Below are 70,707 nucleotides of genomic sequence, written 5' to 3' on the forward strand. Positions count from 1 at the left end.
AACAAAAAGGTTTCTTACACGACTTCTGGCATTCTGTAGGGCGTGGCTATACAGGGAGCAGGCTGCATAAGGTAGGGCCTGTGACTAAAGAAGCCCCCCCTTTTCAGCTACAAAGTTATTCTCATGTATTTCTTCTCCAGAAAACCTAATTGCAAAAGTCACAGTTTCGTAAAGTGTAAGTGTTAAGACAACACTCTAGATCATGCATGTTTATAGAACTTTTGAACGTGTGTAAATTAGGCTGCAAAAGTTGATAAACCTAGAACTTTGCTGAGGTAATGGCATGCAAAACTACAGAAAAGAGTTCATTAGAAAAAAAAAAAGCTAATGTGACTGCAGCTGTAGCAATGCCTAAACACAAAATATATTGACTCCTACCTCAGGGTGATGTAGTCACATTTCTGTGAGAAGGTTCAGAGGAAAAAGTCAATGACAAACCTGGGAAGTCTACTGAAGGGCTGAAACTGTTCACTTTAGGGTGCTTTTCTAATTCAAACAACAATACGTGGATACTACGATTTTAGTTTTTTATTGCAAACAAAACATGATCATAGCAAGCAGAAAACTGACTTGTATGCCGAACAGTGGATCCATCCCTCAGTCTCCTTTTATTTGCATTGGCTTAAAAAACACCTGCAGAGCATCAGACTATGAACTCTTAGCAGCCATTAATGGAAGAACTGCTGCCGTTAACCAACATGGCCTGTCCATCGTGCAGGGGATCCAGTCCTCTCCGGGTTACTTTCTCCCTAGGTACTGGACATCCTTCCCAGTTTTCTTCAGCGTGGTCAGTAACGTATCAACACTGTGGTCCGATTCAATCAGAACCTTTCTGCTGGGCAAGTCAATGGTGTACTGTACTCCTGAAAGAGGGAATGACAAGAGAGAGAATCAGCGTGCTCCTTACCACTGGATTTCGGGGGGGGTTTTGTAAAATTCATTTTCTCCACGACTACCACTCCCAGACAACGCACACGGCAACCCATCAGCTCATTAGCAGAGCTCACTCCAGAGATTGCATTTATAAAAAGTGGAAAGAAAATCTCAGGCGTTACCGAATTCTGATCCAACATAAAGAATCAAGGGGGTACGGCGACAGCAGTCCTACTTCAAAGAACCTTGGAGTCTCAGAGGATTTGCACTCTGTACCCCAGGCCTCCCTGATTGCAGCGGTCTGTTAATATTTCATTTGCCCCCAGGTGGATTATTTCTTTTACCACACAGCATCTTCTCATGTATTAAACATGTTTATTAATATAGTTAGGTTTCACTTTCCTTCAAATACTGTTCAATGAGATGGGATCCCAAAAAAACTCCCGGAGACAAACTCGGCATTAACATAAATGCCATCAGGAAGGCTTAGCGAGGCCATCAGACCTGACAGTAGTACATATCCATGTAGAAATTTGCACCGCAAAAAACGTAATATAAAACATGACAAAAAAATCCCCTTTGCCAGAAAAAGACATTTCACGCACACTCTCTCTCTCTCTGTATATAAAACCTTAACTAGGCTTTTCATCTGCTTCCAAAGCAAAGCTAGTAGTGAATTTGAAGTATTTAGATATGCCTGTGCTTGAAAAGTCAGTAAGTGAAGGACAGTCAACTCTTGCTTATTGCGAACATGCTCAACTTGTGAGTTTAAAAAATAAACGTGGTGTTTTATGAATAAACACAGAACAGAATGGGCAGAAGGGTTGCTCTTTAAAACTTTGGTTTTTTTTCAGTGCTCCATCACCTTTGGAAAAAACAGGATGTGCAAACTCCACTTGTTGCACCTGTGCTCCAGGACTCCCGTGCAACTTCGACTTGGATTTTCCCAGCAAAATCATTGGTTTTTGCCCTCGCACGTCATCCAGCTCAGGCTGCAAACGACAGACAATATCTGGTCTGCTGCTCGGAGACATCACAAGCAGGGAAAACAAGCTGAGTGCAACGTTTCACTGCACACAAAACTAGGGGTTTCAAAGGGATCTTAATTTCGACAAGAATCCAACCTATCAGACTCGCAGATACAGAGAAAGCACACAGGCCCATGCAGCCCAACAGACTTTTCCCCACTAAAGGGACAGCGTCAGGGAAAACGCAGGAACATCATGAACGTGGCTGTTTTGAGAGCTGCGTTGTTGAAGCGGCTCTAGGAATGGTGAAATGTTTCATGCCACGGGCCTGCTATTTCTCTAGGACTCCTCTAGTTCCATGACGGAGCTACAGCATCAAAACAACCAGGCCCCTGTGCAACTAGAGAAGCTTTTTTTCTTACTACTGCACAGTTTGAATTACATTTTTTTTTTTTTAAACGTAAAATCAATAATGCTATCAGGCCTCAAGGACAGCAGCAAACTGATCCTGAATGCAATCCCAATTCCAAGAAAAGATCTTGGAATAACAGGAGTCCCTTCAATTACCCTCATCAAAGGGGAAAATAAACTTGTAAACAGATCCCCATATGAAAATCCCAGTTTCCAGTGGCATAATGAATATTTTGCTTGTTGGAAGTAAACCAAGCCTTGTGTAAGCTTAAGTTTTAAAGCCTTTCTGAAGGGAACTGTTTGTGTTGTTTTTTTTAATATTAAGAATCCCTATCAAAATTTACAAAGCCAAGTACTCTTACTTCCCCACACACTCTGCTCTCCAAAAAGATCCGATTTACAGCAGCATTGTCAGACCGCAGTTTGTCCAACATGTAGCTTAATTCTGAGAGCAGATACAATAACACGCTTATTCTATGAGTCAAGAGAGCAGACTGCAGAGCGCATAGTCTCCAATAATGCATTTATTCCACAGATCAAAGGGTGCGGATAAAGCCAAACAGCATGCTTCCCCTTTTTTTTTGTACGTGTGTTCATCTACTGGCTGCACAATTCAAGCAATAAACAATGTTCACGGCAAAATATGCAGTCTACAAAACTGAAGTCTTATTAAAACGAAGATAGCACTCAAAGCAAGCAAGGTGAAGAAACTGAACAGTCCACAGTTTACCGACATGAACACCCTCCGGCCTTCATTTTGGCACCACTACTGGTGGTCTCGAGAGAGGCCACCAAAATTGCACAACCACTGCAACCGAATGATCCTGTCACGCGCAGAGGTGGCATTGTTGTGACACAATCGCTAGGGTGGCGTGGTGTAGCTGCCCACGCTGTGCCTGTTCTGTAGTTACATGGAGGACTTGCAGGTTTCACAAATGCCGTAGGGAACGATTTTTAACATGGTTCTTGAACTTGCAAAAGTTCGCAGGTAACTTTTGCTGAACGCGCTTACAACTAATTTTAAAAGGAGAGATTACCCGTGCAGTTTCTCTTTGAAAAATCAGCCAGTGTTAAGAATGGGAGCTGAAAGCATCCATGTGCTTTGCTCTCGCTATATCTGTGCTGGTGGTCGAAGGGACAGAGGTAGAACAACATGTGTACTTTTGGAAATCCCCTGTGCATGTGCTGTTATCCTATCTCAGACCTAAACAAACCCCAGCTAAAAAGTATACGCACCATGGAGCCTGCACCTATTTTCAGACTCTCATATTCTCTGGAAAAGCTTTTTTTTTTTTTTTTTTTATTATTAAACAAAAGCAAATAAAGCAACAGAACTCATCCCTCATATCTTTATAAACACATAAAATAAGTACTGGCTGTAGCTTAATTACTTTATTGCCTGCTCTGACGGCGGTTACATTTCCTCTTTATATTTTTTTCTTCCTCTGTTTTGCTTCAGCGTGTGAACATTATTCTTCTTTGCACTGCTACCTGAGCAATCAGCTCCAGTTTCTTTATAAAGAGCTCCCTGTATTGTTCCGCCATGGTACAAAAAAAACCGTGCACCCTTCACTGCAAATGTTAAAACATCACTGCCGGTTTATGGGGACTGTTATCAGAGCTCCCTTGAGGCGCTCTTAATGCTGCTCACCTCCAAGCTTGGTCAGGACGCGACCGACGGCGCCTGAGCAGCCCTCACAGGTCATGTCTACGAAGAACTCTTGTTTCTGCAATCACAAGAGAGAAAAAGGTCAGAAAGAATTCTAAGACATTATATAAAATGAAAAACGTGGAGCTGAGAGATATCCACAGTGAATATGCATGAGAGAAAATCTGCATGTTATGGAGGCAGTGCATGCGGATTCTCTCTCATGCATATTCATTGTGGATATCCCGAAAACCCGCCTGGCTGGGGGCCCCCAGGACAGGGTTGGGGACCACTGCGCTAAAAAGACGGTGGCCAACTCCCAATCTTAAGAGGAGATTCATCCACTTATAAACTTGCAAACTTTTGGCCAAATAACGACCATCCTCAAAATACTTTCTATATACCGGGTAATGGAAGACTGAGGGCATAGCTCTTTTCCTCACCAACCCTCCTTAAGCTGTCCAGGGTTGGCCCTGATGCTAGAGCGGAAAGCCACTGTGCTGTAGGAGGCCATATTTTCCAGGAATACGCCTGATCTGAAAGAAAAGGAGGGTGCCATGGGGGTGTGTGTGCGCGATAGGCAACCGTCACTACGGAACCAGACAAAACAGAATGTATTTGATTTTATATTCCGCTGTTTGGGGCTTCAAAGCTGACTTCCCTACCCCCAGAGGGCTTACCAGTCTAAGAGCCAGATTTACCAAGCATTTTGCCTGTAGACACAGAATGGGGACACAAGCCTTTGAAAATGAAGCCTCAAGTCTGCACCTGAGCCAAAGGAGGACGAAGTGCCTTGCCTGAACTCACAAGGAGTGGCCATGGGATTTGAACCTTGGCTTCCCTGGTCTGCAGCCCACTGCTCTTAACCACCAGGCTACTACTCCACTGTCCAAAATACAACCGATTGCAAAATACATGCCTAGCTCTCGTCTGCCCACCTAGAGGGCCCTGGTGGGATTAAGCCAAGTGTTAAGGCTTTACACATTCTCATCAATACCCAACAGAACTTAGACCTGTTTAGTTAACATTCCCCTGCACTATTTTATTTTATATACGGATCATCTCCCACCCCTAATCTAAGCAAAACAGAGTGAGCTTCCTCAAAGACATGTCAGACTCCTCCATTACAGTTTCAAGGGCGGGCTAAAGTTAATCTGGTTTATCTGGTCAGGTGTATTGCCCCAGGGCAGGTGGCACAATGCTCTGTGTTTTAGAATGAAGTGTGGGTTGCCACGTAAGAGACTCATTGCTAGAAACAGCTGTACCAGCGTTCTCGTCACCAAGCAAGAGCGCCTGACGACACGGGAACAGCACTGGGCTTGAAAATGCCCCCCCTTAATTCATCCCAGAGGTGTCGACTGGAGCCAGAACTTGCACTGTAAAGGAAGAAGCAGGGCTGTGAATTTTGGGCTGAAAATGAGGGTTTCCCAGCACCTCCAAAGGCTGCTTGGCTCAGATCGGCAAGGCCCGATTTATTAAGCATTTTTTCCTGGTCTTTGCCCATGGGAATATTGTAGACCCTTTGTGGGGCTGACTCAGCAATAATTGAAAACCAGACTTACCTATTTCTTATTCCAGAGTTTGTTTCATACCAACAAGTAGTATCTGGGTAATTTAGGAAGCTCATGGTTCAGAAAATAAGAGGGACTTAGCTTGCTTTAAAAGTTCAGGAAACACTTCCTTCTAAGATTAAGCACCACTCTCCTACCTGCAGTAAGCATGGAATCACTTTAGGGAATTTGAAGAAATAAACTGCAGGTTTCCAGACAGTCATGAAAACAAGGTATTTACGTGTCGACAGAGGAATTGTTAGTACCTAAAAGGCTTGGACCAATATGGGAACCTCCTGAGAATTTAATAACTAAATTCAACAATCATGATTAGCCCCTCCTTGCCTCCTGCGAATTATCTTTAAAAAAAAAAAAAAAAAAAAAGGGATGTGCCAATGCTGGTCAATTCTTACATGATCAATGCTTTGCTGCTGCCAGTTGATCAAGGGGGCTCTCACCCGCTCTGTTCCACTTGGCAAGACACTTCTTGTTTTCGTAAATCTATTTAACCCTCCACTACCTCTCTCAACATAACAAAAACATTAAGTGTGCATAGTACAACGAAAATTATTTTCCAGTGGTGGGATTCTCGTCAGATTCTGAAACCCTTGCTACCAGGTCACTGCAGAGCATATCCAGTCACTAAACTGAAAATAGAAGGCTGTTTTACATAGAAACATAGAAACATAGAAATGACGGCAGAAGAAGACCAAACGGCCCATCCAGTCTGCCCAGCAAGCTACGCAGTTTATCCATTTTTATTTTTTTTTTATCTTCCCCCCCCACCTCTTTTTTCTCCCCCCTCCCCCGTCACTATTGGCTTCCAGCACCCTCCGGCCCCAATCCCTTCCACCCCTCCACCAATGCAGAGAGCAGTGCCGTATCCGCATCCCAATGAACATCCAGTTCAATCAGGGGTAGCAACTGCCCACAATAAACGGCCACACCCCTGCCCATACTCTTACCCACCTCTGTTTTGCTTGTTTGTTTTTTGTTTTTTTTGTTTTTTGGTTTTTTTTGGAGATGGCAGCCCTCCAACCTTCCGCTCCGTGAAGGTGGAACACAAACCACTGGCATCCCGCTCCGTGAATGCCTCTGTGGCTACTGCCGCTCCGTGCAGTATTTTGCTGCCTGAAGGTGGAACAACTACTTGCCACTGGCATCCCGCTCCGTGAATGCCTCTGTGGCTACTGCCGCTCCGTGCAGTGTTTTACCACCTCCTCTATATTTATGCCCACTAGACTTGATGGATCCACAGTGTTTTCTACCTTTGGTCTCAGTCTCTTTTTATGATTTCCTTTTGTCTGCCTTCTCCTAACTCCTTTCCATTTTACTTTTCTTCATCACTTCCTCCCCTCTCATTACATCACAATCACATCTGGATCTCATCCCTCCTCCCTGTCCCATGACTACTTCCCCAGTTCTCTTCTCATTCACCCTCTCTGTCTCCCCCTCATGGGGCTCCTCCCTCCATCACTCTCTTGCTATTCAGCTTTTCTCTCCCTGCACAGCCACATCCCCTTCTCTCCCACAACCAATTTATTTCACTCCTTTCCTTTCACATTCTCTCAAAAACTCTCTAGTCTGATTTCCTCACCTCTAATTATCCTCTCGTGTTTCTCCCATCACTCTCCCCGATTCATTCTCACCCTTAGTCATCCTCTTGCATCCTCTCCCCTTTTCCACCCAATATTCTCTTTAGCTTTCCATCATACAACACCCCCCCCCCCACCTCCATTTCTAATACCCTTCTTCCTCCCCATCACTAGCTTTCTCACTCCCTCCTTCCTTCACACTTCTGGCTATTCTTGCCCTCCATCACCAACTCTTTTTCACCCTTCCCACTTCACCACCTCTGGTTCTGTCACACCCCCCCCCCCCCCCTTCCATCACCATTTCTGCCCCACCCTATCTCTGGCTCTCTTCACACCCCCCCCCCCCCCCCCCCCAATTATCATCCCTTTCTTGTACAGACCCTCTCCTTCAGGACTCTTGCACCCCCACCTTATTTTTTGCACATCTAACTTAGGTCATGTGATCTTGTGCTAACCCCCCCCCCCCCCCCCCCCCCCACACACACACACACACACATGCATCCCTTATCCTGGCTCAGATCACCTTGTAGTGGTTTGTGTTGATTCTGCGACAATTATTTTATAAGAAGTCGTTTGGCCAACTGCCAGTAAATTCTAGTGTATTGCTTGCAAGAATAACAAGTGGCAGAACCTTGCTTCCTGTTTACATATCCAGTCTCTGAAGATCCCTGTATAATCATGTGCTATAATCTGATTAGTGATGCAATATGTACCCTTATAATAAAATATGAGTTTATTTAAGGTGACTTTCTGGTCTCAAAGAACAATTTGGTTTCACTGCAAGTCTAACTGCATGAACTGGCATGGTTACCAACCTTATAGCTAATTTACCCTCACAAAACTGCACCCTGCTCCGAACTATGGAGGGGCAGAGTACAAATATTTTAAATCTAAATAAACAAAACAAGCCTAAGCCTGCATTGCTAATTTCAGGGAGATGGAGGGAAGAAAACACATTCATTTTATTTTCTCATGCTCCCCAAAGCATTCAGCCCCCTCCTCCTCTTCCCAGAGTTCATGCACTTCTGTGCTGCTCCAGCTTCACCTCCAGCATTCATTCCCCTCTCTTCACATCACCTACCTTTCAACATTTACTCTCTCTCCCGCCCTATAAATCACTTCTAGCTGCTTGACTTGTGTTCTACTCTCAACTGAATGAGTCCTGGGATCACAGGTTGCATCAGTTTCTGCTCAGTCTCTCTTACAGTGCTGCCTGTTGAAACAGGAGGGGGAGGGTGGACGATGCTGGAGCTAACACTACAGAGAAAAAAATTGCTTTACTCTCTTATTTTGTCCCTGAGGGGAGACGTTGGAGCAGTCAAGGGTACAGCTGTCTTCGGCTATTTGAGATATGGGGCAAGAGCCCTGTGTGCCCATGGCTAGCAATGCCCCAGCTTGGTGAGCACCACTGTTTGGATGAAGTTCAGCAGCAGGTAAAAAAGCAGCAATACAAGGCCCTGGGAATTCAGAGAGGAAGGGCTGACCTCCCCATAAACAAACACAAACTCCTCCAAGCCTACTCTTATCCTCACAATCATAAAGAAAAATAAATGGAGCAAATTCTGTATCAACTTGAAGTTCTTTGCAATACACAGTATAAAACAAGGAGAATAAAATCACTCTCACTAATGCCTGAACTGCCCCTATACCCTTAAGACTCCTTCCAGGAAGCCAGAGCTGGAGGGAATGAAAAACAAAAAAAGTTATTCAGTGTGTGACATTTAATAGCTTTGGGATCACTTCATTCCACCACCACCACCCCAAAAAAAAAAAATCTTTCATTTTTACACTACTCCCCAATCTTTTCTTTCAACTATGGCTTCCCTCCCTAGCTGGGGACTCAGATCACCCCTCAGCACCGCTTTGACGCTGGCAAACCGCTCAAGCGCATCATCTCTTCTGCAGTCACAAGAAACAAACAAAAAGCAAAACCCCTGCCATTTGTGTTCAGGAAGTTTTGGGGTTTTTTTGTTTTTTTTTTTAGCAATTTCCTTAACAGGCTGGCAGTGCAAGATCTCTTTAACCTGCCTGCCTCTCGGTTTCACAGCCTTTAAACTCCGGTCTGTTCCTCTCCTGGCTGCCTGGAACACTCACCGACATCTTTCCCAGCTCCGGGCTGGAAAGCACCGCGGCCGGCTCTGCTCTCGCTCCCTTCCACTTCCTCCGTCGCCGCCGGATCTGCCAGGCGCCGGGTTCCTGCTGCACGCTTCCTCCTAAAGGGGGGCGGGGCTTGGCGAGGGAATCCGAACCTGGAACGCTACCACCACCTGCTGACGCGTTTTCACCTAACTTTATTGGCTCGACAGTTTGACATGTGTTGCCAAAGTGACGACCCTCTGCCATGCTCAGCAGGAATCAGACCTCTTCTGCTGCCCACTTTAGCCATCGCTGACTGAAATGTAAGAAAAAAACCTAAAATATTTCTGCTACACACAGTGAACAAACCCGTAGTCCAAAGCATACGCAAATAAATTATTTGAATGAACTAAAAGAAAATGTATCTCATCCCATGCTCATTTTGTATCCTGTGGAAATGTGACCAGGTTGCAGCACTTGGGGATTAACATTGGCTCTCTCATTCAAAATCCGGATTTAGGTACATTTTTTTTAACATATAATTGGCGTTATTCAAAAAAGGACCTTTTCCCATTCTATGCCTACTGATTAAAAATAGTTTATTGAATTAGACCCAATAAATATGCAGACTAGAGTTAACTAGGAATGCTCATCCATAGAATAGCATCCATTGGAGAAAGAGGCTGCTTGAGATCTGGGCGTCCTCTTCTCAGATGGATTTTTCCCTCTATGTCACAGTCAATTACCTCATGGCATCATTCACTACAGCTCAATTTTTTTTTTAAGTACATCCACCATCAGATAGCACTGAAGATGGGGAAGCCATCTAAGAGGGCACAATCCTAGAGGGAGGTCAATATATAGTGGGATTAAGGTTACCAGTAAAGATTTCTGGGATTAAGGGGGCCCATGGCTAGAGTACTGACTGGAGTTTAAAGCAATTTTACTTTATCTCTGATAAAGACAAACTATTAACTTCTTTTGCCACTAATCCTGTGTGCTGTATGTGTTGCAGCATGTATAATAGACATTTTTATATTTATTTATTTATTTTTCTATAGCGATATTCAATTCGAAATATCATGGCATCTTTCAAAAAGGACAATGCAGCATGCACCAATCAGTCCTGTACATCTTGTCACACATAACAATAGGGGGATGAATTATTCTATCCACCTGCCACTAGCAGGCTGCCGATCTTGTGTCTGGTGGAGGCTCTGAGATCCTAAGCAACTCCTTTGTGAAAGCTCCATTTGTGAATTATAAAATTGGTCTTATCATCTGTGGTGAAGATTGAACCCACTGAATATGTTTGGCAAGGTGCAGATGGCAGATTTGTGGCTAAGTGAATAGATGTACAAAGAGTTCAAGGGGAAGTGCAAAACTCCAGCGAGCCTCCTGAATTATCTAAGACAGCCCACACTGTGATAGGACTGTCATATGTTCTATGTTACCAAAGTGCTACGAGGGGCTGTATTCACGTCCCTGTCCTTGGTCATTTGTCACACATGCTATAACAGGCTGCACAATTAATTTATGGGCCGGCAGCTTGAGAAGGGCCCCTGTGTATAAGCAATAGAAAAAGAATGAGGCTGCGCCAAAGCGGTGATAGTAAATCTCTGTGAGAGAGAGAGAGAGAGAGAGAAAGAATAGACAGAGGCAGAAAAAGAAATAGAGAAAGAAGAGAGAATACCTCAGCTCAGCCCCATTGCAAGATAAGTCTAAATCAATAAATTAAGTTAATAAAATAATAATTATCACCCACCAGAACATTTCCAAGGAATTGCTCTCAGCGAGTTACAACAAAAACAAAACATCATAAATGAAAAATTACAATAACAGTTGGGTTATTAGAAACACAGAAATGTGACAGCAGAAAATGACCATATGGTCTATCTAGTCCGCCCCATCCACACCAACTATTGAGCTTTACTACCCCTTCCAACAAAAAAAAGCAAACAAGTTTGTTTTTACATAGCTACCACCAAAGCCCCCCTAGAGCACCCCTCCTGGCCCCCCACCCAACCATATACCCATCTGTAGATATAAAGCTCAGGTGTGTTCACCAGTCTATGCTGTCCTGCTGGGTGTCTCTTTCAAAATGGCGCCTGAGGCTGGCATCATTTTGTTGCATGGAGGTATATCTGTGCCTCCCTACAGAGGTACTGTCATACAACAAAACTGCACTGGCCTCAGGGCCCAATGGCGCCATTGTGAAATGGAGACCTGGTGGGGCAGGAGAGATTGGGGATCACCCCTGCCCCTTAGACCCATGGGTGTGCTAAGTGGTTGGGGGGGATCCGGGGGAGCCCAGGGAAGGGGAAGGGAGGTGTTGGGCGCTCTGGAGGGCTTTGGTGGTGGCGGCAGAGGAGAAAGAAGCAGACCGGCATTTTTTCTTTCTGTTTCATTTGTTGTTGGCTTCATTTTAAATAAATGAAATGAAACAAAAACGCTAAAAGAAAATAATGTAATAACAAACAAAGCAAAGCAAAAAAAGGTTGGGTGCACCTTTCAAAGGAAAGGTTATTCCAAGTTACTAGTGCAACCTCACTGAAGGCCCTGAGAGGCAGCAGCCAGCAGGGAGGCCTGTGAGGAGATATTGCAAAAGACGCATAGCCAAATAATCCAGTCTCTGGCCCTGCAATGCCAATTTAAAGATGGCACACAGACCAACTGGCAACCAATGCTAATTACAGAGAACAGGTGACTTATAATTCCTGTCTCTTGTATCTGAGAAGATACAAGTGGCAGGGCCAGTTGGAGACAGCATAGATCAGTGGTATTCACTCCCAGTCCTCAGGGGTCACAAAAGGGTCAGATTTTAAGGCTATTCCTAGTGAATATGCATGACATAGATTTGCGTACATTGAAGGCAGTGAATGTACATCTGTCTCATGCGTATTCATTAGGGATACTCTGAAAACTCAACCTGTTTGCGACTCGAGGATTAGAAGTGAATGCCACTGGTGTAGATACTTCTTTGGCAAACCAATCAAAAGACTATTACAATAATCTAGTTTGGTAAGCTCTAGTGACGTTAACACTGTCCTCATCTTTTCCTTGGCCATAAAGGGACCAGGTTGCCTTATTATGGTGAAATGAAGCAAACCAGGTACTACAGACACTATGGATGTGGTCAATCACAGACAAGTTGTTTTCTAAATTAACATCTAGGCTAGGGTGGCCAACCTGTGGTTTGGGAGCCACATGAAGTTCTTTCATGTGGAAAATGTGGCAACTGAGCACCACTGCAGGGGACAGGAGGGAAGGGGCATGCACAGGAGAACAGTCTGCTCCCTGCACCCCTCCCGCCCTCGCAGTGCTGCTGATTGCAGTGGACCCAAGAGGGAAGGGTGAGAGCAGGAGCAGAGGCTTTTCTCTGCTCATCCCTGCTCTGACCCTCCCTTTCCGTCTGCAACCAGCAGCTCTAGAGGACAGGTGAGAAGGGGGTAAGGTTGGGAGTTGGCAGGACAGCCAAAGAAGAGCCAGTCAGATCCCGGCTCCATCCCCAGCTGCTTCAAGGAATAGAGGGCTCTTCTGCTGTCTGGAGGGGACAGGCTGGCATGAACCCTGACCCAGGCCCAGCAGATCACTGTGCTCCCAGGACTAGGGATTCAGCTAACAGCAGGGGGGATGAGGGACTCCCCTGGAAGTCCAGTCAGGCCAGAATGGTTTGTGGTGAGGGGAAAGGAGTGAATCTTGGAGGGGCAATGTGAGAGTGGCAATGTTGGGGGACGTAGGCGGTATGAATAGTTGGGGGACTGCAAGAGGGAGTAAATGCTTCTTGGGGGGGGGGGGAGGGAGAAATGACATGAAAAGGGGGTGAATGTATGTTGGGAGAGTTGAGGAGGGAGCTGAATGCTGGGGTACAGGACAAGGAGGAGTTGAATGTCATCTCCCTGAAGTCAGAAATGCAAATTGGACTATCTGGCATTGTCAGGTTGGGGATTTCTGCAACACACTCACACTGCTCTTGGTGTATTAGTGCAGGTTTATTGTCAATAAAGGCAATAACAAAGCCTTCCTGACTTATGTAATGCAGGCACACTTAAACATGCAAGGTTGGGGGTAAAGCTTAATTCCCGTCCATGTAGGTTCCCAGCAGTTTCTCTTCAGAGACAGCACACAGAGCTGGAGACAAGCCTTCAGCTTACAAATGTGGCACAAACCCTTTAGGCTTAACATCACAATATAACGTGAATGTACATAAGAAGCACTCCTGGGTCCCAAACCGTGCTTAGGCATCAGAGCCATCTACATGCTAGGAACATGTCCTAGCATCCCTTATGAATCCCCCAAGGACCAATCCAGATCTTTAGGGGCAGGACCATACACCAAACTAAACTGGCCTTCTCTGAGCCAGTCTGCAGAGGGCACCAGCCAGACCCCGGGCAAGGCCAGCAATTACCCCAACAGGCTGTCAGGCATGGGATGGCCTTGAACTGGTCCCCTCTGGGGCACCATGCTTCTAGGTGGAGTTACTGGCCTTCCCGAGGACTCTGTGCAGCCCGGTTATTATTATTTGTGTATGTATAATATTTTCCTGTGTTCTGATTGGCCCAGGATATTTCTTCCCCACCTCAGGCTATGTTCCCTGTTGGTTTAATTGGTGAAAATTGATGGTGATTTTTTTTTTCCATGGATGCTCTGCTGTGTTGCCTGCCCTGAATCAAACCTCGTTTGCCATGTGATCTTGTGCCTTGTTTCTTGGACCTTTTCATTATTCTTGGACTTTGCAATGCCTGACCTTTTCTGCCTTGTTTTTGCCTTAGACTGTTTCCATAAATGTTCAGTGAAGAATAAAACCAACCTTCTTCCGTTCTTTGTCTAGTTCCTAGTCTGTTTCTGGCAGGTGTATGCCAGCAGTGAACCTCAAGGATACCTTTCGAAGGTGGCCCCTGTGTTTCAGCCCAGGGATCCCTGACAATGGCCCATTATTTCTTCCCAAGGGCCATACTGCCATGTATTCTGCAGCAGGGGTGAGGAGTCCAAGGCTAGGGAGAGGGAGGGAGAAGGCCACAATAGGGAGCTGCATTAGAGCCCTGTTAGGGGGTGGCTTGCCTGTGAAATAGTGGAGGAGGACTGGAGGGGGCATGAAAGAGCCAAGGAAGGTGACAGAACAGGTTTGAAAGAACTGAGGGAAAGACAGTTAAAGGGCTGCAAGGAAGCCAGAGGGGATAGGGGTGAAAGAGCCAGAAATGATGTCAGGCTGGGGCATGGAGAGTGATAAGGATGTGCGGGAGAAAGAACCAGCAGTGGTGAAAGGAAAAAGAGCACGACAGAGACAAAGTTGATGAGGGAGGGGGATGAATATGAGTGACAAAGAGCCATAGATAGTTAAGTGGACAGAAAGGGTGAGAGGGAAGGAGGGTGACAGAGCCAGGAATGGTGATGAAGGGGAGGGGGAGAAAATAAGAGCCAGAGGTATGATGGGAGGTGCAGGAGTGAGAGAGCCAGAGATTGTGATGGGGTGGGGTGAAGGGTTTTAGAGAGAGACACACACATAAGCGTAACGGAAGGTGTGTGAGACCCAGAAACAATGATGGTATTCTGATTTCTTGGCGTATGGAAGGCTGGCCACCTATGTCCTAGGCTCTTCACTTGAAGAGTTATAAGGATTGAGATATGGGCCTTCGAGGACAAAGACTGCATTCCTCAGGCCGAGGAGCCTTGACAATGTACACTCCCACTGCCTCTCTTTTCTGCAGAGAACTGCAAGGAGACACCAGAAAAAACTTTAAGATCTATAAGCGTATTTTATTAAAAAAAATCATACTTTACGATAGAGTTATATATATACACAATTAAAACTGAGAAGCGATGAAAAGGACAAGATCTTTAACTTTTGCAAATAGTCTTTATTACAGAACTATGTCACCGGAACGTAATGGCACTTCCTATAGATTGAATTAATTTATGCAACTTTCAAAGATGCATATATGTGCCTCACTGTAAACCGTTGTGATGGTATACTATTTAACGATGGTACAGAAGAGATTTTATCTAAATAAATAAATAAATAAATAAATCCTGAGGAATGCTGAGAAACTTCAGAGCATAGCTATCTCTTATCACCTCCAGAACTTGCTGGTTGGATGTGATCTCGACCCACCTCCGATAAAAAAGGAGAGGCAGACAACCCCCTATCTCCTGTTCCTGGGGGTAGGTCGGCACACCCTCATTGAGGGGGTTGGGGGAGGGGGGGGGGGCACCGCCACTCAAGCCCGCACTCTGTCTGGGCTGCCTGGGATTAAGGACCGAGACCCACCCAAAGGTTGAGCCCTCTGAGAAGTCGTTCCTCTGTAGGGTCGAAAAAGTCTGAAACCCCTAGCATGACCTCTTGTGCGGCGTCTACTTTTAATCCTCTGGTGACTGAAGTACCTGGGGCTCACCCCATTTATTGCCATTTTTTTTTCCAACTCACTCCCCAACAAGAGTGATCCTTTAAAAGGCAATTTTGCAAGGTTAGACTTTGAAATTGTATTGGCCGACCAATTCCTCAGCCATAGCTGACGCCTGGCCACTATCACCGAAGCCACCCTCCTGGCAGAAGTACAGACCAGGTTGCAGCCTGCAACCGGCAAAAAGGCGGCTGCTGGTTCCATCACTGCCCTGGAATTCAATCCAGACTCATCACTTCGAAGCAGCAAGAGGCTATCTGCAAACTCATTGCCATCGCCTAAAGACCTGCTTAAGGATAGCCTCAATTCTCCTATCCTGCGCATCCTTCAATGTCGCTCCCCTTATTCCCTTGTACAGGGATAGTTGTCCACTTGGTGATGGCACAGACCAGCACATCCACTTTCAGAAGACGCAACAGGCACCTCATTCAAAAGCAATGGCATCCATAATGCTTTATGCAAATAAACTAAAATGGAATCAGCATCCAGCACCCCTAGCATCTTTAGTGTCTGGGAGATCAGAGCCGGTAACATTGTTCTGTCCGATTCCAGCCCTGGAGGAATTTCCTCATCCTCCAGGGAGTAAGGATCGCCTTTATCATCCATGCCATCTGGGTCCTTATCAGCGTGACCCGCAGCAGGTCTAGACATAATCTGATGATTACCCTCAGCACCAGGCATGCGGGGATCCACAGTCTCTGATCCTGAACTCTTAGATTTGGCTGGCTCAGACTGTGCATGAAGAAACGTCTGCTGCAGTCCTTGGAAAAAATTCCACCCAAGAAAGGGTTGAGGGATCCATACCAAAGTCAGGGGGCATCGGTCCTGCGCCCACTGAGTTGCCTTCCCCTGCTGACAAAGCAGTTAGGGGAGCTCCAAAACCAGGCAAACCGTCTGATAGGTCCCTCTCTGGTCCCATTCCTGCATCATGTTGGGAAGGGCTGGGCGCAGCAAAATCAGCCAGAGATAACTCTCCCTGAGCCTCCAAGCAGCGCTGACACAAGTTAGAGGGGACGCCAGGCTGAGATGCCCTAATATGGCAAGCAGCACAAAGAATAAGGTGCTTAGGCTTCTTTGCTATTGGTGCCATGAATAAACACCCACTAGCAGCAAGCTCCCAAAGGTGTCTGAGAACTGTGCACCCAAGGGCACGTCCGCACAAGTGAATCCAGACAGAGTGCCCAAAAACAAGCCTTGTCCAATAAGTGCACACTACAGATGCCCAAAATTTAGATGCCCAATACACAGTCCAGGTAGGCTTGAGTGCCCACTTGAGTGCCCACCCTGGTTCCTTCCTCATCTGGACGCACAAGCACGAACCAATGTTGGACAATGTTTTGTGGCAGACTTGTATGTAGAAGAGTGTGCGAATGTCGCTGCGGCCTACCACTTGGATCTGAGCAAAACCAGAGAGCAGGGCCTAGCCAAAAGGCTGCTCAATCCGTCAAGCTGCCACGACTCCCTAACCTCCCTTGGAGGCAGCAATGGACATCATATAGGAGGCTCGGAGACCAGAAGGGTAAGGGAATTCCACACTCCTTTTTTTTTTTTTAATTTGCTCTTTACTGGAGCTCAGCCTGTCCTGGCCGAATATAGACATTCTACTGAAAGAGGGATCCGCAGGTATCACCTCAGGAAAACGCGACTGAGGGAGGAGAGCAGGGCAAATAAATGTTCTTCTTTTCTCCTTTTAATTTTTTTTTAAAGCAATCCTCAGTAGGGAAATGCACATCCATCATCTGCTGGAGACGGAGAATACTGGCAGGCTGATGTCAGTGCAGGCTGATGTCAGTACAGGGGTATTAAATACCATGACATCAGCTTTGCTCCATCTCCATTTGCTGGTAGAGGTGCATAACCCACTGCTGTGGATGAACCATTTCTGAATGCAGAAAGGGTCCATCCTCTTTTTCCTGTGCCTGGCAGCTAAAGAATCTTTCCTGCCCAGGGGTTGCATAACAAAAAAAACAAAACAAAAAAACCAACAACCGAAAGGATCATTTCAGGTTAGGAGAGACAGAAAAGTGTTTTCTCCCATTTTGTGTAAGTACCTTAACAGAACACTCAGGCCGATACAGTACAGTGCACTCCGGTGGAGAGCAGTTAGCCGGCATTTGGACGCGTGTTTTTGATGCGCTAGCTTTACTCCTTATTCAGTAAGGGGTAATAGTGCGTCGAAAACGTGTGTCCAACCCCCCCAAAACTAATAGCACCTGCAACATGCAAATGCACGTTGATGGCCCTATTAGTTATTCCCGCGTGATTCACTAAGTAAAATGTGCAGCCAAGCCACACATTTTACTTTCAGAAATTAACGTTAATTTCTGCCAGCACCGGCGATATTAATATCATGGCGATATTAAGTCGGAGGTCCTAAAAGTTAAAAATAAGTAAAAAAAAAAAATTCAATCAGCCCGCGGCTCGAAAACCGGACGCTCAATTTTGCCAGCGTCCGGTTTCCGAACCCGTGGCTGTCAGCGGGATTGAGAACCGACGCCGGCAAAATTGAGTGTCGGCTGTCAAACCCGCTGACAGCTGCTGCTCCTGTCCAAAAAGAGGCGCTAGGGACACGCTAGTGTCCCTAGTGCCTCTTTTTACCGCGGGCCCTAATTTGAATAATTTTATTTACTGAATCACGCGCACAGAAGAGCGGGCTCTTGCCTGCTCTCCCACGATTTTTACTGTATCGGCCTGACTGTGCAGTGATTTTGATCAACCAATTCACAACATTCCCACCTATCCCGCTGTCTCTTCACACTGCTCCTACCTCTCTCTATTTATTTATTATTTTATTATTATTTATCCACAATTTTATTTTATTTTTTTGCTCTCGGTTTGTTATGCTTCCTTGTTTCCAAATGTTTTTCTGAATGTTGCAATTGCTAATGTTCATTGTTTAATGTATCGCCTCCCAGCTAAAGTTCTGTTCCATTGTAAACCGGTGTGATCTATATTCTTTACAGGAATATCGGTATATAAAAATTCAAAATAAATAAATAAGGCAACTTTAGACCTGTGAATGCAACGGGAGCAAAACCAGGACTGAACAAAACTGTCGAAACACAGAACCACAAAATATGATGGTAGGGCAGATAAAGATTGCACGGTCCATTCAATCCATCCATTTACTACTCTTCTACTGTAGTTCTGAACAGGCCACCCCTACCCTCTGTGTTTATCCCAAGCTTTGTTGAATTGGTACAGTTTTTGACCCTACCATGTTCCCTGGGAAACTTAATGTGACATAACACATACTCATTCCGGGTAGGTCAGCACTGGGATTGAGAAATACAACAGCCGTCCGCCACTCCAGCGGGTGCAATACCGCCCCCCGCTCCAGCTCCGCACTCTGCATGCAAGCGGCGTTCCCTTTAAGAAACCACTTGTGTCAATCAAGCTAGAGCGAAGCCTCTTATTGGTGATCCTCTCCTCATTGTCGCTTTTGCCCCAGCCTTCCCCTTTTCTCTCGCCCAGGGTTTCCTGCTCAAGGTTACAGGGCTCCCCTCTACATGGAAACCACACCTGTGTGAAAAAATGTGCCGTCCTCGGAGAACGCCGCACCCAATCATAGGTGGAGCGGGACAGCAGTCAACCCTTACGCGCGAGCGCCGAGAGTCCATTGACTCCCTGGGATGCCAATCATACGTCCCCGCGAGCCGTTCCCTTTCAGCCGATAAGCACGCCTGGCCGTCACTCGCTTCGAGGGTCCATCCTATTCTCTGCCCAGTATCCAACCGAAGGCCGGAAACTTGCCGGCTTTGCTAGCTGATTGGTTAGGCGCTGTCGCTGCTCGCAGGCCGAGGGTTAGGTTGTGTCCCTGATATAGGTACCGGTGGCTGAACACGCCGCTTGTGTCGCTGCTGTGTGAGGTAGTTTCCTAGTAGACGTGCTTAGGCGTGTGCATCTTCCCCTCCCTCCCTCCTGGTCGGTTCTTCAGGTAATTAACACAAGGGAGACGAGGGGACCGCCGGGAAAGGAGTTTCGGGGGGTACTTACGCTGCCGCAGCAGGTCTGGGCTAGCTCGCGACGGTTCTCGAAGCGGTTGGAACGCTCTCCGGCGTTTTCTGTCGCTCTGAGAAGCAGGCCGTGTGTTGACGGGTCCAAGAAGCTAGGCGGCTGTCCCACTCTCTTGTCTACTCCTCCACTTCCCCCTAACTTCTTTATCTCCTTTATGCAAGATTTTTTTTTTAATTTTTTTTTTTTTTTTGGAGCTGGCGGGCCGGCCTGTGAAGAATGTAAATGCGCCACAGGAGACGACGGAGGGAGAGAGAGAGAGCGCGCGCGGGAGGGAGACCGGCGGGTGTGGGGCGCGGGAGCGATGCCGGACTCGGGGAGCGTGCACGCGCGCGCTCTTCCTGCTGTCTGTTCGCAGCCCCCCCCCTCCCCCTTTTCACTTGTAATAGTGCAGGGGGGGGGGGGGCAAAAAAGTGGTGGGGCCGCACAGAATAAAGAAAACGCGGCTTACCGTTGCGCGGGGATGACCGATGAAGGTAATCGTGTCTGTCTGTGGGACACGGTCTACTTTATAACGTGAGGTAGGTGATTGCTCGGGGCCTTCCTCGGCCGCTTGAGCTCCTGATGAAAAAGTGCAGCCTGTCCAGGGTTTGCTGCACGAGATCTGCGCGCTGCTGTTCGATTCGAGCTCTCGGGCACTACTAGACGTCTCATCTGTCAGGGCCCAGGCCATAGTTGTATTAGCCGAAAAGTCTTCTAGAGTTTGGGCTCCATTTTGAATTGGCCTCTTCTCAGCCCACCCTCGCTTTCCTCTAAAACAAAAACAGTTTCTGCCAGACCCTCAAGTTACCTGATCGCGGCTTTTCTTTTGTTTGGGATCTTTTTTTTTTTTTTTGTCCCCCTCTTGAAATCAGCTCGGCCTGTGAAAACTTTCTTTGTGTAAAATGGCGTTCTGTTTTCAAGGCCGTTCTTAGAGACGGTAATGGCTTTTGTTTTTATACGGTTAGTAGTTTTATTTAAGTATAATATCGGAGTTAGAAACTGAAGAAACGTATCCAGAATAGGTCCTGACCACCTGTTCAGACCTTCAGTTCGTATCTGGTTATTGGAAACGGACCTTGCTTGACATCTGAACATTTTAAAACCGTTTTCTTGGAATATTTGTTAGAATGGGTACTTGTAATCGGAACTACTGAATAGAGCTGTTCTGCATCCCAAACTATTTCTAGTTATTAAACTTTAAAATAGAAGGGGAAAACCATGCCAGGATGAAGCATCAGTGCTTTTGGAAGGCATTCTAGTCTTTATACAGTTGGAATATGTCAAAACACAGCATGTATAGTTAGCGTATATAAAGAATATATATTCTATTTTAAAAATCTATGGGGAAAACTGACCAGAACCCAGAATTGTGGCTGTGTAATATCTGGATACTTTTACTACCATTTATTTCCAGGCTTTTTAACTTTTTTTAGGCTGCATCCTGTAACTGGTATTTTAGCTGATTTTGGACTTCATAACTGTTCAGATGTTAGTCCTTTTGAAAAGGTTAATAGATAATGGGAGAATGGTCAAGGGTTTGGTGAGTGAGCATGATTTTGCATTTTATATTTGGAGTGTGAAAATCTGTTAGCCATGTTTCAGGGCAAGAATTGGAAAATTAAATGAGATCTAGGAGTAACCATCTCAGATAATGAAGGTAGCTAGTCAGTGTAACAGAACCCGAATACTACGATTGTCATCACTAGGAAAAATGAGGTAATATTGCCTTTGCTTGTGTCTCTAGTGAGATCTTTATCTTGAATACTGTATACAGGTTAGGAGACCCTTCTTTCATAATGACATGAGGTTGGAATCTCTTCAGAGAGAGGCTACTAAAAATGATACAGGGCCTACAATATATGGTAGTACAAAGGACTTTTAAGACATTTGAAAATGTACTTACTAAAGAAAAGAATGGAAAGGAGCAATATGATAGAAACATTTAACAAAATTAGACAAACTACACTATATTTTAATAGACCTTCCAAAACCTGTCCTGGTGATGCTCTACCAGTTACATTTTCAGGATAAGCAATGAATATGCATGAGAGATTTTGCATCTCCATTTTGTATTTAAATATCTCATTCATATTCATTGTGGATTTCCTGAAAACTTGACTAGCAAGAGGGTCACTGGGACAGGTTTGGGAATTTAAAATAACTTTTTATATTTTGCCTTTTCCACCAATAATTTGTCCAAGGTGGATTACAGCAAGCACATAAAACATCTTGCATTGACAAGGCATATACCTAGTAGGATTCTACCTTCTTATCTTCCAGTTGCCTCTTAACCTTCTCTTAGCCTATTGCAACTCTGAATTACAAGGTGAAATTTTCTGTAGATGAAAAGGAATTTCAAGGACACAGGGTAATGGTATGAAATTTGGAGAACAGAAGAAACAGGAGAAAATGCTTTACTGAGGGTGATGGATGCCTAATATAATTAGTGCAAATGTGGTTTGAAACCAGTAGTGTGACAGAATTCAAATATACTTTGGCCAAATAAGTGGTAGTAATAGGAGCAGGAGTGAAATGATGCAGTTTGCAAACAAACCACCCTTCACTCCCTCAAGAGCAGAAGCAATGGGAATGGTAAAGTGAAACTAAGGGGCAGATGAAGCATAACTTAGTAACATTGCAGATCATGGATAGCTTGAATCAGCAAGTTGCTACTCTCCAGAAACCAGGTTTGTCTTAATAGATGACTACAAAGGATAAAAAACGACCCTTCCTGTCCACTCAGCTGTCTCTGTCCACTCTTATGGTTATATATTGTCAGCCATAGTATGAGAGTTTTGTAAGATCTGTCCCTATCCCGGAGCGTTTTTTTTTTTTTCTTAGGCCACCATATTGGGTAGATGAGCTTTCAAGACCCCCTATTTAATTCACACCATATCAAACAAAGCTGTTACCCAAACATCTAGTCTTCTAGATCTGCTGCCAGACAGACCAGGTCATGTGAGCAATTGTATTTGTGCAAGGACTTCTGTTACTGTATGTATAGCCTGCCAGACCCATCTGCTACTTGAATTCTACCTCTCCTCTGTAGCTTTCCAGACCTGGCAATGTAAGCAAATTATTACTGTGCTTGTAGCCTGCCAGACAGCTTGTAGCTGTTATTGATTGCAGCCTATGTTCAGGTGCTGTGGTAATCTCCCTAAACGAGGCCTAGTATCATCTAACAAAGCAATAAGAAGAAAATAGGCAGCTAAAGGACCATTACCTAGCTGCACGCTACCCCTATGGGGTAGTGTGCAGAACCAACTGGCTGCAACTATCCAGAAGTCATCTGGTTTGATGCCATCAATCAGATTTTGGATAACAATCTAATTATGGTAACCAACATAACACTTGATAAGACATTGGGTGTGGAGAGCTGTTGGCTGCTGGATTTAAACATGGACATTTTTATATTTATCACCCAGGACAGTAGAGAACTAGAGGAAGACAAAACCGACTCGTATAAGTAATAATTATCCTATAATTGGTCAAGCTTCTGGGGCTGGCAGCTGGGATATATTAGCAACATAGACCTGAATAACTAGGCAGAATGGATGGGCCAGTTGGTGATTTGAAGGAAGCAGAAACCAGTTCTTAATGCATTCATTCACCACATAAAGCGAGCTGTCTTAATTTAGCACCTCTTACGGGCCGATTCAGTAAAGTCCACGGCTCGCCCGTGTGCGCAATTCAATATTAAAATTAGGTCTGGCAGTAGAAACGGGCAAAAGTAGGCGCTAGGGACACTAGCGCGTTCCTAGTGCCTCCTTTTGGCCCGGAGCGGTGGCTGTCAGCGGGTTTGACAGTCGATGCTCAATTTTGCCAGCGTCAATTCTCAAGCGTGCTGACAGCCACGGGCTCGGAAACTGGACGCCGGCAAAATTGCGCGTCCGGTTTTCGACCCAACAGCCGCCAGCCGACTTCAAAATTTATTTTTTTTTACCCTTCGGGACATCCGACTTAATATCGCCATGATATTAAGTCGGAGGGTGCACAGAAAAGCAGTTTTTACTGCTTTTCTGTGCACTTTCCCGGTGCCTGAAGAAATTAGCGCCTGCCTTTGGGTAGGCGCTAATTTCTGAAAGTAAAATGTGCGGCTTGGCTGCACATTTTGTTTTCTGAATCGCGCAGGAATACCTAATAGGGCCATCAACATGGGCGCTATTAGGTTCGGCGGGTTGGACGTGCGTTTTCCGTCCCTTACTGAATAAGGGGTAAGGGAAAACGCGCGTCCAATGGCAGGTTAACAGTGCGCTCTGTCGGAGCGCACTGTACTGTATCAGCCCATTAGTAAGCATAGGAAACTTGTTAAAGGAAGTCCCGCCCCTTCCAAAATATTTATTTTGAATTCAAAATGTCTGGGGGGGAGGGTGGTTCCTAGGATATTACCAGAAATGCTTTTGATAAAGATTAGGATTTTTTTTTCATGTGGTAAAGGATAACGCCTAAAGATTATTTTCATGTTTGCTGCAGTCTTTCAGTTTTGTGAAGAAAAACAGAATTTAGTTTTTTCTATGCATTTTATCTGGTGATAGTAAAATTTATTCACTGTGAGACTGAACGGAATTCCCTTTAAAGCCTGAAAGTAAATACAATAATTTTTAGTATCTGGTACTATACTGTTGTGCTATATATGTTTATTTACAGAATAACATTGAAAGGATAAATGGAAACACTATTAGGACTTTACCCCTCCATGCCTTCTTCCTTAACATGAGTAACATGTATGCAAAGGAGCAGTTAGCAATGGGGAGGAGTTGGAGGCTTGAAGGATTTTGGCCTGGGAATTAGCAAAATGCCTTTATGTAAATGGTCATAGGTAACACTTTGTTTAAACATGAAAAAATTGAAGGCCACATGTCAATGTCATAAAATGTTAATGGGTTTTGTTTCTTACAGTTGATCTAAAAACAGATTTAAGATTTGAATAAAATTATACTTTTTCTAATATAGGTCTTGTAGCTGCTGCATTCTGTGGTATCATTTGAGAATACGCATAGACTGATTATTTGACGTTAAGAATTTGCTGATTTTAGTAAAACCAGTTCCTGCATTGAAGCACTATTGTGTATTTTATTTTTATTTACATTACAACAAAATGGGAGGATCAGTTAATAGCATTCTAAATTGATCCATAAGTGAGTCTTTAACTGAAACAACCCATAGTGTAAACTGAATTTTTTCTAGTCCTTTTTACATGCCACAAATATGAATGACTAAAACTTCAGATCATTCTTTTGCTTGCCATTCATCATTAGTATTGTACTGGTCTGACCTTTTCCATGGAGAAAGATATGACAGTGGTGAGAAGCAAGCCGTACTACCAAGTATTGAACCTATCGTATCCAGTTGCTATAAAAATAGCCTTCCAGTGCGTCAGAGCAGAGCACTATTTCTAATCCCTAATCTTAAACTTGGTGCTGTTTTTGAGGCAACGGTAACTTTTTGGTGATAATAAGAATAAGATATACACATTTTGGGGTTTAGCATTAATTATTCTAGCAGTGAAAGACCAGTTGAAACCAATATGCATCTGTAGATATGAATGAAACGGGAAGGCAGTGATTGTAACACAATGTTAAGCCCTCCCAGCACAGAAAACATGAATACTCTTAGCAAATCTGCTCACCAGTGGTGTGAGTCCACTTCAAATGCTAATGGAAACCTATTTGTTTAGATGAGAACTTTTTTGGTATGACAACCAGTATTTGACAGGTCATTATTTGTCTGGAAGTGTTAATATACTGTCACGGAGTGGTGAGCCGAAGTCCAGGATTACTCCTGCAGAAGTGGCACAGGACTGAAGATGGTCTTTTGCCTAACTAGCTCACTCTGCAGGTTGTGCCCTTAGGTTCTGGGGGCTGGTAGGACTTGCCTTCTCGTGAGCATCATGGTTGTTGCAGGATTCAGACACAGGCTGGGAGCTGGATATAGGCAGGGCTGGAGGCAAGGACTGGTACTGAGGGTGGCAGAAACTGGATACAGGCAGGGTTTGAGACCAGGCTGGTATTGAGGGCAGGCAGGGCTGGAACACAGTTTAGGCTAGGACCAGAGGCAAGGGATTAGACTGGGTAGGGCAAGAAAAAGGACTAGACAGAACAAGAAACAATAAACAGGAAAGCCTAGTAGGGCATAACGCTGGCTAGGTGAACCTAGAATGCTGCAGGGCTGGGCGGGAAAGCCCGAGTGGGCACTGAGCAATTCGGGTAGGCCTGGAAGGCCGCAGACTAAGGCTAGAAGACCTGGGAAGGTACAGAACAAGGCAGGTAGGCCTGGAATGCTGTTTCAATTTCTTTAAGGCACTTAGTCTTATATCTGTTTACTTTGTATTACGCTTTTGTTTTTATAATATTTTATATTTAATTTTGTTTTAATTCAAGTTTTATCTATTGTATTATGTATGTTTTTAATTTGTAAACTGTTTTGACAGATACTTTTATTGAAAAAGCAGTATAGAAACAGTTTTAAATAAGAGGCTAAGGTGGGCCACAAGGGCAGAAGGCCTGAGTAGACTACCAGGCAAGGCAGAATAACAAGGCAAAGATGGCCAGGGCAATGAGCTGAGGTTACTCAATGAAGAGGCACTGAGGGAATGGACAGGCTGGTTAAGTAGGGCTGGAACTCTGGTGTCTTGCGATCAGCAAGTAGGTAATTTGCGCAGCTCTGAGGCTTGTTGAGGACCCCTGGTGGAGGGGAGGCTGCGCAACAGGTAGAACCTTAACACATACTTGACATTTTAATAAGAAACTCCACATTGTGTTACTATAGTAATTCTTAAACTGAAACCTCCTCTTTCTTGACAAAAGAACACAAGTTAATCCTAACTATAGAAAGAAAGTTTGGGGGGTGGCAAGATCTGGAAACTTCTCGTACTATGAGCATTAGTGTACATAGCTTTCCAGATCTAGAGGCAGTCATGGATGAAGCTGCTTTGGATGCAGAGGCTGTCATGGCGATATAATACATAGAAACGGACAACTGGGATATTTTTTCTGTTCATAAGCAGGGCTGTATTAGATATGATTGTGGGTGATGTCCTCAGGTGGCATGGGACAGAACGGTCTCTCCAAGCTAGTACAGCTTTGAGCTCTTCCCACATGGTTGTTGCTTCTAGAATCTCCTCAGTCTGTTTTTGTCCATGCTATCGCACAGATGACTGAACAGTCTCTCTCTGACTCTCCTCAGTTGCTTAAAGAAGATAATCCTCCTCTTGCTACTTGTAGCGAGTCCCAAACAGTACTTTTCAATACTATAAAAAAGCAAAACCCCAAAATAGGATAAAGTCGAGAAAACAGATGGCCACAACCTATGCTACTGCTGCCTTGGTCCACATTGTGACCAGTCAAACTGTGCAGCCTGTGGCTGAATGTCTCCTTGTTCCCAGAGGGCAAGAGCAACAAAAATTGCTTCCTTACAACCTTAGATGAAAAGCAAGTCTCAGTCGCAGAGTCACCATTCCTCCTCATTCTGAAGTGTCGACTTGGGACCAGGATTCTCAGATATGGAGACCCTTAGTGTCTCGTATCACAAAACTGGCAGTCCGCAGTGACCTCTGTTGTCGGACTTCAGAAGAGCACTATCGAAGTCGAAATGTTGATACCTAGACACATTTGATGCAAAAAGAGTCTGTGCCGTCTTTAAAAAAAAAAAAAAAAAAAAAAATTTCAATGTAGCACCGAAAGACATAAAAGTATTAATGACAGTGACATGTATTGACAAACCTGCACCGAAAAAACATACACCTCCTCATCAGCAAGGCAGCAAAAGCCCTCGAGACAGTACACCATCAATGCATGAGACTATTTCATTGACACATCAGGTGCTTGAGACTTCGATGCATGCATCACCAACATAATCTATGTTAACACCTTTGCTGCACAAGTCATCGACATATTCAAAGAAGCCTGCACTGGTGCAAACCATGCACCTTCCTCCACACATTTGGTACATGCCTAATCTACAAAACAATTAGCTGATGCACCACCTATGACAGGCCCATCCATTGCTGCAGGTCATCAAAAATCTTTCATATCCATGAGGCACCCGACCACAAAAGGTGATCAACATAACTCCTAACTCCGCACACTCTAGTTCTTCTGCAAGACAAAGAGAAGGGAGCAACATCTTCCACTGGTGCCCAGGGGAATGGTAGGACCACAAGGCATTAAAGGTGGCGCTGCCAACACAGTTCTAACCTCTTATGGCGCTTCATTAGCAGAGGATCAGATGTCAGCCGCCACCCCCCCCCTTGCTACCTTGCTTCCTGTGGCATAATGTTTATCTCGGGGATTTTGGCTACCATCCCCAGATCCCTGCTGTTCTGTTATGCATCTACCTTCTAAACCACCACTCGGGGTACCTATTTACAAGGATATAAATCCCCGTATTTTAGTCTTGAGTTTTGAAATGCTGGATACGTCTTCAGAATCGTTGGCTTTCCTGGCTAATGAAATTCTAATCAACTACTGAGAATGTGAGGATGCCAGCAGCAAGAAAGTTAGACCTTAAATTTAGCATGCATAAATCATCTGTTTCGGCTAAGCGGAAATGTGTCACGGATCCAAATGTGGATGGGGTATCTGAAGGTTCCTGGAAGGAAATGGGGTTGACCCATTGCCTGCTCTTCCCAAAAAACAATGATTGAGATAAGGAACTGCTGCAGGAGGGGGAGATCCCAGTGGTGGAAATGATAACCCAATTTGCCTTTTCCATAAAGAGGAGTTGTATACGATTTTTCAGGTTCTAAAGGAACTGGGAATAAAGGAATCCATAATGGAATTGAAGCATGAAGATGAAGATCCCATCATGGAGGAGCTTAGGGATCCTACAAAGGTTTTTCCTTTGCATTGTATGGTAAAGACCCAGGTTTGTTTGGGAGTAGGGTACGCCTGAAGCGGAGTTGAAAGTGGGGAGAGCCATAGCGAAGCTTTATCAGTTACCTGAAGAGGCCTTGCGGTTTTAAAATTGCCTAAGATCGATGCTTTTATTTTTCATGATTACTAAGATCACTACTAGTTCTGTTGCTGGGTTGACAGCTCTTCAGGATGCCCAGGATCATAAGATAGAATTGCATCTTAGAAAAACATTTGAAGTATTGGCTTTGGGGATCAGAATGGCAGTCTGTAGTAGCTTTATGGCCTGGGCCTCTCTGTGTTGGGTTCAATTGTTTCCGGTGGTGGGGTCTGGTGGATCTGTTTAGCCAAAGGAGGCTGAGCGTTTGGAAGCGGAGTTGGCTTTTATTGCAAATGCTTTGTATTATTTACTTTGGGATCCACCAGAAAGATGTCTGTGTTCTCGACTTGGAAGCCACTTTTGTTTTGTAATTAGGCTGTGGATGTGTGATCTAAATTGCAGCTGGGAAGCCTCCCCTTCAAGGGAAAGCTGATGTTTGAAGCAGCTGGTTAAGCACCTTGGAGAAACAAAGGGGCACAAAGCTGCCTGAGGACAAACCCAAAGGGAACCAGTAGACCTTCCCTAGTAGACAGAAGTTCTAGGAGCCTCGATGGTTATCAGCTGGGCAAGGCATTCTCCTTGCAGTACCAATATCCGAACAAATCGCAGTCTTTTGGAGAACCTGTAAGCCCAACCAGGAAAACTCTGGCTCCAGTTCCGGAGGTTCTAAGTGGACACAATGAAACACACTTGGTTTTTTCTTCAGAAGCCATCTCAGGGCGGTTGGTGCTATTTTACGAGGAGGGGCCCAAGATGACAATAGACCAATGGGTCCTTATCCTAAGAGAAGGTCACCCCTTTAAAATTTGCTCGGCCGGTGTGTGAGGCCTTTCTAATTTCACCTTGTGCAGACAGCAGCAAGAAGGCCATGGTCCAATGCAGGCTAGAAAGGCTTCAGAAGTTAGAGATGGTACCTGTACCCTGGGGGAGTGGGAACAAGGAAGATTTTCGATTTACTTCATAGTGTTGAAGAAAGTAATCTATCTGCTCATCCTAGACCCAAAGAATGTGAATGCGTCCCTGTGAGTGTGTCATTTTCGGAAAAAGATCTGCGCTCGGTTATGGCAACACTTAGCCATGTGCTCTTGAGCAACTGTCTGCTTTCTCCATGGTCTAGGTAAAAAAAGTGCTTTTTGTTAGTACCAGTAGACAAGTTCCATTTTGATTAAGATGGAACCCATTCTGCCAGAATAGTATCTCTAGTTCCTAATGAATCTGAAGCCCCCCTCCTCCCTGCAACAGTGTCTCTTCCATGCATTGACACTCCAGAGCTCAGCTTGCCTCTGGGGTCCTGTGCATGGAACTAGGTGCATTTCTGAGAAGGCTAGCATGGAGGTTTAGTTCTCAAATAAGACTTGTATGCTGTTAAACTGAGAAGGGTGGACTACCATTCATTTTGAAGATCGTTTGTGTGCAAGTTGTGTATGTCTGGCAGTACAGTAACTAAAATGAAATGGACAGTGTTAAGTAGATTACTATCCTTTAGGTTTTATATATAATCTTAAGACAAATCTTGTTTGTGAGACTACAAGGTTTCTTGAAATTTGTGAATTTTGTAATCATCCATATCGTAATGTTTGTGTGGTCTTTTATTTTTAATTTCAGTTTTCAGCTGACCAAAGAAATGGTGATGGAGAAGCCAAGTCCCCTGCTGGTCGGGCGGGAATTCGTGAGGCAGTATTATACTCTGCTGAACCAGGCACCAGATTACTTGCACAGGTAGGCTTCAGTGAATTGAACCATTACAACTTGAGTACATCCATTGCTTTCATCTTTATAGTATTAAACAGCTTCACAATTATGCTGTCTCTCACTGAAGAATAAAAACTTAAATGCAGTAGTAGTAGGAAATGGAAATACCCATAATGCTATTTTCAGAAGTGAAATAGTCAACTGTTTTGTTTTTTCAGTCTAACACCTATTTTTTTGGTTTATCATATTATAATTGGTGTGGTTGAGCAGTTAACTATATAAGAGATTTTTTATTTAAAAGCTCTATACCATATGTTTAATTACACTTGGGTGCCAGTAAGTTGTTTTTTTTTTTTTTTTTTTTCCTTTTTAAAGAGCTGAGGAAACTCATCCATTCTCCTCCTTCCCTCTTTTCTTCACTCTATCCTCTCCTTTTGTGTGGCTTGGTGGAAGAGAGCAGCCCTGGACCAATACTAGGTGCAGAATTTTAAGCTCCCAGGATTTTTCCAATCTTGCATTTAGGTTTAAGATGTCAGTCAGCCTTGTGCAGTAAAAATATTGATATTCTATTACATAGTTAAACTAGATACAATTGTCACACAAACCCAATATGTTCTGTTAACTTCTTGAGCAGTCTCACCAGTTGAATTGATATTCTGTCACTTGTGAAATTTGAGGGGTTTTCCCCAGCATTATACTTTTAGCCTCTATTTAACTTTGTGTGCAATTTGTTTGCTTATACAAAAACACTCATTTTATGTAAATAAGCTTTTCAACAGAATATCGGCTAAAGGGCATTCAAAGGGAACACAAGTCCACCTGAGAGAAAATTAGAGAGAGGTAGTAGGTTGTGGTAGAACTATTGAAATGGCTGGCTTGTTGCCGTATAGAAGATGTGTGCTTTTTGGATCATATTAACTGAGTCCTTTCCCGTTGATAGCAGGGCTGAATTAGCCATGCTGACATGGGAACTGCCAATCATTACTCATGGACTATCTCCATTCCCTTTACATGACAGGCTTGGCAACATCATCCATTAGAGTTCATCTTAGTGCCATGTCAGCCTACCACAGGCCAGTTAATAATCACCCTGTCGCTGGACATCCTTTGCTATCTCGCTTTATCAAAGGCTTAACGCATCTTCAACCGCCAGTTGCTAAACCACCGGTTCCATGGAGCCTCAACATAGTACTAGAACAGCTCATGCTTGCACCGTTCGAACCCTTGGATTCTGCGCACATGAACTACCTCACTTGCGGGCCGATTCAGTACAGTGCGCTCCGGTGGAGTGCACTTTTGCCCGGGTTTGGATGTGCATTTTTAATGCGCTAGCTTTACCCCTTATACAGTAAGGGATAATAGCGCCTCAAACGAGCGGCCAACCCCCCCCCTCCGAAAATAGCGCCCACAACATGCAAATGCATATTGATGGCCCTATTAGTTATTCCTGCACGATACAGAAAGTAAAATGTGCAGCCAAGCCGCACATTTTGCTTTCAGAAATTAACACCTGCCCAAAGGTAGGCGTATTTCTGCCGGCACCGGGAAAGTGTACAGAAAAGCAGAAAAAACTGCTTTTCTGTACACCCTCAGACTTAATATCACGGCGATATTAAGTCAGAGGTCCCGAAGGGTAAAAAAAAGAAGAAACATTTTTGAAGTCGGCCTGCGGCTGTTGGGTTGAAAACCGGATGCTCAATTTTGCTGGCGTCCGGTTTCCAAGCCCGTGGCTGTCAGTGGGCTCAAGAACCGACGCCATCAAAATTGAGCGTCGGCTGTTAAACCCACTGACAGCCACTGCTCCGGTCCAAAAGTAGGCGCTGGGGACGCGCTTTTACTGTATCGGCCAGTCAGTGTTTAATTCGAGGACTGCCTGGCTTGTTCTCCATTGTGTGTGTGGGGGGGGGGGGGGAGGGGGTGCTGCCACTTTTCTCCTCCCTTTCTCCCCCATTTCTAGTCGCTGTTGCAGCAGCGGTCCTGGGCAGAGGTACACGTGAATATAAGGCACCAATCTAAGTCGAACCAAAGGTTTAAGGAGCCCAGCAGTGATCAATCTGTGTCACAGCTATCCAGCAGGTTACAGAGGATAGATCCATTTGTTGTTGCTCACTCCTAGGGATATGTGGTGCTTTGCCAAGTCTGTCTTGCTACGACTCCTTTAGAGCTTGGTACAAGTCTGCTGATAGGTGTCGCTACTATTTACAGTACGTTCCTGAGGAATAGCCATTTTTTTGTGTTTGGTTTTTGTTCAGAAGTAGTAGACAATGAAAAATAAAACATTGCTGTTCTGATCATGTACCAGTGTTCAGGTGAATTATGCTATTGACAAAACAGGATTGCTTTTTAGAATTACATAATCCTGAAAAAAGAAAATGTTATGCCATTTAGGGTGTTCAGTCTCCTTAAAACAACTGTTGGATGTGAAATTTGTAAGTTGCTTTCATTAACTATAGAGTGGCAAGGGCAATTTTTGAAGGGGCTAAAGTTTTTCCTTTTAAAATGGTGTGGACCTTGATAACTATAGCCAAACGTAATTTACATTTTTTTTTCCTTCTGTCATAGGTTCTATGGGAAGAGTTCTTCCTATGTCCATGGAGGTTTAGATCCCAGTGGAAAGCCAGCAGATGCAGTTTATGGACAATCTGTAAGCTCAAAGTAAAATGTCTGGATGAACACAGTGATGTGAATACTTTGTTCCTTGAGATGGCTAGGATTTAGTTGGAAGGGATTTAAAATTCTGCTATAGGCTTCTGTAGGTATGCATCAGTTTTGTAGAGCTAGATATTACAGTTTTTTTTTTGTTGAAATAGAATTTTTGGTAGTTTGTGTTACACTGCATTGGAAGAAGTCACAGTGGCTTATTTTTAGTGCTTGTTTTGCATGTTGGTGACAATTTTAACTATTAGCCCAGGAACTTTTTTCTGTTTAGTTGAAGCATATGGGCCATGCTCTTAGATATCCTGTCAGAGAAATGGTTAATGAGTAATAACATCTTTATAGTTAAGCATTGCTTTTAAGGTCTCCTTGAGACAAGCATGATGAATCCAGCCACATAAGTGGGTGAAGACAGGACAAATGCAGGTGATGACAGCACAAATACGAAAGTCTTTCTTTTTGAGCTTAGACAAACTAAAGTCTCTGAGCATGCACAGGAATTCCTGCACAGCTGCTGCTGCACGAGCCTTCTCAATCTTTTTTTCTTGTGTTGAAGTGAAGGACTCATTGCATTCTCTCAGCTGCTGCTGTTTTGCAGTTTTTCTTCTGCAGGTTGTTTTCTTTGCATTTCTTCCCTTTTTATTGCTTTTCTTTAAGCCCCCTGAAAAAAAATTCAGTAGAAGCAGAGTTCTTAATTTCTCATGTTGAACAAGGGATCTAGTTCAGATGATTAAAAAAAAAAAAAGTTCCTGTTTTCAGCATAACGTGTCTTTTTTTTCTAGAACTTCATGAGTTATGCTTTTGTTGTCTTGGACCTACACATTCATCAGATTGTTCAGCATGGGGGAGAATGTCTCCTCAGACTCCAGTTAATAGAGGGTTCAAGGGAAAATACCACTTCTTGTCTCTCTTGAGAAGATTTTTCTCAGACCAGTACCAAAATCTAAATGGCCAGTCTTCTAGAGGACAAGGCAGTACATTTGGACAAGTAGTTTTGCATAACCTGTTCTCTCAGTAGTTACTCTCTATGGTAGGGTGTGGGTTGCTTCAGTAATCACAAATTGCAGCCATCAGCTTGGGGCTCCCCACATGTAATGGCTAATTCAGCCTGCTTATCGAACGAAAAGGAATGTGTTTTTCTCACCATAAATAATTTTCCACTCCCTGAAGAGTTGACTGCATTGCTAAACTCAGCTCTTATATAGACTGAGTAGACTCACAAGGCAGTGCTGGTGTGGGAACACCTGCTCATGCTCATGCTTGAAGCTCTACTAGCAAAGAAAGACGAGTCCGTTCTGTGCCACCGGATGAAGTCACTCGTGTGATGGCTAATTCATCCTTCTATCTATGGAAAATACTATTTACGGTGAGCAAACTTGCTTTTTCAGTAACACCCACTCGCCTCTGTTGGAGTGTGATAACTGAAGAACTACATGATGGGGTGTGGGATAGCTTTGGGAATTCTCAAGAATTGGAGGGGGAAATTTGTTTTGTATTCTCTACTCATTTTTGTACAGACTGCTAAAGTTAATCTTCCCACAGGAGATCCACAAAAAGGTAATGTCCATGAACTTCAAGGACTGTCACACAAAGATTCGCCATGTTGATGCCCATGCTACCCTGAATGATGGCGTTGTAGTTCAGGTGATGGGAGAGCTATCCAACAATAGACAACCTATGCGCAGATTTATGCAGACTTTCGTATTGGCACCTGAGGTATGAAATGAATTGCTTTTACTACAACCTTCGTATATAATTTGATGTTTAGTCCTAAGCAAGTTAAGATGAAGTCATGTTCCACATTCTGTCTTGCTAATATAATTACTGATCAGCATCCTTTGCCCACCGGCCATCTATTTGTATTAGTGTTTCTCAACCTGTTCAAGTTCATAGCACACCAACCTCCACGAAGCAGGCCATGCCGAGGAGATATGGAGAGGATTCATATGGTCAAAATAAGAGCTAAAGAAGCACTGAAAGCATTGCCAGTCTCTTCCAAATTTTAAAAGCAAGGGGGAAGCAAGGGGGGTGGCCCATATGCAAATGCGGAAGGGGGATGCTGAAGATTGAGAGGTTGAGGAAGGGGTGCGGATATTGGGAAGGGGAGAAGGATGTTCCATGTTTCCTCCTCTCCCTGCTTCCCAGGATAACTAAACGGGCAGTACCCCCATGTAAACTAGATGAAAAAGTTTTCTTACATGGTGTTGGTGTCTCTAGCACAGACGTGCAGGGACATATGCAACTCAGAGGAGAGCTGATGCCTGTCAAAGTACAGTCACAGTAAAATTAGGTAGGAATAAAGGGTGGAGTTATACTGATGGGGGGGGGGGGGAATTAGGGGGGCAAGATGGGAGAGGGAAAGCCCTTCTCTTTTCCTTAAAGGCAAGGCACTCTATTGTGCACTCTAGTTTCATAGGTCTTGGTGTGTGAAAGGTTTTACCTTTGCTTTTGGGGAAGCAGTTATCAGCTGTCATTCATTGATGGGGACTAGGGATCCATGTTAGCAGGAGGGACCTATTTGTAGCCCTGGTCAAGGACAGTCACCTCAGTGGCTGGGCTATGTTGGATGAAAAATATACAAATAGGGGGAAAAATCCCTAGATGGCTACAAATGAAGGTTTTGGTGTAGTAACCTAATAGAAGCTGTTTTCGATTGAGCTAATAGCTCCACAAAAAAAAAGCAGCAGGATATGGCCAAAAAGAATAAAAGTGAATTGGTGACCCCCAAATAATTTATTCCTGTGGAACTGTCCTGTTATGATATTCAGAGACCAATACAATGTCTCTTCCTAGGGTTCTGTGGCAAACAAGTTTTATGTACATAACGATATCTTCCGTTACCAAGATGAAGTTTTTGACTCAGATACTGAGCCCCCAGAGGAAGGTAAGTCCAGGAATTTTGTGTTGAAAAACATTTTCAGAGCATGGATTTCTATTTAGTCTGGAACAGTGCCACTGCTGTCTTGTCTCTATAGGAGGCTACAGTTCATGCTGCTTTTTCTAATTTGACGACTTTGAGATAGGCATGGAATTGGGGAAGTGGGGGGTGTTCAGTGCATTTTGACTGTTCCCTTTATTTTTTTGCTTTAGATTGCTGTAGCTCATGTTTTTAGTTCATTTGACTAATTGATCTGGAATTCAACTTCTGAAACATCAATATCCATTTTAGGCTTGGATCAAGTGGTCTATTAAATTAAAAATAAATGATTAAGCATAATTTAGATACACTTAATTATATCTATTTAAAAATGTATGTTCTCTGAAATCCAGGGTTTGTTACCTTAATGTTTTAAACAAAGTTTGCTCTTTCGGTCTGTAAATCTCAGTAATATCCTTCCATTTTATAAATTTCAAGTCCAAGTGCGTTGTGGTCATAGAAGTTTTGAAAAAATTGTAGCATACAGACACATGAATATTGTCCATAAGATGTAATCAGTGATTATGCATATCTGTTGCGCATCCCAAATGCTGGGCGACCTTAATTTTTTTTGTTTGGACCCATTGATAGTGTTGTGAAAGCAGTTTGCTCTAAAAAGCTTGATTTCAAAAAATTTTTAATAGCTTATACCTTAAGGGCTCTAAAATTGATCCTGCACTGTTTATTTAAAATTCTTACATTCTGCTTATTTTGAACACATCATTTTAAGAGGATGATAAAATCAGCAAATATGAAAACATTGCACTCTGAAAATTGTGTACTTTGGTATGGCCCACCAGATAAATATATATTCATGTATTTGATCTTATTCTATCATAGAATCTGATGAGGAGGTAGATGAACCTGAGGAAAGGTCTCAGACTCCTGAGGTAGTTGGTGATGTGGGAGATGATGCTGGGACCTACTATGATCCACCTGGCAGGTAAAATTTTAGTAGTGTTTAGTTTTGGGGTTTTTTTGAATGGTAAACACAGACCTCTTTTGTATTCTTGCTGTTAAAGCATTTATTAGGCTATCTTAGTGTGGCTTTTCTTTGTTGACCAGATCAGAATGCTACATTTCAAAATCTTAATTCCTGTTCATACCCTAGATCAGTCCAGACAAGTGGGTTTATGCATTCCTACCAGCAGATGGAGGCAGAGAACAAAACTTTGAGGCACTGCTACATAACTGAAAGTGCCACCTGCAGTCCATCATATTTCTCTCTCTCTATTTGATGGTAGAGGTGAAGGCCTGCAGTTTAAAAAAAAAAAAACAACTCAAAAAAACTTCTGCTTCCCGAGGTGTTAAGTTCCTTCGTGGGCCATCCCTTGGGTAGAGCAGGGAGGGGGGCGGTTGGTGATCCCTATACTAGCTTGGCCTTTATCTTCAGGGAGGGTGATAGCTGGTGGTTCCGGTTCCCTCATCCCATCTGGGTCCTTACTACCTCTTGTGCATAGTCTCCTTCACCAGAAGCAGGAAATACTTCATTTTGTTTCTCTTGTTGTCTTTTGGCGTGTGCCCCTTTTAATTTAAAAAAAAAAAAAAAAAGGGAAGGAGCAGCTTTAAGCAATGCTTGGGCGGCTAAGAGCAGTTTCTCTGCTAGGATGCAGTTCCAGGCGATCGGGGCTGATTCACTACGTTGGTCAGGGCCAGATGCTTGATCAGCACCGGGATAGCGCCGCAGTTGGGTTATTTTTAGGCCCATTTTTCGCTGGCATGGCACCTCCCATGCTGCGATTCCAAGTGGGCTCGCCTTGATTCGATTGCGTTTTGCGGGGAATGCGTCTCTGGAGGGGTTAGGTCCCCCAGGGGGCAGCAGGAGCACAAGGTCAGCTAGGCCGGTTCTAGAGGCCCCAGCGGGGGTCAGAGGAGCCAGCGGCCGTTTTTAGCTGCATGTGCTGGGTGTCAGGCTGCTGTTTTTAGAGCCTGGGGACTCCCCTCTCCTATGCTGTTGCCTGCGTAGCAATACCCTGCTGGTGGCAGGGGGATGCAGATCCGGTCCTTTCTTCTTCGCATCCCGAAAACTTTTCAACAGATTTTGTCCTTCTGCTTCATAAGGCCTATTTGGCCAGGAAGGGAGCAGGAGCCAAAAGGCCTTTGTCCAGGAAGCACCAGGCAGCTAAGAAGCCTAGGGATCGTAGCCATGCAGAGTCTGGAGGGATCCTGTGGGCCCTGGGTTTCAGGCGGTCCGCAGAGGAAAGAAACCCATCAGAAGAGATGGATGATCTAGGGAAATCCGATGGATAAGAACCCTGCTGACATGTTGGTGGATCCGATGCAGGATTTGGGCGAGGTTCCGATTGCGGAAGGTGACTATCCTCGGGTAGTCTGCCAGTTCCGTAGGGAGGAGCTGGGTCCGCTAATTCCCCAGGTGCTGAAGAGCTGGGGTTAAGTTTCTCAGGAAGACTCTGATAATGAGAGGAGGAGGGAATGTCTGTCTCAACTTTGTGGGAAGAGGATTCTCTGCCTGTTATAGCTCCGGTGAGGGAAGACCTCACCAGGGGAAATATCACCCCAGCCGACTCTCCAGTGGGGGAGGGGGACCAGGAGGGGTTTTCCCCAGAATTTGTACTCCTTATGCACCAGGCTTTCCTGGCAAGGAAACGCTCTGCGGTAAAGCAGCCCGGTCTCCTGGGGGCAGGTTCGGACCCGCCTGAGAAAAGAGGTCAGGGTACGGACCCTCGTCAGCACCTCTCTGATCAGGCTCACCCCACAGGGGATTCTCCCCAGGATACACAAGATCCAATTCCGGGGTCTGGGGCGACGCCAGTTTCTGGGTAGATGGAGCGGCAGACCTGGATCCGCGGCTGGATCCGGCTGATGTGGATACTGATGAGCCCGATGACCCTCCTGCGGAGGGGAATGACCCCAGCGTGGTGCGTTTGTTGAAGCAGGATGAGTTAAGACCCCTTATTCCCCAGGTCCTTGAAGATCTGGGACTTAAGGTTTCTCAAGAAGAGTCTGACAACGAGGGCGGGCGTCAATCCAGTCCTCGACGGCATTAGGGGTTCCACAACATCTTTTCCTCTGCTTTAGAAGGTTCGCAAACTAGTGATCCGGTAGTGGGAGACTCCGGATTCCGGCTTAAAGATGGGCAGAGCTATGGCAAAACTGTACCCGTTATCGTCTGATTTGGATTTCCTGAAGATTCCAAAGGTGGATGCCGTGGTCTCGGTAGTCACGAAAAAGACTACTATCCCGATTGCTGGGGCGGCTGCCCTTAAGGATATGCAGGACCACGAGCTGGAGATCCAGTTGAAGTGAGCATTCGAGGTTGCAGTGCTAAGCCTTCGGGCGGTGGTTTGCGCTAGCCTCATGCAGAGGGCCTGTCTGTGTTGGGTCCAGGAGTCGGCTGCCGGGGCCAGTACGGGCGATAGTGGGGCTCTGCAGTCTGCCCAGCTAGAAGCAGGTATCGCTTATGTTGCAGATGCTTTGTGTGATCTGCTGAGGACCTCAGCGAGAGGTATGGTGTCCTTGGTGTCGGCGCGGGGTCTCCTTTGGCTGAGAAATTGGGTGGCGGATTTCTCTGCTAAGTCTCAGCTTTGTAATCTACCCTTTAAAGGCAAGCTCCTCTTTGGGGAGGATCTGCATCAGCTAGTAAAGCTGCTTGCCGAATCCAAGGGCAATTGGTTGCCAGAAGATAAAAGATCTTCTAAGAGTGTCTTCCCTCCTCGAGCTAGGTTTCGGGACTCTCGCCGCTTCAGAGCGGGCAGATACTCCACACCTCCTACTTCAGGGCGCCAGCAGTCCTTTCGAGGGGGTCGTTGGCCCGGAAGAGATTCGGGACATTTTGGTGCAGGAAGTAGTAAAACCCCCCAATGAAGCCACGAGCACCCATTCAGTCTTTGAAGCTGCCTGAGGCAGATTATCCGACTCTTACACGGAATGGGCAAGAATTACATCAGACCGCTGGGTCTTAGATGTGATCAAAGACGGGTATGCACTGAAGTTTTCGTGCCCCGTCCGGGAGGTTTTTGTGGAGTCCCGAGTGGCCTCAAGTGTTAAGCGAGAGGCGGTCCGGGTGACTATCAACGACTTCTCAAGCTCAAAGCTATTGTCCCAGTTCCGGAGGCTCAACAGGGACGAGGTCGGTTCTCCGTGTACTTTGTGGTCCCCAAGAAGGAGGGCACATTTCGGCCCATCCTCTATCTGCAGAAGGTGAACCGTTGCCTTCGGATTCCTCGCTTTCGTATGGAAACCCTGAGGACAGTGATGGCCACGATTCGAAAAGGGGAGTTTCTCGCTTCTCTGGACCTCACGGAGGCGTATTTGCACATTCCGATCCGCCTGCCTGAATCACCAGAGGTTTCTGCGGTTCAAGGTCTTGGGACAACACTTCCAATTTCGAGCCCTCCCATTTGGTCTCGCAACAGCTCCTCGCACGTTTACCAAGTTGGTGGTGGTGGTGGTGGCGACCTTCCTTCGTCAGGAGGGAATCTTGGTCCACCAGTACCTGGACGACTGGTTGATTTGCGCAAAGTCTCGGGAGGACTGCGAGTGATCAGTGCACATGGTGGTGATCACATTGCGATCCCTAGGTTGGGTAATCATTGTGCAGAAGAGTCACTTGGAACCCACTCTGGAGTTGATTTATCTCTGAGCACAATTCGATACCTTGCTGGGCAAAGTGTTTCTAGCAGCGGACCGAATAGGGAAGTTGCAGGAACAAATACATTCTCTTCTTCGAAGGAACAATCCCACAGTGTGACATCTTCAGGTCCTGGGCTCCATGGCTTCAACCTTGGACTTGGTTCCTTGGGCGTTCACTCACTTAAGACCTTTACACCGTGCGCTTTTGTCTTGCTGGAGCCCGGTGTCAGAGCATTTCCATCAACCAATGCCTCTACTTCCGGAATCCAGAGCTAGTCTGTCATGGTAGCTGTCACTGGACAATCTGGAATGGGGGATGGATTTGGACACTCCAAATTGGCTGATAATCTCCACCGATGCCAGCCTCTCAGGTTGGGGGGTGGTGTGTGCAGATAGGTCCGCCCAAGGGCTCTGGTCGGTGATGAAAAGATCCTGGTCCATAAACTGGCTCGAGGCCAGGGCTGTACATCTGGCCCTGCGGGCTTTTTTTCCCTGGATCCAGGGCAGCATGGTGTGAGTCTTCTCAGAAAATGCGACAATGGTGGCATACATCAACCGGCAAGGCAGGACTCAAGTCCTGCCGTAGCACTGAAGGCACGTCTTCTGTTCATCTGGGCGGAGCACCATCTCGAGGGTATTGCTGCATCCCATATTGCGGGAGTAGAGAATGTGCAAGCCGATTATCTTAGCCGTCAGCAACTAGACCCAAGGGAATGGGAACTATCGCTCGAGGCATGAAATCTCATTTGCGCCAGATGAGGAACTCCTCAGCTGGATCTGATGGCAATGCAGGTGAACACAAAAACAATTTGTTTTTTCAGCCATGGCAGAGAACAGGGCTCTGTGAGCATAGGCGCTCTCGTGTGCCTTCCCGCCCTGGCCCCTCATAGGTCGGGTTTTCCGCATAGTGGCACCCTGGAAGGGTGTTTCTGGTGGCGCCGGAGTGGCCACGTCGTGTGTGGTATGCTTGTCTCTAGAGTCCACTTCAACTGACTCATCTAACACATCTGCTCCGTCAGGGGCCCATATTTTCGGATTGGGAGGATCGCTTCTCTCTCGTGGCTTGGCTTTTGAGAGGCGACGTTTATACTTGAGGGGTTATTCAGAACCAGTCATTTACACCCTCCTACAGGCGAGACGTCCAGCCACCTCTATGGCCTATGTGAGTTTGGAAGCTTTTTGAGACGTGGTGTTATCAGCGTTCCTGTGACCCTTTAGCAGTGCATGTTCCTCGGATTCTTGACTTTCTGCAACAGGGCCTCGCTAAGGGCTTGGCGTTCAATTCCCTTCGTGTACAAGTTGCAGCCCTAGGTTCCTTGTGGGGAAACTTTGACGGCTGTTCGCTGGCAGCGCATCCGGATATTGCTCTGTTTCTTAAGGGGGGTCAAACATTTGTGCCCTTCCATCCATTCGGTGTGTCCGAATTGGAGTTTGAATTTAGTCCTGTGAGTTCTATGTGGTGCTCCTTTTGAGCCTCTTCGTGGGGTTTCCCTGAAAGATCTGACTTTGAAAACAGTGTTTTTGGTGGCCATTTGCTCGGCCTGTTGGATCTGAGTTGCAGGCGCTGTCTTGTCTGGATCCTTTTCTTCGGATTTACGATGATCCGGTATCGTTACGTACGGTTCCGTCCTTTATCACTAAGGTGGTTTCATCCTTTCACGTCAATCAAACTGTGGAACTTCTGGGGTTCCCTAACTGGTCCCGGGAGTCTTCTCAGAACAGAGACCTTCATCTTTTGGATGTGCGGCGCGCTTTATTGCGTTATCTGGAGGTTACCAATGACTTCAGGCGTTCTGATCATTTGTTCGTTCTCTTTGGTGGCCCAAAGAAGGGGGACAAAGCGTCAAAGGCGACCATATCTCGGTGGATTAAGGAAGCCATTTGCACGGCATACATAGCCCGAGGGCGTCAGGTGCCTTTGGGTCTCAGAGCTCATTCCACTAGGGCTCAGGCTACCTCCTGGGCAGAGTGTCAGTTACTGTCGCCTCAGGAGATCTGTAGGGCAGCGGTGTGGTCGTCTATTCACACTTTTACGAAACATTACCGATTGGACGTTAAGGCTTCTGATGAACCGTCCTTAGGGGAGAGTGTGCTTCGTGCTGGTCTTTCGGGTTCCCACCCAGTGTAGGGTGGCTTGGGTACATCCCACTTTTCTGGACTGATCTGGGTATGTTCAGGAAATGAAAATTGGTTCTTACCTGCTAATTTTCATTCCTGTAATACCACAGATCAGTCCAGAGGCCCACCCCTTTCTTCAGATACTGAAAGACTGTCTTGGTCAGAACCTACTTAAGTTTTCTATTGTTGAAGCTCCTTTTTTGCAGATATGATTCATGGAGCAGCTTTTAGCAGTTGTTCAATCTGGCTTTTGCCAGCGACGAAGTGGTAGTCCGGAAATTTGGTTGGGTGCTACCCTTCGTTATTTAGTTCTGTTAGCTTGGGTATAGGCCAATACTGAGTGACTGCATGTGGCACTCTCATTATGTAGGTGCCCAAAGTTATAATTGTTCTCTGACTCCACCTGCTGGTAGGGATACACAACCCACTTTTTTCTGGACTGATCTGTGGTATTACAGAAACGAAAATTAGCAGGTAAGAACCAATTTTCATTTACTATCTGCTGGTACTAGCCGGAAACCTCCAAGTTGGCCTGCAGATGACTTCTGATTTTCCCTTCCCACTGTGCTAGGCTTCTCTTGGCCAACCCAAGTAGCACATGGGCACATTGGGAGGGAGCAGTGGAGTATCTTTTCCCATCCTATACTTGCAGCTGCAGGTGGCTTTTCCATGTAGTTATCCTTAATCTATTAACTTTTTAAAATATTTACACCCTTGCTAGCCATTTAACTTGGTGCTTCACAACAGAAAATAAACCCTCCGTTTTTGTAGGTAGGTTCTATAAACTAATATTCCATGTTCCTGTCTGATGTGATAAAATATTTGTTTACTTCCTCAGTGCAAATGACACAGATGAACAAGTGGAGGAGCAGGTGGCAGAACCAGACCCTGAACCGGAGCCTGAACAGGATCCGGAACCAGAGGTGCTGGAAGAAAAATCTGAGCCAGTCTCTGAGGAGCCAGCTCCTGAGGAGGAGGTGGTTGAGAAGTGTTCTTCTCCTGCTCCAGCAGACCCCACTCCAGCAGTACAAGAAGATTCTAGAGTAAGGCATCTAGTGGCATGTACCACTTTTTTTTTTTTTTTTGGCGCTTCTGGAGCCCCACTGCAAGGTATTAATTGCTTTGTTATTGAGTTTGTTGAATGAGGCTCTTAAGACAAAGAACCTTGAACAGATCTCATAGTATTCTCGCTGATGGTGATCTGCTTAGACTGACATTTGGTGATGTGGCTAAGCGGGGTTGAAGAGAATGTTTACAGTGACAATTAAGGAAACATGCACAATGTTAACTTAGCGTTTTTCAACTGTGCTCTTAACACTTTTTTTTTTCCTTTTTATAGACCTTCTCTTGGGCATCTGTGACCAGCAAAAATCTTCCTCCCAGTGGAGCTGTTCCAGTGTCTGGAATACCACCTCATGTTGTCAAAGTACCTGTGTCACAGGTGAGTGTTCTATGACTTGAAGTTCAGGCCAGTGACTGATTTTTTTTTTTTTTTTTTTTTTAAGCTAACATCCTTTGGGTTTATTTTTCAGAAAATGTACTTTGTTTGCAACTCATTTTTAAGTAGTAGTCACAATCAAATGGGAGTTAGAAAATTATTATAATTAAAATCATTGGTCAGTTTGAAGCCTCAAGAAATTAGATTTACCAGCTCAGACTTGCTAAATCTAGGTATTTTTCTGAAATCCTGACTTGTGTAAGCCTAATAATGCAGTGCATTAGTATAGTTTCACAGACAGTGAACTGAATGTGTACAGAAATTCTTAGAATGTGGGGTACTGGGAAATAGTTTGGGCAAACATTCCTCATCCTTAAATTGAAAACTTTTAAAGACCTTGTTTAAAGTTTTAAAATAACGCCTTACAGCTAGCTAGAACTAGTTTCTTCACATAATATTGGTTAACTTCTAGCCCCGTCCAGAACCCAAGCCTGAAACCCAGACTCCACCGCAGAGGCCACCACAAAGAGAACAGCGGGTGAGAGAGCAACGAACCAGTGTTCTGCCACCAAGAGGACCTAGACCAAGTAAGAGTGGGAGATTTGAATGTATACTATGTGTAAATTGTTCTTAATGTGGTAGATGTTTCCAAGCATAAAGATAAATTGTTTATAAAAAGAGTGGAGCTGTTAGTGAAAATTGTCATCTTGTGTAAAAGTAGAAATTTTAAAATTTTTCAGTATGGCATGGAAATTAGTAGTAGTGTGCTGCCTCTCTTTTAGGGGGAGGGGGGATTAGCATGACTGTCCCTCTCACCCCAACAACTTTTCTTTTGTTTTTAGTGTCCTGTTGACACCAAATTTTTCAGGGTATATTGGGCTTCAGAGGGGATCCTGATTGTGGGGTGGCCTTTTGGATCCACATATATACAAGAACTTATTTCTTTTCTATTCCTAGTTCGTGAAGGTGAACAGGGAGACTTGGATACTAGGCGCATGATTAGGTATCCAGACAGTCACCAGTTGTTTGTTGGGAACCTGCCACATGATGTTGACAAAACAGAGCTGAAAGAATTCTTCCAGAGTAAGTTTCCTTGCTATTATATTCAGAGAGATTATGCATGGCAAATGTTAACTATTTAATATTAAGCTTAGTGTGACTTTTGCTCACTCATTAAAAGGACATTTTATTTTTTTATGAACAAATGACTGGCTTTTTCTCTCCCCCTACATAGCTTATGGAAATGTCGTTGAACTTCGTATCAACAGTGGTGGAAAACTCCCCAACTTTGGCTTTGTGGTGTTTGATGATCCTGAACCAGTTCAAAAAATTCTTGGCAATAGGGTAAGCTTTCAAATAATGCCAGTATACTAATAATCATTTATTCATTTCCCTTGTTTTTAAATGACTACAAACATAGTACATCAAAGTATATAAGGGAATACTTTATACAGCTCTTGTTGGTTATTTTAAATTGATCCCAAGTAGCTATAACAAACTTTACAAATGTAGAATCTAATTTTTGCAAGGCTAAGGAGAATTCCCATTTTGTATAGAGATCCTCCACTTTGGCATATATCAGATTCACTGTACGTACCCAGATCAGTCCAGACTGCTGGGTTTTGCCTTCCTCCAGCAGATGGAGACAGAGAGAAACTTCAAGAGCACCCCCTTTTAACTGGGTATAGCACCTGCCTCTCCTCAGTATTTGTCTCCAGCAGAAGGAGGTGGTGCAAAACCTGTGGCTCTGAACATTGTTAGGGTTTCTTGTAAAAAAAAAGACACAGAGGGGGAGAGAGACAGATTCCCCCCACCCGTGCTCGTTTTAAGGGGCAAAGGTGCTCTGGGAGGCCCCAATCCTGGTCTCAATCCTTTGTGGATGCAGAAAAAGCCGAGATGGGGGGGGCCACTCGGGTTCCTTAGGTCCAAGAGCAATCCAGCACTTACTCAGTCTGGGGGCCATCGTTCCTGTTCCCCAGGAAGAATTGGGATCGTGCCTTTATTCCATTTACTTTGTGGTGCCGAAGGAAGTCACTCAGAGTCCCATGTTTTCGGATGGAAACCCTGCGCTCGGTCATAGCGGCCATACGGCAGAAATGTACCTGCACATAGGGATCCACAAGGATCACCAGAGGTTTCTCTGCTTTATGTCCAGACTTCTCTCCTTCAGTCTGGCTACAGCTCCGCACTTGGTTACCAAGGTGATGGTGGTGGCAGCAGCCCTCCGGCGGGAGGGAGTGCTAGTTCACCTGTATTTAGACTGGCTCATCCGTGTGAAGTCAGGGGAGCTGTTCAAGCAAGCAGTGGACAAGGTCTTGTTCTGTTTGAGGGTCCCTCTGTTGGGTTGTCAACCAGCCCAAGAGTCATCTTCATCCTTCTCAAGTTCTGCACTTCTTAGAAGCATGACTCCATACCCGAGTGGGAAAGGTCTTCCTAGTGGAGGACCGAATCCTGAAGTTGCAGTTTCAAGTTCAACATATTTTGGCAGCTTCAGTGCCTAGAGTTTAGGATTATTTGCAGGTCCTTGGCACCATGGCATCCACTCCGGAGTTGGTCCTGTGGATGTTTGCTCATGAGACCTTTACAGAAAGCGTTGCTATCCCGTTGGGAACCGATGTCCGAGGAGTTCCAGGTGTCCTTACTGCTCAGAGTCCGCCAGGTTTAGTCTTGGTGACTTCTCCACACACAAAGGCGTGGGGTGGACTTCGAGGTGCCTTGGTGGGTGGACGTGACCACGGGCGCCAGCCTCTCCGGTTGGGGGGGGGGGGGGGCAGTGTTCCAGTCCCAGTCGGTCCAGGGCCTATGGTTGACGGAGGAGGTTCAGTGATCTATCAATTGCCTAGAGAACAACGATCAGGCTGGCATTACAGTGGTTCCTTCCACTTGTGCACAACTGGGCTGTATGATTTCTGTCTGACAATGCGACGGCAGTGGCAATGGGGAACTAAAAGTTGTCAGGTCTCTGTGGAAGCGGAGCAGCTGATGTCCTGGGCAGAACAGCATTTAGTCTTACACACACAGTGGGAACAGACTATGTGCAAGTGGATTTTCTGAGCCTCCAAAGAATAACCCCAGAGAGTGGGAGCTGTCGTGGGAAGCGATGACCCTCATTTTGTGCAGATGGGACACTTCTCATCTGGATTTGATGGCAACTTGAACAAATGCCAAGGCATGACATTTCTTTAGTCGCAGAAGAGAACACAGAGTGGTGTAGGGGTCGATGCCCTGTTCTGTTTTGTGTTCCCTCCGTGGCCTCTGATAGGCAAGCTTCTGCGGAGAATAGAAGTTCACCCAGGGATAGTAATTCGAGAGGCCCTGGTTCACTGATCTAGTCATCTTCACAATGGACTGACATCCTACAACTGAGTCATCTTCCAAACTTGCTGCGGCAAGGCCCTATATTTTTCGACCAGGCGGATCGCTTTTGTCTAGCGGTCTGACTTTTGAAAGGAAGCAGTTAAGGGCTATCCAGAAGACGTTATTACTATTCTGCTTCGGGCCCAGAAGACCTCTACTTCTTTAACTTATGCCTGAGTCTGGAAGGTTTTCGAATCTTGGTGTCGCGAGCAGGGAGTCCTTCCCCGACAGTCCTCGGTGGCGCAGATGCTAGCTTTCTGTAGAGGGGGCTCAGTAGAGGATTGTCTTGCGGCTTTGGGATGCCTGAGAGGAAAGCTTTATGGGGCATCGCTAGCGGCTCATCCGGATGTGGTTCGTTTCCTCCAAGGGGCAAAACTCTTGAACCTTCTCCCCCCCCCCCGTTCAGCTGGTATGTCCATCTTGGAACCTTAACTTGATGCTAAGAGTCTTGCGCGAAGCCCCTTTTGAACCTCTTAAGAAAACCACCTTGAAGGATTTAACTCTGCAGACTATGTTTTTGGTGGCAATCTGCTCAGCTTTGAGGATGTCTGAGTTCCAAGCCTTTTCGTGCAGGAACCTTTTTTACGAATTTCTGATTCTGGGGTTTCCTTCAGAATGGTTCCCTCCTTTCTACCGAAGGTGGTCTCTGCTTTCCACTTGAAACTGTCAATGGAGCTTCCAGCTTTTACCAATGACTAGCTGGATGCGCCTCACGCTAGTGAATTGAGGCGTCTAGATGTTTGGAGGGCCCTCTTACTATACCTTGAGGTTGCTGATGCCTTTCGGGTCTCTAGTCATCTTTTTGTTCTCGGGAGTGGTGCTAAGAAGGGGCACAAAGTGGCCATAGCTTGTTGATTGAAAGAGGCTAATTTGTCGTGGACATCCTATCTCTGAAGGTTTGAAAGCACATTCCATAAGGTTGCAAGCATCTTCCTGGGCAGTGTGTCAATTGGTTTCACTGCAATAAATTGACAGGGCGGCGACCTGGAAGTCTTTACACACCTTTGCCAGACACTATCCTTTGAATGTTCAGGTTCCAGATGTTGCCAGTTTTGGGAGCAGTGTCATTCGAGCGGGACTGTCAAGGTCCCACCCCAGATAGGGAAGTTTTGGTACATCCCAGCAGTCTGGACTGATCTGGGTACGTACAGGGAAAGGAAAATTGTTTTTTACCTGCTAATTTTCGTTCATGTAGTACCACGGATCGGTCCACACAGACGCCTGCCCTTTGGGAATGGACACAATTCTTCTGAGAGTCTACTTGATCTGTCTTCATAACCTTCTTCTTTTTCAGCTCCACTACAGGATCCATTTTTTCCCTTATCCTGATCGTAGGAGTTCAAATATACATAGTTGCACTTTTTGTTTTCTTATCCTTGCTTGTTTGTCTTGGTGAATGGTTGCAATACATTTTCTGGTTTGAGAATTCTAATACTGACGCGAGGCAGGTGCTACACCCAGTTAAGAGGAGGGTGCTCTCTGAGTTTTTCCTCTGTCTCCATCTGCTGGAAGGGAGGCAAAACCCAGCAGTCTGGACTGATCCATGGTACTACAGGAATGAAAATTAGCAGGTAAGAACCAATTTTCCTGTCTGGAGAGTGTTTCAAGTCCTGGTGTGGTGTCCATGATGCTGATCCTTTGTAAGCGAACGTTGCTGAGGTTGTGGCCGTCTTGTAGGCGGGCTTATCAAAGGGTTTGGCCCGAGTCCAGGTGGCAGCCTTTGGTGGTTTCAGAGGGAGGTTGCAGGGAAAACCCTTAACATCTCACCCGGACGTAGTGCGTTTTCTGAAAGGAGCGAAGCATTTGCGTCCTCTAGTCCATAGACTTGTCCTCAAATCTTAACTTTGTCCTAGGAGTACTGTGTGATCCTCCTTTCGAACCTTTGCGAGGGGCTACTTTTGAAGGATCTTACCCTGAAGGCGATGTTCCTGGTGGTGATTTGCTCGGTGAGACGGATTTCTGAGCTCCAAGCTTTATCAGAATCTCTTTGCTGGGAGGCAGTGGATTTGGTCCTGCGGAGTCTACGATAGTTAGGAAAGTCAATCTGTCCAAAAATCGTCTTTATCCTTCCCAGATTTAGGAATCCCTGGGGGCATGTTTCAATACCAAAGCAGGAAAGGTATTCCTAATTTCCAAATTGCAAGCTCAGGTTTGTGGATTGAGGAAGCAAGTCCCCAAGGGCTGGGATTACTTACATATTCTCGGGTCTATGGCTTCCACTTTGGAGTTGGTTCCATGGGCATTTGCTCATATAAGGCTGCTACAGTCTGCCTTACTATCCCGCTGGGACCAGTTGTCAGATCTGTTTTAGCTGCCTCTTCCGCTTACAGATGTTTCTAGGACCCAGCCTCTCTTGTGGTGGCTCCATCCGGAGAAGTTGACAAGGGATGGACCTTAATATCCCGGTCTGGACGATCGTCGCCACCGACGCATAGAGGTCCATCCAGGCGATGTGATCTGAGTGGCCGAGGCGTCCGTAGTTTGCAGACATAATCAACCCAGTAGCGTTGCGGCTAGCTCATCTGCTGAATCTTCTGCGTCAACGTCCTATATTTTCAGATCAGGCGTCTCGCTTTTGTCTAGTGGCTTGGCTTTTGAGAGGCAGCGTTTGAGAGAGAGGGGTTACTCGGAAGGGGTCATCGCTACTCTCTTCCAGTTTAGGAAGGCTTCCACCTTCTTAGTATACGTGAGGGTATGGAGAGTTTTTTTTTTTTAGGTCTGGTATCTGCGAGCCTCTGTGGTTCATATTCTCGCTGTTCTGCAAAACGGTTTGGTAAAGGGTTTATCCTTTAATTCTCTCCGGATTCAGGTGTCAGCCCTAGGCTGTCTTCAAGGTAAAGTTCGAGGGTGGTCTTTAGCTACCCATCCAGATGTGGTATTCTCCGGGGAGTAAAACATTTGCATCCTCCAGTTCAGAAGCCTTGTTCTTCCTGGAATTTTAATGAGTATGTGTGCGGCCCCGTTCAAACCTCTAAGACGAGCGACCATGAAGGATCTCACGTTGAAGGTGTCTGTCTTAGTGGGGATTTGTTCTGCTCGGATCTTGGGAGTGTCAGGCCTCGTCTTGTAGGGAGCCCTTTTTGAGATTTTCAGATTCGGGCATTTCAGACGGTGGTGCCGTCGTTCCACTTAAATCATCGTTCCACTTAAGTCAGTGGAGCTCCTGTCCTTCTCAACTTTTGGATCCTTTGGCCCCTCAGGCAAGAGAGTTGCATGGTTTGGACGTGAAGCGTGCATTGCTACAGTACCTGAAGGTCACGAACGACTTCCTCTTGTCAGATCATCTTTTTGTGCTTTTGGAGTGGTACAAAAAAGGGGCATAAAGCGTCAAGAGCCACAATTACGAGTTGGTTGAAAGAGGCTATTAGCTCTGCCTATATCTGTGAAGGTTGCTTCTGTCCCAGAAGGGCTAAAGACACATTCTGCCCATTCCCAGGTGGCCTCATGGGCAGAGTATCAGCAAGTTTCGCCGCAAGAGATCTGCAGGTCGGCTACTTGGAAATCATTGCACACTTTCGCCAGGCATTATTTGGATGTCCAGGCTCCAGAAGCCATGGACTTCGGTGAAAGTGTGCTTTGAGTGGGACTCTCGCAGTCCCATCCCAGTTAGGGAAGCTTTGGTACATCCCAGGAGTCTGGACTGATATGGGTACATAGAGGGAAAGGAGAATTGGTTCTTACCTGCTAACTTTCATTCCTGTAGTACCACAGATCAATCCAGTTGGCAGGACTCTGAACATAAGAAATTGCCATGCTGGGTCAGACCAAGGGTCCATCAAGCCCAGCATCCGGTTTGGCCTCTGGAAACAGGATGCTGGGCTTGATGGACCCTTGGTCTGAACCAGCATGGCAATTTCTTATGTTCTTATGTTCAGAGTCCTGCCAACTGGAGGAAAGGGAGATTTGGATAGTCCGCTCGATCTTTGTAATTACTCTGAAGAATGGCACAGGTTTGTTAGTCCTACACAGGGTTTTGTGTGGGAACAGTTATCTGTTCCAGTTTTCCACTTCCCTCTGTTCAGGGAATGTTATTGGGTTTTTGTTTTCTATTTTGGGCTTGTATACAGATCAATACTGAGGGGACTGCAGGTGGCACCTCCATGTTAAGTGGCAGTGTCAGTAAAACTTTCTCTGTCTCCATCTGCTGGAGGAGTGGCAAAACCCAGGAGTCTGGACTGATCTGTGCATCTACAGGTAAGAACCAATTTTCCTTTTAGCCTTTTAATTCAGAGTGAACCACAGAGGGGTTTACAATTTCAAGCTGTTTAAATTCAGATCTCAATGTAGTGCATAGCACTTTCATACAGCCATCAAACTGGGTAGGCTGAAGAGTAATCTAAAGAGGTATTTCTTTACAGAAAGGGTGTAGATGCATGGAACAGCCTTCCAGTGGAAGTGTTGTAGACAAACAGTATCTGAATACAAGAGCATAGTTGTTGACAAATGCAGGGAATCTGAGGCAGTGGTAGGGGCTGTACAGTTGTGTGGATGGGGTAGACTGGGTAGACTGTATTGTTTTTCTGCCATCATATATTTATATAAGTTGGCATTGTAATATGCTGTATTTAGATATGACTTAGCATTGGACTATTCAATAATACAACAAAGATCCCTCTATAATGCCATGTTCAAGAGTTTACAGCTAGGAAGCTAAAGTGTTTTGCTTCTTTCCACAGCCTATCATGTTCAGGGGAGATGTCCGTTTGAATGTGGAGGAAAAGAAAACACGAGCTGCTAGGGAAGGTGATCGTCAGAACAGACCCAGAGGACCTGGGGGTCCTCGTGGAGGGTTAGGAGGGGGCATCAGAGGGCCCCCTCGTGGAGGAATGTCTCAGAAACCAGGATTTGGAGCGGGAAGAGGAATTGGAGGTCAACGCCAGTGATTTCATCATAGATGGCTCAAGCAGCCAGTGTCTCAAAATCCCTGTTTTCTTCAGCCTTTTGAATTTCATCGTTGGGTATTTTTGAATGTGGCCCTTGTCTGACAGACTGCTACATCTGATACTGTTTTCCTCACCATCCCCCTTTTGCTTTTTCTTTGTGTTCTTCCTGTCCCAGAATCCATCTTTTGTGGAACAAAACTCTAGGAAAAGTGGATTTTTTTAACCAACAAGAGAGATCTGTACTGCAAATAACCCGAACTGGATATTTTTCTCCCCTACAAGTGGCATGCTGTACTTTCCTAAAAGGGACATTTGTGTATCATTCTTGACTGAAATTTGGGTGCACTTCAGTAAACTGAATAAGCTTTTTTTTCACTTGCACATGGTTGAAAGCTTTTAGGAAACTCTGTACTTGACAGGCATCTTGGAGCCAATTTTTTTTTTTTTTTTTTTTTTTTTTTTTTTTAATATAGCCCTTTGAAGCTGTGAGAGCTTCTGAACTGGAGAGGTAGCCACTTAATTAAAACAGGTGCTCTTTCCCTTTGTGGCACTGGTAACGTGGAATAACAGAGGGTATTCATCACTTTTTATATAATGCGATCAAGCAAGGGGAAAAATTGTAGTGCTCCTGTTTTTACCACTCAGATTTTGGATTGTGGGATAGATTTTAAACGTTTAGTTACTTGACTCTTTAAAACACTTTCCTGAATTTGTGAAATTTTTTTATTGAAATTTAGGTTTGTTTTTTTTCCATGTTTTAGTTTGTATTTGTAAAAAACAAAAAAACAAACAAAAAACTAAAAAGGACTTAAAAAACAAAAAAAAAAGCAAAATTGTTGTGCCTTCTATTTATCTCTCATTCCAGTCTTGACAAAAAATGTTAAAATAAAAAAAGAAAAAATGAATAGTATAGACTTGGATTTCACTCTCCCTTCCCACAGATTAAAAAATATTTTGATGCTCTGCATTTATGTATTCTCCAAATCCTTGATTTGCAGGCTTCTCCCTTGTTGGCAATTTCATATTGAATATTCTAGAAGATACAACATTTTTCATTGGAACACTTGTATGGCTGCCAGTTCTGTTTCATAATCTGTATCAAGAAAGCTAGGTTTAGTATGACCCTTGCCAGTTCAGGTATCCATTTGATTCCCATTTTTCCCTCAGAGGTTGTCATGTCTAAGGTTGAACAATCAGTTTAATTTATAGACCTACTAAAATTGCAGCAACACATTTTTCTATTCCTTCTGGGAAAAAGTGCTCAACTGGAATCTTATCAAAGTCCAAAGCTATTAGATAGTTCTTTTTACAGTATGAGTGCTTGTAAAGCAAGTTTTTGTAACATGGATTAATTAAAAGCGAGACTGGAGACTGAAGTCTCACTAAAATTCCTTGGATACCTTTCCTTCTATAAATACGCAAGGAATGTTGGCCAATAACATGGAAAAGCCTCCTGATTGTGGCCACTGTGAGGAAAGGCGTATGTTAGTTCTTCCTCCTGCTAGACCAGTTCAGATGTGGGTTTATATCACCCTGACAGAAGATGGAGACAGAACCACATTCTTTCTGTGACTTCCATTCTAGTGGTGCAGACTGAATACTAATCGGTGTTCTTTGTCTCTAGCAGACAGTGGCATGTGTTGGATTGGTGCCTTTTTGGATTCTGGTTTTTCAGGCCATTTCCCTGGTAGAGCAAGCTCCCAGGGCAAGAGCTTGCAGGATCTTTGACTCCTAGAGCAACAGTTAATGACTTCCCTGGTTGAGCAAGGGCTCTCTTTCAGGCTCCTAAGGGAAATCTGGTGGACAGACTTAGGTTATAGACTCCAGGGGGAGCTTTTCCTAGTAAGAATGGATTGAACTGGGTGGCTCCTAGGGCTTTTGGGCTCTGGTTGAGCCAGGAATTATCAAGTGATTTGGGGGACACCACCTTACCTTTTCTATACCGGTGGCCATTTTCTCTTTATCTTCAATTTTTAGGCAGTATTAATTAAACTGTCTTTAAAAAAAAAAAAAAAAGAGTTGAGGAGAGAAACCTATGTTCTTTTGAGAAAGCGGTGGTTCAGGCACATCAGTGCTGCTGTGTGGAGGAGATGAATTTTCCTACAGGCAGCCTTTAGTCTCTGCAGGGGGAAATCCAACAGCAGAAAGTGATTCCACTGGCTGGGGAATGTTCCTGGAGGGGTACCGTTGCTCAGAGAACCTTTGACTGAGCATGGTGATGCAGAAACTAACGTGACAAATTTTTATTTATTTAAAAAATGTTACCTGCCCTTTCTACGTTCTCGATAGGGTAAGGATATGTCTCTCTGCCTTGTAGATACTCATTCATTTCTCCTTCCCTGTAAGTACCTGGATCAGTCCAGACTCCTGGGTTTTGCCTCCCCACCAGCAGTTAGAGACAGAGCAAGTTTAGACAGACTCTGCCTTATATACCCAGGTGCCACCCACAATCTGCCAGTATTACTCTATCTCCAGCAGATGGTAGGGGTGCAACACTCAGTCTGTACTAGTTCTTTAAAAAAGAAAAAAAAAAAGGAAAGCATTTAGTGTTGAGGAGTTAGGGCTAGGCCTTTTCATTAAAGTTATTTAAAAACAAAAAAGGAACAAGAGCAGTCCTTCAATTGGAGGGCATCTGTTAGGCTCCCAGAAGCTGGCTAGGTTCTGAGGGGACCATCCCTTCCGGTATGCACATCTGCTGTGGTTAAGGGTTGAGGGCCCTCCTCTACCACCAATGCACTAGAGCTTGGGGTGATACCGGGGAGCTCGGATCACTCACCTCAACAGGACCGCCTCAGCGCCAGGACCTGTGGGCTCCGTGTCAGGTTGGGGGGGAAAAATGATTTAAATAGTAGTATTAAAATTTTGAAGTGGCATTTCGTTGTTTGGGGCTCTCTTTTTTACTTTTCTGCGGCAACGGCTCGGGAGCGGGCAGTTTGGCGCTTCTTATTTTCTTGGTTTTTAGCTTTCACTATTTCCTGGGGATGGACTCATGCCGTGCAGGGTGGCCTATTGAGCATGCGGCTCCGTTCGAGGGCATTTTTCAAGGGATGGGCTGTGTTCAGCCTGCATCCCTGGTGGCGAAGGAACCTTCGTTAGCCATGGAAGGGTGGCTCTGCGGGGTCAGACCGTTTCAATGGGCTTTGCAGCCCTGCTTCTCTCTTCATCATTGCCCGCTGGGTGCGGGAAACAGCACCATCTTGTCCTCCTGCTCCACAGCGGCTCAGCTAGAGGAGGGGGAGGGGATCTCCTGCCACCATTATTGTCACAGCAGCTGCCTCTGCAGCCTAAATCTCCAGCTCGGCCGGTATCAGCTGCACAGGGGGACATCCCAGATACGGATTCAGACGATTCTTCGTCATTTACCTCGGACTTTGTTATTAATGCAAAAGCCTTGAAGGCATGGAAACTCAGTAAGAAGCACGAGGCTGACAAGGGGGAGTGTCTGTCCCACTTTCTCAGCCTTGGAAGCGGCCCCAGTCTGGGGGGGGGGTGCCAAATCTAAGCGCCCTGTCCGAACTATACCTCTGCAGGAGGATTCAGACACGCCCTCGGAGGACGCAGATCCAGATGGTTAGGATATTCCAACCCAGCCCCCGAAGGGGGGGGGGGGGGTAGAGGGGGGATGGGGACCTCAAGCAGAGTGCTGGCCGAGGGTCCCAGGCCGTCGAGGGAGATGACCCTAAAGTCGTCAAAGAGGAACTGGGCCCCCTTATTCCCACCATATTGGGGGAATTAGGGATTGAGGCGCCTCCGGCCGAACCTCGTTTGGGGTCTATGGATCCGGTTTTATTGGGCCAGAGAGTTCTGCCTACATCCTTCCCTTTCCATTTTTCGGCTACGGATCTCCTATTTAGGTAATGGGACACCCCTGATTTGGAGTTGAAAGTTACAATGGACAAGCTTTATCCTCTGCCGGAGGAGGCTTTGGAAATTCTTCCGGTCACAGGGTCCACGGCTCTCAAGGATGTGCAGGATCGAAAGTTAGAGCTGCAACTTAAAAAGATATTTGAGGTCTCTGCACTGGGAGTCTGAGCGGCCATGTGTAGTAACTTTGCTTTGCGAGCTTGGCTTTGCTGGGTGCAGCAGCTGCAGGCCAACGAGGGTCTATCTGATGAGACTCACCAGGCGGGTCGCCTTGAGGCAGTGGTGGCTTAGTGTGGATGCCCTTTATGACCACCTTCGGACGTCCGCTCGCTCCATGGTTTCCGCTGTTTTGGCCCGTCGCTTGTTGTGGTTATGAAACTGGTCGGCGGATGTGTCTTCCAAATCCCATTTGGGGTCTCTCCCCTTTAAGGACAAGTTGCTCTTTGGTAAGGAACTGGATAATATGATTCAGTCTTTGGGCAAGAATAAGGTCCACAAACTGCCTGAAGATAGACCTCTGCCAATGAAGAGTGGGTGACTCGCCAGAATGATGGCTACTGCCTGGAGACAATACCCTTAGTCAATAAACATACACATGGTTACTGTGACTCCAACATCACTCTAAGATTCAACAGCATGAGGAAATGTGGAAAAAAGGATTTGCACTCACAATGACGGGAGTAGCTGGCTTGTTACGGCGGTTACTACCCCAAACCAAATATCCAGATTACTACCTCCACCTTCCTCTATTCCTGATGCCTTTCAACTAGCTTGATCACTCCATTCTTATACTTCACTTTCAATGCATATCCAGCATAGTTCTCTGCTTCAACAGCAGGGGAAAAGAAAAACTGTTACTTCACACATCCAGCAGAGCTCTCTGCTTAAACGGCAGGGGAGAAGAAAAAAGGGTTCGCACTCACAAAGCGGGGAGTAGCTGGCTTGTTACGGCGGTTACTACCCCAAACCAAATGTACCTGATACTTCACTCTCGACGCATATCCAGCATGGCTCTCTACTTCAACGGCATCGGAGAAAGACTGATACATCACGAATTTCCAGCATAGCTCTCTGCTTCAACGGCAGGGGAAAAGAAAAACTGATACTTCACGCATATCCAGCATAACTTCAACGGCAGGGGAGAAGAAAAAAGGATTCACACTCACAAAGCGGGGAGTAGCTGGCTTGTCACGGCGGTTACTACCCCAAACCAAATGTGCCTGATACTTCACTTTCGATGCATATCCAGCATAGCTCTCTGCTTCAACAGCAGGGGAGAAGATAAACAACCAATAAGGGCTGTATAACATAATCTGGGTAAAAACAAATAAGCATGGGTGTAGCTTGCTTATTGCGGCGGTTACTACTCCTACTACCTCTAACTAATCAAGCTAGATATTTCACTTGGATGCAGCTCCTCCACCGCTCTCTACATTAATGGCGGGGGTGGAAGGGAATTAGAACCAAGAGCTAAGAGAAACAGATAAGTATGGGAGAAGAAATGAGGGAAGCTTGCTGGGCAGACTGGATGGGCCATTTGGTCTTCTTCTGCCGTCATTTCTATGTTTCTATGTCCAGAGGATCCTTTTCGTCCAGATCCCGTTTTTGGGGGGAGTCGCAGGCCACTCCATTTTTCTGGCAAAATGCTGCTCGGCCGCAAGCCTGGTTCCCATCCTTTCAGGGCTGGCGTTTTTGGTAGGCCCAGCACCTCCCAGTCCACTCCAAGCAGAAAGTCTACCCAATGATTGGCAACGGTCCACTCCTTGGTTCCGATGGTCGGGGGCAGACTGTCTCTGTTTTTCAAGGAGTGGACCAAGATCACTTCGGACCAGTGGGTTCTGTCTGTTATAAGACATGGCTATGCTTTAGATTTTGCACGCCATCCGCGTCTACAGTTCCTGATATCTCCATGCGGGTACGCAACAGAGGGGAGCAGTAGAGCAGATCTTGCAGTGCCTCCTTGCTCTCTGTGCCACTGTCCTGGTTCCCAGGTCGGCTCAACGTCAAGGACATTACTCCATTTATTGCATCGTGCCAAAAAAAAGAGGGGTCCTTCCAGCCCATTCGCAATTTAAAGCGGGTCAACTGGTGTCTTTGCATTCCGCAATTCCACATGGAAACGTTACGGTCAGTCATTGCGTCAGTTCGATCGGGGAAATTTCTTGCATCTCTAGATCTGACGGAGGCATATTTACACATCTGAATCCAAGCGGATCACAAGAAGTTTCTGAGGTTTGCTGTATTGGGTCAGCACTACCAGTTTCATGCCTTACCCTTCAGTCTCGCTACAGCCCCCAGGATGTTTACCAAGATCATGGTGGTGGTGGCGGCTCAGCTCCGCAGAGAGGGGTTGTTAGTGCATCCGTATTTGGACGATTGGCTGATTCGGGCAAAATCGGAAGAGCTTTGCCAGCGAGCGATCCAGCGGGTAATGCAGTTGTTGACTACGCTAGGCTGGGTGCTAAACGTGGCCAAGAGTCATCTTGTTCCTTCCCAATCCCTGGGATTTTTGGGAGCTGTGTTCGACACCCGGCAGGGGAGAGTTTTCCTAATGTCCGATTGCGTGGTCAAATTGGAAAGTCAAGTGCGTGCGTTTCTCTCCAAGCATCCTCCAAAGGTTTGGGATTACTTGCAGGTTCTAGGGTCCATGACTTCGACTCTGGAATTAGTTCCCTGGTCTTTCGCTCACATGAGCCCTTTGCAATCCGCTTTGCTCTCCATTGGAATCCTGTTTCCAAACAGTTTCACTGGTCCTTGCCGTTGACAGTCCGCTCGGTCCAGCCTGGATTGGTGGCTTGTTTTGGACAATTTGACCAGGGGAGTTCCCTAAGTGGTTCCCAACTGGACAGTGGTCACCATGGATGCCAGCCTTTCTGGTTGGGGAGAAGTTTGTCTGTGGCAATCGGTGCAGGGGCTGTGGTCCCAGGAGGAGACTCGATGGTCCATCAATCGCTTGGAGACCAGAGCGGTCCAGGGGAAGTCGGTCAGGGTGCTGTCCGACAATGCAACCACGGTGGCTTACATCAATCGCCAGGGAGGTACCAAGAGCAGTCCAGTGGCAGAGGAGGCTAGTCTGTTAATCAGCTGGGTGTAGCGGAACCTGCTCAGCATTGCGGCATCCCACATAGCCAGGGTCGACAATGTTCACACGGATTTTCTCAGTCGCCATCGTCTCGATCCCGGAGAGTGGGAGCTGGTGGACAAAGCGTTTCAACTCATCTGCGACAAGTGGGGAGCACCTTGCATGGATCTAATAGCGATGTTCAGAAATGCCAAAGTTCCATGCTTCTATGCCTGCCGAAGGGAGACAGGGGTAGAAGGGGTGAATGCCCTGGTGCTCCCATGGCTGACAGTACTGCTCTACGTCTTCCCTCCTTGGCCTCTGATCGGCAAGGTGCTCAGGCGGGTAGAAGCACACCCGTCAGAAGTGATCCTGGTGGCTCCCGAATGGCCGCGTCGTCCATGGTTTGCGGATCTGGTCAATCTGGCGGTGGACAGTCCTATGCGGTTCCAGTGTCTGCCGAATCTTCTTCATCAGGGGCCCATATGTTTCGACCAGTTTGATCGCTTCTGTCTAGCGGCATGGCTTTTGAGTGGCAGCGTCTAAAGTGCAAGGGATATTCTGATGCAATGATAGCTACTTTACTGAGATCGCGTAAGCCTGCCACTTCCCTTGCTTACGTACAAGTCTGGAAGGTCTTTGAGGCCTGGTGTGTAGCTTGGGAGGTGGTTCCCACCCAGGCATCAGTCTCTGATGTTTTAGGTTTCCTTCAGGCAGGGCTAGCTAAAGGTTTATCATGCAGGTTCCTTGAAGGTGCAGGTAGCAGCCCTGGGTTGTTTGGGCATTTCCAGTCAGGGGTTCTCTTTGGCTGCGCATCCTGGTGTGTCTCGTTTCCTTAGAGGGCCGAAACATTTACGTCCTCCAATACATCTTCCCTGTCTGTCGTGGTATCTGAATTTTGTTTTTTCCGCTTTGTGTACGGCACCATTTGAACCTTTAAATCGGGCAACGCTAAAGGACCTCACGTTGAAAGTGGTGTTCCTGGTGGCGATTACCTCTGCTCATAGAGTATCTGAGTTCCAGGCCCTGTCCTGTCGTGAGCCTTTTTTGCGGATTTCGGATTCGGGTGTTACCTTACGCACCGTTCTGATTCTTTTTCCGAAAGTGGTGTCCGCTTTTCATTTGAACCAATCTGTGGAGCTTCCGTCCTTTTCAGATCTGGATAGGTCAGATCCCTTGTCTCCGGACTTAAAGAAGTTGGATGTGCGCAAGACCTTGCTCCGTTATCTGTCACTAATGATTTTCGGGTTTCCAATCATCTCTACGTTCTCTGGAGTGGTCCGAAAAGAGGGAATATGGCATCGAAGGCCACGATAGCTCGGTGGCTCAAGGAGGCGGTAAATTCGGTATATTTGTTACAAGGCAGGCCTTTACCGATAGGTCTACGGGCACATTCTACACGTTCTCAAGCGGCTTCTTGGGCTGAATGCTCTCGCATTTCGCCACAGGAGATTTGTAGAGTAGCTACATGGAAGTCCTTGCATACTTTTTCAAGACATTACCCACTGGATGTTCAGGCTCCAGGTATGGGGAATTTTGGGGAAGGAGTGCTCAGAATGGGTCTCTCTGCATCCTAAGTAAGTAAAGCTCTGGTACATCCCAGGAGTCTGGACTGATCCGGGTACGTACAGGGAAAAGAAAATTGGTTCTTACCTGATAATTTTTGTTCCTGTAGTACCACGGATCAGTCCAGAGTCCCGTCTGTTTGCAGTAGAGATGTAGAGTCCGCTTTTTCCGTAACTTTGTTTTTTTGGGTCTGCAGATTATTCTGGTTACCTGGGGGGGGGGGGGGGGGGTTGCTTTTTGGCAGGCCTCACAAAGGAAGAAGTAGCTTTTAAATTGCTGTGCATCAGTCTGGTTCAGTGTATTTGCCAAAGACCCTTTAAGAGCTTGGGAATTTTTTTAAGTTGCTGCTCCGCAAGATCTTTGTAAGACAACCACTTTGTCTTCCTTACTTTCATTGCTTCTAACTCTAGATTAGATGAGCAAGCCAACAGTGATGCTGTTTTTGAGGGCAGGTGTTCTCAGGGCAGCCTGGTCTTCCCACCACATGAGAAGGGACTTAGTACTTCCCATACATCTGGACTAGTCTAGCTTGGATATAAGGAAGGAGAAACTTAGACTTGCCTGTTTAATTACCTTCCCTTGAATCCTGCATGACCAATCCAGAATCCTCTCAGGAAGTCAGCAGTTGTATTCTATTGACCTTGGCTGAGAGGCTTTTGGGTATTTTGGAACAGATGCTCTCCATGTAGAGGATTGGAGGATTATCTGATCCACCTTTCTGTGGAATTTTCCAAGCAGGATTTCCCCCCCCCCCCCCCCCAAAGGTTTTCATAGTAGTGTTATGGTTTCAAGAGGTTTCTTACTCCCCTGCTTTGACATAAAGGTGCTGACAAGTGCTCAGTCTGTACCACTCGTTATAGGCAGTGATGATGTCACTGAACAGTGTGGTTCTGCCACCATCTATTGGCAGGGAGATATAAAATATCTGGACTGCTCTAGTAGGATTCAAAGAAGAAATTTAACAGGTAAGACTAAAAGTCTCCCCTTTTTATTAGAAGATGAAAATGTTTATGCTAAAACATTTGGAAAGACTAGAATTCCTTTTATTTAAAGGGAAGAATATAATTCTACATGAAGGGATCTGATAAATGTGCAGGTGTTTTGAAAATGCCGTACAAAGGTTTATCCTGAGGGTTATGCTTCATACTCAGTAAGGGGCCCCAACTGGAAACTCATGGAAGGCTGCATGCACATTAAGTGTTACCTGGTTCTTTATGGGGTTAATTTATATTCTTAATCATTTGCCATGAGATGCAGTTGGTAACTTTTAAAACTTTTTTTTTTTTTTGACACCACACTTGTAATCTGTTCTAGTGGTTAACTATTGGAAGTTGTACTGGTGTGTCTGCAGGAATGCAGCTGCATATATAGACATAGTGATGTTACTGTAGATGTTTCTTATGTGCAGTAATAAGCCAAATTCCCACTATCATGGTACAATACTAAAAGCTGTTTCCAAATTACAGCCTCATGTAAATGAGCATTAATCAGTGATTTTAAAAAATTGCAGTAGTCCTACAAAGCAACCAGTGCCTCTTAGTGCCAAAATGGGATGGTGCATAGTGTTTTAAGTACAAAAACAGCCTGCAGATGTTAAATATGGCCGTCACTTGCATTTCATTCCTGTATTCCTCCTCCCCTCCGGCCCCCAAGATCAATCTGTAGCATTATGAAAGATGTATATGCAGCAAACTCCAAACAAATGGTGTCCTTGGGTTCAAGGTGATGTACCATGTAGTTTTTATTCACATTACCATCAAAGACTGCCTTAATTTGGGTTTTTTTTTTTCAGCTTGGTTTCTTTAGCTGCCTTTCCTGGGGCATTTTAGAATACTGTATATTGATTAGCAAAACTCAGCTACTTTAGAAAGGTGAGACTTCAAAAGCTATTTTACAGATGTAACAAAACATGCTTTTGAAATAGCTTGCCTTTTCTGAGCAAGGGTACCTTTTCCAGGTTGCCTGTTACTTGCTCTGTTTTTACTGTAGTAAAGTACTCTTGTAAAATGCAATAATGCTTAAGATTGTCTTTAGTTCATAGCAGTCTTCTGTGTATTTTCCCCTAAAAAATCAGATGGTAGCTGTAGGCTAAATTGATTTCCCAGTATATCTGCAACATATTGCTGGACTACCTTGCTTGGAACCACAAAACCTCAGCACAGAAGACACCACTGCTTACCAGTGCACCGAGACCAATGCCATTGATAACATGAGCCTCTACAGCTTGGGCCAAGGATCTGCACCAGTGATGCACTGAGCCTCTGTGCTACTGATGTAGCTTTTTTTTTTTTTTATTTTATCTTTATGCAATTTTACAAGTTTAAACAAGATTACACTCTTGATTGGAAATACAAAGAAAGAAAAGAAATACATCAATTATTTGCAGGAAAATTCCTAACAATAAGTACATTATCATTCCTCTGAATTCTGGTCCTCACTATATATGAGGGGTGGAATAAACACAACCTAAAGAAATATGCTATATAACACATCAAAGAAGCATTTCAGACCCTATCATTTAAGAGGAACCAGGTACATTATCTCTGGGTTCTGTGGGGCCTATGAGTTTTCCCTACCAGAAACTGAGACAGCTGTGGGGGATCAGAAAATACCTAAGAATTACCATTATGCTTAACCAAGCATTTGCAGGAAATTACCTGTGGTCGCATTAGGAGAAATGCCTTTCTCCTCTTCTGGGTTTCCTGTGCTATGTCCGGGAAAACCCTAACATTACAACCTAAAAACTGATCATTCCTATGTCTAAGACAACATTTTAATACCCAATCTCTATCTGGTTCTAACATTAAATTCACAATCAAAGTAGCTGGTGTCTGAAGTCTCTAAGAATGTAGAGATATTCAGAGGCAACTCAGCGGGAACCAAAGATGTTAGTCCTCCATTTTGTTCCGTTGATCTCTTTAAATTTGGAAAATAAAAAATCTTCGAGATAGGTGGCATTTCTGTATCCCCAATATCTTTTAAAGATATCTCTCGGGGGAATTAATGAAATCTGTGGAAAGTTAATGAATCTTAAATTTTTACTTCTGATTGCATTTTCCATCTGTTCCAATTTCATTGAAATACTCTTCCTTTCTTTTATAATCACGTTTAGAGTTAGTTGGATATTCTTAATTCGATCCCTGTTGGCCATAATCTGCTGCTCCATATCCGCGTGCAAATTAGCCACAACTTTAACTTTATCCTCCAATTCTTTTTCCGAATCACTTAAAGATTTTATTTGTGACATGATAGAGACTTTCAAATCCACTAGTGTCTCCCATATAGTTTCTAGTGTAAATACAGCTGGTCTTACCGCAGCTGGCATCGATCTTTCAGGGGTACCTCCTTCGGCTCCTCCAGTTCCCCCAGCAGTGCACCTTTTTTCTTCTCCAGTCTGCCCCATTGATATTCCTGGGCTCAAGGTCGCAGTCTCCTTTGTCGTGCCCTGCTGAGCGCCGTCGGTACACTCCTCTGTCTAATGACTATTCTCCTGACTCCGGAGGACTCCCTATTGCGGCCGGATTCCCAGGTGGAGTTCCTTGAACAGGGCTCAAAGGTGATATCGAGCCAAGGAGTTGAGTGTAGCTCTACTTCCCCTCCCCCTCTCTCCAGCGGCTGAGCTCCTGCATTCAGGTCTTTTCACACCATGTGTGCGTCCATAGGACCAGCGACAAGTGTTCGGAGGGGCTGCAGGGTAGGGCTCACTTCTCGGTTTACGCTTTCGTCCCATAATTGAAGAAACTGCTGCAGGAAATTCTGTCCTGAGGAGCTCAAACACAACGCTCTGCTACAGGTCAGCCATCTTGGTTCCGCCCTGAAGCTACTGATGTAGCTTTTAATCAGATTACTGAAGGGAGATATGCTCCATTTATTTATACCTATTTCAAGGGTGATGTCCCCATCAAAGCTGCTGGAGTAAGGGCCTATATCTGTCACACCAGATCCCATCTTCTACATACTACCATGAATTTCTAACCAGCCACCTGAAAAATGTTTACAGGCCAGAGGATGTACAAGAAAGTTTCATTTTGGTCTCTGAAGAGAATGTTTCACTTCCAATACCTAACCAGAAGGCGTGGCACAGTTGAAGACGTTTGCCTCCCTGATGACAAAGAGGGTACTTGTCAACCTCTCCTTTCCAGAATCAGATTTCCTCAAGAAGTTACTTGCATTCCTGGTCTGAGGGGTACTCCATTGGAACCCCTGCAAGATGGCTCAAGTTCTTACCCCTCTTGTAGCAGAGTCCAGCCAATCGAAGGCATCCATCAGACATACCTCTGAGGTGACCAGGGACCTCTTCTCAGTCACCCACATGAATAGGGTCCTGGACCAGTGTCTCTTCTCCCTTTTGGTTCAGAGGTAGGTTCCAACCCTCCCCCCCCCCCCCCCCCCCCCCCCACCACACCACCACCACCTGAGCCTCTGGAACTTTTGTCTCTATCTGAGGACCTCTTATTCCAGGTTCCTGGATAAGTTTGGTAAGGTGCTAGGCGTGAACATCCGTAAGGACAAGGATCCTCACATGGATGTCCTTGGACTTCTCCAGATATTTGACATCTTGGTGAAGCCACCAGCCATTCTGATTAATTTGATCCTGCAAGAGTTACAGACAAGAATGTGGGAGAATCCAATTTCCTACACAGCAGTAGCAAGGAAATTAGACCTACAGAAAACTCTAGGGTTTGGGGTGGTATAGCTGCTTTACTAATGATTTGTGATAGAATATGCATTAAAATGAGCAAATAACTATTTTCCAGCAATCCACGTGGAAAAGATCCCACACTGACAATTTTGGAAAAAGCGTTTTGAGTTCCATGCTTAATTCTCTCATTTTTGCACACCACTTTTATATTGGAGAAATTACTTACCTGATAATTTTGTTTTCCTTAGTGTAGACAGATGGACTCAGGACCAATGGGTATAGTGTGCTCCTGATAGCAGTTGGAGATGGATCAGATTGAAATCTGAAGTCAGCCCTAGTACATATACCTCTGCGAGACGCCATGCTCTTCAGTATTCTCTTCGAAAAGCAATTGTGGATAAGTGTGACTGAACAACTTGATTAAAGTGATTAACTTGAACTGGTTGATGTGGTTATAGCTGGAGACCGCCAGTGCACTCATCAGAAAAACGCCGACACCCGGTAGGTATGGGTGTCCCAATTAGAGGAAAGCTTGGCTTACCTGTGTTTGTCTTGTTCTCAGGGATTGTCCCCCTGAGGGCTCCGCCATTGTCGGCAGCCGTGGGCGGGATGCTGAGTCCATTTCTACACTAAAGAAAACAAAATTATCAGATAAGTAATTTCTCCATTTCCTAGCGTCTAGCAGATGGACTCAGGACAAATGGGATGTACAAAAGCTACTCCCGAACCGGGTGGGAGTAGCTTTTGTACAGATAGTAGCTTTTTTGTGTCCTCCTTAGCCTGAACATTCAGATAATAGAACCTAGAGAAGGTATGAATGGAGGACCATGTTGCCCCTGACAGATCTCGGCGGGTGACAGCATCTTGGTTTCCGCCCAGGACACTGCCTGGGCTCTAGTGGAATGAGCCTTGACTTGTAGAGGTGGAGGCTTGCCTGCCTCTACGTAGGCTGCCTTGATAACTTCTTTGATCCAGCGGGCTAGGGTTGCCCTTGAGGCTGCTTCCCCTTGTTTCTTGCTGCTGTGAAGGACGAAGAGGTGGTCCGTTTTTCGTACGGATTCAGACTTTTCCAAGTATCTGATTAGGAATCTGCCGACGTTAAGATGGCGAAGGCTGTGAGATTCCTCAGAGTCTTTATGCTCGTCCGGCGATGGTAACAAGATGGTTTGGTTTAGATGGAAGTGAGAAACCACTTTTGGTAGGAAGGAGGGGGGACCGTACGTAGCTGTTTGGATCCCAGTGTGAACCCGAGGAACTGTTCTCGACAGGACAATGCTTGGAGCTCAGAGATGCAACAGGCCGAGCAGACTGCCACTAGAAATGCAGTCTTCAAAGTTAGTAGCCGGAGGGACAGGCCTCAGGTGGGTCTGAAGGAGGCTCCTGCTAGGAAATCTAAGACTTGGTTAAGATTCCATAAGGGTACCGGTCACTTTAGGGGTGGTCGAATCTGCTTGACCCCTCTCAGGAAGCGGGAGACGTCCGGGTGAGAGGCTAGGCTTCTTCCCTCCACCTTGGCTCTGTAGCAGGTCAGCGTGGCCACCTGTACTTTGATGGAGTTGAGGGACAATCCCTTCTGTAGGCCGTTCTGCAGGAATTCCAAAATCGTGAGGATTTTGACTGCGGGAGGATACCACAGGCTTCGAATATTCTCCATATTTGTATGTAGGTTAGAGATGTGGAAAACTTGCGTGTTTGGAGCAGAGTGTCAATCACCGCCCCCGAGTATCCACTCTTCTTCAGGCGTGTCCTCTCAATGGCCAGACCGTAAGAGAGAATTGAGTTGGGTCTTCGTGGAGGATCGGGCCTTGTTGGAGCAGATCCCTGTGTGGAGGGAGAGGGCTTCCTGTCAGCAGTCTTCGCATGTCTGCGTACCACGGCCTTCTTGGCCAGTCCGGGGCCACTAGAAGTACTGGTGGTCTATCCTGCGTATGATCCCGCCCAGTAGCAGCCACGGAGGGAAGGCGTATAGCAGGACTTCTGTGGCCAGATCTGTGGGTCCCGTCTGCGATTGAAGAAGATGGGAACTTGGGCGTTGGACTGGGTTACAAGGAGGTCCATGGCTGGTGTTTCCCAGTGGTTTATTATCAACTGGAAGGCTGTGGCCGACAGCCTCCATTCCCCTGGGTCCAGACTTTCTCTACTGAGGTAGTCCGCAGTGATGTTGTCTTTTCCCACAATGTGGGTGGCTGAGATCTCTTGTGGGTTTGATTCTGCCCACTCCATTAGGGGTTCTATTTCCAGGGACACCTGTTGGCTTCTGGTTCCTTCCTGTCGGTTGATGTAGGCCACTGTTGTGGCGTTGTCCGACATGACTTTGACCGGTCGCCCCGGAGCCTGTGACTGAACCACAGGCAGGCTAGCCTGAATGCCCGTGCTTCCAGTCGGTTGATGTTCCATCCTGACTCTTCCTTGTCCCATTGCCCCTGGGCGGTCAGTTCTTGGCAGTGGGCTCCCTATCCTTGTAGACTCGCATCCGTGGTGAGCAGGATCCAGGTCGGTGGGGATAGCCTTACTCCCTTGCTCAGGTGGTCTTCTTGTAGCCACCATTGTAGCTGGGTTCGAACCTCCTCCGGGAGCTGTAGTGGAACGGAGTAGTTCTGGGACATTGGATTCCATCGTGACAGCAGAGAACACTGTAGGGGGCCGCATGTGCGTTCTTGCCCATGGGACCCCTTCCAGTGTGGATGACATGAGGCTGAGGACTTGGAGGTAGTCCCACACCTTGGGGCGAAGACTGATTAACAGGTTTCGCAACTGGTTCATCAGCTTTGCTCTCCTTGTAGGAATCAGAATAACCTTGTCTTGTTTGGTGTCGAACCAGATTCCCAGGTATTCCAGAGATTGGGAGGGCTGCAGACAGCTCTTGTTTGTGTTGACCACCCACCCGAGGTTCTCCAGTAGAGTCTTGACTCTGTTGGTTGCCTGATGGCTTTCCTCTGGGGATTTTGCTCTGATCAGCCAATCGTCCAGATATGGGTGTACGAGGATTCCTTCTTTCCTCAGTGTTGCTGCACTACAATCATGATTTTGGTGAACCTTCGGGGAGCTGTGGCTAGCCCGAAGGGCAGTGCCTGGAACTGATAGTGGTGGTCTATGATCGCGAAGCGTAGAAAATGCTGATGCTCGTGGTGGGACCGGTATGTTCAGGTAGGCTTCTGACAGATCCAGGGATGTGAGGAATTCTCCCAGCTATATTGCTCTTATGGCCGAGTGCAGGGTTTCCATGCGGAAGTGAGGGACCTTCAGGTGACGGTTGACCGATTTGAGATCCAGGATGGATCGGAACGTACCCTCTTTCTTGGGAACGATAAAATAGATGGAATAGTGTCCAGTATTTTGTTGTTGCAGGGCTTGTTATGGCCTTTAAGGCGAGCAATTACGGCCACTGTGGTTTCCACTGCCCTCCTTTTGGAGGGGTCATGGCAGGGAGATTTCACAAATTTGGCCGGAGGGATGTTGTGGAAGTCAGATAATATCCCTCTCGAATGATGGTTAGGACCCATTTGTCCGAAATTCTCGACCCATCTATGGTAGAATAGGGTAAGCCTGCCCCCTATGGCTTCTTCCTGTGGATGGGCCGGCTGATTTTCATTGTGGGGTGCGGCTAGGGCCTGGGCCGGAGCCGGCTCCCCTTCTGCTGTATTTGTTCCGAAAGGACTGGCTCCTGGCTGCGGGGCGAGATGCTTGATATGTATTTTTGTATGGTTTGAAGCGCTGTGATCCCTTGGCCTTAGATGTTCGGGGAGAGGGGCGCTGGCTACTCTTGTTGTCCTCTGCTAGCCATGGTACTGGGGATTCGCCCCATTTGTTGGCTAACTTTTCCAGTTCTCTTCTGAACAGGAGGGTTCCCTTAAAGGGCATTCTCGTGAGTCTTGTCTTGGAGGTCGCGTCGGCTGACCAGCTTCGGAGCCAGAGTTGCCTTCTGCCTGCCACCACGGACGAGACGCCTCTGGCTCCTTCCTGTCGGAAGGAGCCAGAGGCGTCTCGTCCGTGGTGGCAGGCAGAAGGCAACTCTGGCACCAGGTCAGAGGTTGCATCCGTGAGGAATGATACTCCTGGTTCTAGTGCTTCGGGTGTGGTGACGTTCCTGATCTTTCTATACTGTTTTCCCATACCCAGTACCTGTTTGATGTATTTTCTACGTGCGGTTCTAATGTAAACCGGTATGATGTGTCCACTAATACGGTATAAAAAAAGTGTTTAAATAATAAACAGGTGCGTCTCACCATGGCGCAGCAGGCTGCGATCTGTAGCGATATGGCTGATACGTCGAATGACTGTTCGTGTATGGATTCCAGACATCTGTCCTGGGCATCCTTGAGTGCTGCTTCTCCCTCGACTGGGATGGTAGTGTGCTTAGTGACTGAGCAGACCATGGCATCCACTTTGGGGAATGCCAGGAGATCTTTTGCTGCGGATACCAGGGGGTACGTGGCTGTCAGGGTCCACCACCCTTTGAACGTGGCCTCCGGAGAGTCCCATTCCAGGTCAATCAGCTGTTGGACAGCTTGTAGCAAAGGGAAATGACTGGAGGCCTGACGGAGTCCCTCGAGGAGGAGGTTCGTCTTAGTTTCCCCTGTAGCACTTGTACCTGGAATAGCGAGCTCTTTCAAGCTGTATGCCACGAGGTCTGAAAGCTCGTCTTTGGCGAAGAAGCGCCTCATGGTTCGGTAGGGTTCCGTTCCTGGAGGGATTTCTCCTTCCTCCAGGGCGTCTTGACCCTCATCAGAGGTGTCCATGTCCCCAAAGCTGGAGCTTTTGGGCAGGCGAGGCACTTCTGTAGGTTTAGAGGGTCCCGGGACGTTAGGTTCCTCTGGGGGAGGCTGTGGCTGTATCATCGTAGACACCGGTTGCATGTGAACAAAGGTATGTAGGCCTTTGAAGAATTCTACCCAGGAGAAAAATGCTGGGACTAAATTGAGAGGCACTGCGTCCCCGGGAACCCCATTTGAAGGAGGCTCCTGCTGGGAGTAGCGAGGTCCGGTGTACTGTCAGTGGAACCGGATCCCCGTATTGCTTGGGGAGGACCTTGGGCTGAGTCACCCAGGGCCGCCTCGCACTGTATACATGAGGCCGTGACCTCTTCGTGCTGCGCCGCTCTAATGTGGCATGCTGGGTAGAGGCCCTGGGCCTTAAGCTTCTTGTCCGGTGGTGCCATGGTTGTGTGCGCTCAAGCGTACGCCAGGAGGCTGAGATATGTGCTCAGGGTGCGCCGAAGTTCTGTGTGTAGGTCGGATGTGTGTGCAGAGAGATGCGCACGGGGTTTTTACTTATGCGCCCGGCACAATTGAGTGCGTGGTTGTGCGCCCTTGCACGCGTCGCTGAACTTATGCGCGCTGGTGTATGCAGAAGTGAATTTGTGCGCACAGAATGAATTGGTGGACAGGGCAGCGAACAAATGGAAATGGTGACGGTGACTACGTGGGCAAAATGGAGACCACCTTGGAGGGT

At 45.9% G+C, this 70,707-nt stretch overlaps 2 protein-coding genes across 5 annotated transcripts; one reads left to right on the forward strand and one right to left on the reverse strand.

The window, feature by feature from the left end:
• Positions 1-510: 510 nt before the first annotated feature.
• Positions 511-19,657, reverse strand: ATOX1 (antioxidant 1 copper chaperone). 2 transcript variants are annotated; one of them, XM_029583406.1, is made up of 4 exons: positions 19,519-19,657; positions 9,140-9,437; positions 3,904-3,979; positions 511-863 (listed from the first exon to the last, which is right to left on the reverse strand). In XM_029583406.1, exons 2-4 carry the CDS (start codon positions 9,386-9,388, stop codon positions 739-741), a joined length of 450 nt encoding a protein of 149 aa, XP_029439266.1. In that variant the 5' UTR covers positions 9,389-9,437; positions 19,519-19,657; the 3' UTR covers positions 511-738. The 2 variants fall into 2 exon arrangements, with proteins under 2 accessions (XP_029439266.1, XP_029439265.1); XM_029583405.1 differs by having other exon boundaries at positions 9,074-9,437.
• On the forward strand, positions 19,320-53,090 carry G3BP1 (G3BP stress granule assembly factor 1). Of its 3 annotated transcripts, none has more exons than XM_029583402.1 (12): positions 19,320-19,459; positions 30,076-30,189; positions 32,725-32,806; positions 34,360-34,533; positions 35,611-35,701; positions 36,575-36,677; positions 43,284-43,488; positions 43,785-43,886; positions 44,356-44,470; positions 44,841-44,966; positions 45,118-45,227; positions 51,917-53,090. In XM_029583402.1, exons 2-12 carry the CDS (start codon positions 30,095-30,097, stop codon positions 52,121-52,123), a joined length of 1,410 nt encoding a protein of 469 aa, XP_029439262.1. In that variant the 5' UTR covers positions 19,320-19,459; positions 30,076-30,094; the 3' UTR covers positions 52,124-53,090. The 3 variants fall into 3 exon arrangements, with proteins under 3 accessions (XP_029439262.1, XP_029439263.1, XP_029439264.1); XM_029583403.1 differs by lacking the exon at positions 19,320-19,459 and adding an exon at positions 19,904-20,057; XM_029583404.1 differs by lacking the exons at positions 19,320-19,459; positions 30,076-30,189 and adding an exon at positions 33,988-34,183.
• Positions 53,091-70,707: the final 17,617 nt, after the last annotated feature.

Source organism: Rhinatrema bivittatum, chromosome 18, assembly GCF_901001135.1.
Source record: "Rhinatrema bivittatum chromosome 18, aRhiBiv1.1, whole genome shotgun sequence".
NCBI classification, from domain to species: domain Eukaryota; kingdom Metazoa; phylum Chordata; class Amphibia; order Gymnophiona; family Rhinatrematidae; genus Rhinatrema; species Rhinatrema bivittatum.

Bases quoted from the DNA above. Each gene is read 5' to 3' on its own strand.
- G3BP1 (XM_029583402.1), top strand. From the start codon at position 30,095: ATGGTGATGGAGAAGCCAAGTCCCCTGCTGGTCGGGCGGGAATTCGTG. The intron at 35,702-36,574 runs GTAAGTCCAGGA...ATTCTATCATAG, and splicing joins TACTGAGCCCCCAGAGGAAG to AATCTGATGAGGAGGTAGAT. The intron at 36,678-43,283 runs GTAAAATTTTAG...TTACTTCCTCAG, and splicing joins TACTATGATCCACCTGGCAG to TGCAAATGACACAGATGAAC.
- ATOX1 (XM_029583405.1), bottom strand. From the start codon at position 9,388: ATGGCAGAGGGTCGTCACTTTGGCAACACATGTCAAACTGTCGAGCCA. The intron at 3,980-9,073 runs GCAGGTTAAAGA...TTGTGATTGCAG, and splicing joins GCTGTGAAACCGAGAGGCAG to AAACAAGAGTTCTTCGTAGA. The intron at 864-3,903 runs GTGAGCAGCATT...TCCCTCTTTCAG, and splicing joins CGTCCTGACCAAGCTTGGAG to GAGTACAGTACACCATTGAC.